The sequence below is a fragment of the Sturnira hondurensis genome, unplaced genomic scaffold (genome assembly GCF_014824575.4).
Source record: "Sturnira hondurensis isolate 20B ecotype Veracruz unplaced genomic scaffold, ASM1482457v3 Scaffold0013699, whole genome shotgun sequence".
In the NCBI taxonomy this organism is placed as follows: domain Eukaryota; kingdom Metazoa; phylum Chordata; class Mammalia; order Chiroptera; family Phyllostomidae; genus Sturnira; species Sturnira hondurensis.
In genome coordinates, this window is record NW_028086330.1 from 802673 (window position 1) to 874761 (window position 72089).

A 72089-nucleotide genomic window follows, 5' to 3' on the forward strand; every position below is an offset into this window, starting at 1 on the left:
GGATCTAAACTTATGAATCTTATTCTTAGAGAGGATTTTATGAATTTTACCCCAGAGACAAGGGAAGTAAAAGAAAATATACATGAATGGGACTGTACTCAAAAAAGCTTCTTTACAGTCAACAAAATAAAAGGCAACAAACTGAATGGGAGATGTTTGCAAACATCTCTGATAGGGGTTAATAACCAAAATGCATAAAGAACTTATACAACTCAATAACAACAACAACAAACAGTGCAATTTAAAAATAGGCAAAGAGCATGAACAGACACTTCCAAGAAGACATGCAAATAGCCAACAGGTATATGAAAAGATGCTCAACTTCAGTATTAGAGTAATGCAAGTCAAAACTACAATGAGATATTGCCTCACATCTGTTAGAGAAGCTATTATCAACAAGAAACGTAATAACAAGTGCTGGAGAGGTTGTGGAGAAAAATGAACTCTCATTACCTGCTGGTGAGAATGTAAACTGTCACAGCCACTATGAAAAATGGCTGGAAGTTCCTCAAAACATTAAAAATAGAATTACCATATAATCAAACAATTCCTCGTCTCAATATTTAGCACTAAATTTTGAAAACATTTCTTTGCAAAGATATATGCACCCTTATGATCAATGAAAACAACTGAATGGTCCCTAAATAAATGATTGGACAAAAAAGGTGTGGTACATATATACCATGGAATACTACTCAACCATAAGAAAAGATGAAATTCTTTTATTTGTGACAACATAGGTGAATTTTGAAAATATAATGCTAAGAGAAGAAAAAGGCAAGAGCCAAATGATTTCATTCATATGTGAGATATAAAACTGAAAGCCATAAAGTAACAAACAAGAAAAATAAACAAGTACTCATAAACACAGACAATAGTATGGTGGTTACCAGAAGAAGGTGTGTGAAGGTTAGTAAAGGAAGTCAAATAGATGGTGACAGAGGATTTGAGTTTGGATTATAAACATACAATGCAATATATATAGAATTGTAAATTTGAAACTTATATAATTTTATTAACCAATGACACCCCTAATAAATTTAATTTAAAAACGTATGTTTATGTTTTATTTACTGCATTGTCTCTAAAACCTGTGTGGAATAAACAGATTCAGTCAGGCTCCCTCACCCAGATGTCTGGGGAACTAAGATAAATAGTTTCTCATTGCATTGAGGCTGGGTCTGATACGTGGTTCTCATGGCCTTGAGGGGGCTTGCACGCACAGAATCTCACTGTGTTATAAAATATTGTGGCACACCTGCCAGCTTTGTCTGCATTTAGCATATAAGGGTGTTAGGGGTTTTCCACTGGGGGGACACACAGCTAGCCCTGTGCATGGATCACCTACTCTTGAATAAAGGCATGCAAAGCATCCCCATGGCTACATGTATTTTCTTCCATCTGCCAGAATCCAGAGTAAACCTTCCAGGCATTAACAGGATGCAAGACAGCCTGAAACACTAGTATATACTAGGTAATACAAGAGAATATTGAAGTAATACATGAATATATGTGAGGGTACTCATGTTATTAAATGAAACTGAAAATTAAGTTACTACTATTACATACTTAAATTTAACTGGCCTTATCTATAAAGGAGTTTTAATATACATTGGGGTTTTTAAGAGCCCAGAAAAAAATACAAACTCGATTTTAAGCTCTATTGGTTTTGAAATAAAAATATCTATTTATTCTACTCAATATTTCACAAAATTTCCAACTCATGTTATCAGAGCCTGATACAAATTGAAAATATTTATTTGGGTTTCTGTTTTCAATCATGAAAAACAATAGAGTTTCACATTAAAGGATAAAGTGTAATGAAAGCAAGGTTTTTAATCAAGTTACATTGCATGTCTTGGATATCAACATAATAAAGGCCATATATGAGAGACCTACAGCCAACATCATACTCGGTGGACAAAAACTTAGAGCCTTACCACTAAGATCAGGAATAAGGCAAAGTTGCTCACTCTCACCACTCCTATTCAACATAGTACTGGAAGTCCTAGCCACAGTGATCAGACCAGAAAGAGGAATAAAAGGCATCCAAATTGGAAAGGAGGAAGCAAAACTGCCATTGTTGCAGAAGATATGATAGCATAAATAGAAATCCCTATAGACTCCACCAAAAAAAAAATACTTGACCTAAAAAGTAAATTTGGGAAACAGCAGGATACAAAGTCAATACTCAGAAATCAAAGGAATTTTTGTACATGAACAATGAAACACCAGAAACAGAAATCAAGGAAAAAAATCCCATTTGATATAGCAACAAGAAAAATAAAGTACCTAGGGATATTATACCTATTTTGTATTCTCCTCTTTCTAATGTCATCCTTTGCATCTAAATGGTCATCTTTTTAGGATCCTGAGATTTTCAATGTGCCATCTTTTTTTTTCTCAAAATGCCAAAGTGTTCACAGTTTAGCTGCAAATACACATCCTGCAATCAAATTATATGACTTCAAAAGGCCAACTGTGTTGTCACTTCTTTTAAAACCCAGTCATTAAACTTTAATAGCTTTTATTTTAAATCATGTCAAAGTTTAAATTTCTATTTATTTTTATGCAAGTTGTATTCTGTAGGAACACACCCAGTTCTAAGATGTACTTGTTCTTACTTTTTATAAGGAGAAGATATTTTTATAATGAGGTATCTATATTTAAAATTAGTTGTCATTTAGAACACAGCTAAAGGTAACTGTACTCCTGCTTTATTGTACGACAGTCATGTAAACTCCAGCTCTCAAATAATCTGATCAGTTCTAGAATAGAAAAGGGGGTGTCCAATAAATCCTGCTCACATGCTGATGTATGTCTAGTAGCTGTGTTTTTACCTGTTTATAAATTTTATTTACAAATAATCTGGGACTTTTACGACATATCTTGAAAGAAACACATGACTAGAATTGCTAAATTATTTTCTGTTGGGGGTATAGAGAAAAACAAAATTAGTTTTGTTTTATACTGAAGCAGAGTGATGAAACCTCTCCATCTTTTGTTATTGGGGTAGTTTTTCACCTTAGTCCATAAAAGTCTTCTCATTTTTTGAATTTTTGCAGTAAATATCTGTTAGGGATTGACCTTCAGATATTAACATAGTGTATAGCAAGAAATTAAACATAGAAGACAGGATTTTAAAAATATACTATTTAAAAAATAAAAGCAGAAATAAGGAGATGAAGTAACTTGTTCAAGACCCCCCAGAATTTGCTATGGTTTATTTCAGATATAACACTAGAAGCCACATCTTGAGAATTACAATTTAAGTATAGTTCCTTGGTGCACACAAATATACACACATGCAAATACACATACATATTACAAAATATCCTTGTTATAAGAATGATTTATAAACATTAAAAAGGCATTATTGTTGCCTCTGGTGCAGTTATTGTTCTTGTGGTTATTATTGTTGTTCTTTTTATTTATTGATGTGTTCTGGAGAAAGAAAGAATCCTCATATTCCCAAAGATTAAGAGTATCTTGAGAATCAGGACTTATTCACTTTTGTATAACTGTAATTATAGTGTGGATATTTTGCTATTAAATATTTTTGACTGAGAAAAAATGTCTAAATTAGTCAACAAAATTGGAATTTAGTGTGTATATATATGTAAAACACTTTTTATTATTATAGATTTATATTCAGTGAATAAAATAATGTACTAATATTTTGGAGATTTCATTAACTTATGACCAGAAAAGATCAGACATTTTCTATGAATTTTATAGTTTCTAAATTTTAACACACAAATAAGCGTTACCTTACCTCAGCTTGTGAGTGGTTTTATAATACACGTGGCTATGTAGTTATTTTACCAATATACATTAAACTAGGCTTAGCAAAAAGTAAAGAAATATTTCACTTCAATTATTTTTTAATTGTACTGATACTTGTCTATCTGTTGTATGAGCTTTTGATATCTGGTGATACCAAGGAATTTCACCAGAGAAATGAGGCTCAGGTAAAAGGTATATTAAAAAAATGTGTGTGCTAGGGAAACGGCATCAAAAAGGAGAAAAAAAATGTATGCTGTTTCCCAAACAGTTCTAAAGAAGTTGAGGTGGGAAAGACAATGTCTAAGTGTTACCTCTAACTAAGTACATGGAGGCTGGGACTCTTTGGAGACTGTGCAATGGAAACATAGACTAGGTCTAACTTATATTGTCCAAAACCATGCAAACATAACTAGTCAGTAAAGAAATCTACATCAGTACAAGAGACTATATTAGCTAGTGATAAATAAGCAGAAGGTATTTAATATAACTTAGAATCCTTCCATAAGAGAATTCTTTCTTTAGACTAAGCACACGCTTAAAAATCAATATAACTTAACAGACAGGCAATAGATATATGAAAAGTTGCTCAAGGTCACTAACCATGAGAGAAATGAAAACTAAAACCACAATGAAAAACCACCTTACACCGGTCAGAATGGCTATCCTTAATAAATCAACAACCTACAGGTGCTGGAGAGGATATGGGGAAAAGAAATCCTCCCGCACTGTTGGTGGGAATGCAGATTGGTGCAGCTATGGTGGAGAACAGTATGAAGTTTCTTCAAGAAAATAAAAATGGAGGTGCCTTTTGACCTAGCAAGCATCCCAAAACACCAATTTGAAAGAATATATGCAAGCCTTGGCTGGTGTAGCTCAGTGGATTGAACGCAGGCCCGCAAACCACAGGATTGCAGTTCAATTCCCAGTCAGGGCACATGCCTGGATTGCAGGCCAGTTCCCAGCAGGGGACTCATGAGAGGCAACCATACATTGATATTTCTCTACTACTCTCCTTCCCTTCCCCTCTAAAGATAAATAAATAAAATCTTTTAAAAAAAGAAAGAATATATGCAGCCCTATGTTTGTTGCAGCATTATTTATAATAGCCAAGATCTGGAAGCAGCCCACATGTCCATCAGTAGGTAAGTGGATAAAAAGTCTGTAGTACTAATTCACAATGCAGTACTACTCAGCTGTAAACAGGAACAGCATCTAAAACCATTGTAACTTGGTTTCATTTTGCTAAAAAATTTTAGAGCATAAAATTTGACTAAAACTGTGATGCTTACTCCACAAAAATCCTTGTCTCACTGGGTAATGTTAAAACTTGAATGATTCTACTGTCTCTCAGATATATGTATGTATGAAGGAAAAGTATTGACACAAATAAATAACAGCTAATTTAATAAAATGAATAATTGTCCTACAGCTTATTTCAATCAATATCCTAAATCACTCTTAAATTTTTAAACCAAAATAATTTTAAATAGTAAAAATACCTTATTTGATATTTTTCAATACTAAAAATGTGATAAATTAGAAAAAGAATAAAACTCAAAAAGTGGGCAGTGACAGGAAAGAAATGAAAAGCAATAGGGACCTAGATTATATACATAGATTAAGTGCCTCAGTGGGTCTCTAGTGTGTGCAACTCACACTAAAATAAATTAAACCACCCTAGCTGATATGGCTTAGTGGATTGAGCACCAGCCTGGGAACCAAAGGGTTGCTTGTTCTATTTCCAGTCAGGGCACATGCCTGGGTTGCATGTCAGGTCCCCAGTGGGGAGCATGCATGAAAGAGACAACCACACACTGATGTTTGTCTCCATCTCTCTCTCCCTTCCCTCTGTCTAAAAATAAAATTTTAAAAATCTTTAAAAATAATTAATTAAACCTAAGAACCATATTGTTCTCATGAAAAAATTCATAGACCAAGAGAAGTATGTTATTCTGGCAAATTGAAAAAAAAAGGAGAAAAGGTCTAAAAAAATGGCTAATTTTTTGTGGGTGGAGGTGGTAGCAAATGTCAAGTAGCCCGTGTAAGCAGTGTTTTGATCACTTAATAATAAGTTCATTAAATATATGCTTTTACTTTTTGAAGCCATTTATATTTAAGGATAAATGACACTTGTAAAATAAAATTGTGTTTTTCCTAATTTTAGCTAACTTTCCTAATATTTTCCTAGTATTTAGGTGCTTAAATAAAGATCAACCAATAATTTAACTTTTTTACTAAAATAAAGAGGAGAAGGCCTTATTAAAATATAAAAGTGTGACAGTGAAATGCTTGGTCTCTCTTTGATTCTAACTTGTGCAGGTCTAATCTTTGTTCCCATGGTGATTAGGGTAATATGCTTTTGCTTTGTCTTGCATATAAACATGCTAATTATTAGAGAATCTCTGCCCCTGGCTTGAGTTTTACAAAAACAGTCCCTCTCATTTCTTCTTTTCTTGATATAAAATAAGCCTGAACTTGTACTTTCTTAACATAAATTTGAGATACTACTAGGGCTTTCATCCTCTTATTTGTTTAATTCTCAATCAATGCATATTTTCTTATTCCAAACTCTCATGTGTTCAGTTTTGGCCTTTTGAAGAACTGTGAACACAGATTTTGGATTGGTAACAATTTGGCACACCAAACAAGAGCTAGTGTCTGTGTCAGACTGATCCCAGATGTGGTTCCTTTCCATGAGTCTAAACAGCTGCCAAGGCCATTTCACGCTCAGTCTATAGCTCACTTGGAGTAAGGAAATGTCTTTGAACTTTGGTCTACTTTGGTTTTGTTTGTTGAGTAAGTTGTTTTGGTGTGCATAGCTGGGAATCCTTCCTCTCTATTTGAGCTTTGCCTTCCTCAAAGCCATCTGCAATTGGGACACCTTTATCTGAGAGTAGGGTTGTCACAGGTGGGCACAGGTAACTAGGTTCTTAGTGATTGGGACAAAGAAATGAACCAAAGACCCAGAGTTTATAGCAGAGAACATGGGAGCATACCAACTCCAAGCAGAGATTGACCTCATGAGCTGGAGGGACTCTATTCCTATAGGGTGGATCCTTTCTGGCTAGTTTTGGCAGGCTTTTACTGTGCATGTACAAGTAGTTGTATTACTTTAAAGCTACTGCACATGTGGTCTCCCATGGTTTTCCCAGATTGGATTCCAGGGAAGTAGGTTACCTAGTTGGCCCCCTCTTCTCCTGGGGTTCCCCTGTAATAGGTTTGCCTTTCCCTTCACCAGAGAATTATAGCTCTCCATGTTAAAGATTGGTGGAAAAAAAGAATTATTTATTCAAGTTATGCAGACTTAAGAGTAATGACTTAATGTCTTCATCAAAATCCCAAAGTCCCTTAAAACACCCATAAACACACACAGTCCTTCTTTTCCCCTTTGCCCAGTCCAAGGTACCTTATCTCAAGAAAAGAAATAGAAAGACACATGGTGATTCTTTGCTAAAGCTGCATGATGATTCTTCTCATCGCTGCGGGGGCTGGAGGGGGGCGTCCCCAACTCTGGCCAAAGCCAAGTGGTTCTCTTTGCTAAAGCTACATGGTAATTCTCTCTCACAGGGCTGGGGGAATCCCCATTCTGGCCAAAAGCATGTGATCCTCTCTTCAATGGCTGCTGCGTCTGCATTTAAATCCCTGTGCCAATCTTCCTCTGCAGCCCAGTTTCCAAATCCTCCCACTTGCCAAGACTCCCATATCCTTCCAGCTTTACTGGGTAGCCATAGTTAGTCTGGGCAGGCATGGCCCCATGGTGTGGAGTCAATCATCTTCAAGCTCTCACATAGGCACTGTAATGGGGGCTGGGAGTTGCCTCCCAGTTACAGCTTGGGTGGAAGTCACTCCCTTCTCCCTGGCTCGAAGCATGGCCACAACTATTTTAATGTATCTATGAAACCAGTTAAAGGTTAGAGATATGTTGAATGACCATTCTAGAGGTTATCTGAAAAACTGTTGCTGTGCAAAACAACTCAAATACATTCCCCTGCTCCATGTATCCCATTCTCCCAGTTCAAACTTGTGGGGGTGAGGATGTAACAGGTGCAGCCAAAAGGGGGCTCCCAAAAAAGGGATTTGGAATGGGGTCCAGAACTCAAGGTGTCCAGGAACTATTAGAAAGACATATAAGATATCCTCACCCCTTAACCCCCCACAGCTGTCAGTTGGGAGAAGGGACAAATGGAGTAGGGCCATTGAGAGTTGTTTTGCATAGCAACATTTTTGCAGCTAACCTCTAGTATAATCATTTAACATATCTATAACTTTTAACTGGTTTCATAGATATGTTAAATAGCTGTGGCTATGCTTTGAGCCAGGGAGAAGGGAGTGAATTCCACCCAGGATGTGATTGGGAGGCAACACCCCCTGGTTCCAACACCTATGTGAGAGCTTGGAGATGATTGACTCCACATCATGGAGCAATGCCTGCCCAGACTCACTATGGCAGCTCAGTAAAGCTGGGAGGGTATGGGAGTCCTGGCAGGTGTAGCCAATAATGGGAGGAGTTGGAAATGGGGCTGCAAAGGAGGACTGGTGTGGGGATTTAAAACCTAGACATGGCAGCCATTGGTGGAGAGCCACTCAGTTTTGGCAGAGTGAGGACCTCCTCTTAGCCATGTGAGGAGAGAGAAACACATGCTTTCGGCCAGAGTGGAGACTCCCGCAGCCATGTGAGAGAGCCACGCAGTTTCAGCGAAGTGAGGACCCCCACTTAGCCAGGCGAAGAAGGAAACTACATGGCTGTGGCAGTGCAGAGAGAAAGCCATGCAATTTTGGCCAGAGTGCAGGCTCCTGCAGCTCTGGTAGAAGGAGCCCACACAACTTTGGGAGTGCTTCCTTTGGTGGCGTGGCCTGGGAAGCAGGAGAAACTTTGCCTGGAAGAAGGGTGAAAGAGCTCTTTGCCAGTAGACCATGAGAAGGTGCCACATGGCTTTGGAGTAATTAGAGATCCCGTTTGGACGGCAACATAGCTGATGGTGCCAGTAACCTGAAACACGGACCTGTGCTTCTAGTCCTGAGTTACAGTACCCCAAATTAGGGCAGGGGAGAAGGAAGCTCTGTGGGCTTCTGTGGTTATCTTAAAAGACTTTGGGATTTTAAGAGGGACATTGTGTCACTACTTTAAGTCTGTGTATAGCTTTAAATAAACCTTTCCTTTCCTTTTCAAAAATCTCTGGCATTGAGAGATGTCTTTCTTCTGGCGGTGGACAGACAAGTCCAGTAGGTATTAGTGTACCATCCTTGGGAGGGGCCCCTGCTGTTTTGTAACAGTTTTTGGCATCCCTGGGTGGGCCAAATATTGTGCCACACCTTGGACCTCTGTTCGATAACAAGGACATCCCATATTTTAATATTTCTTGAACACCCTGAGTTCTGGACCCCATTACAAACTATTTTAGGGGGGCCCTTGGCTGCACCCTCCTACAGGATTAGGATTATTTGATTCCTTTTACCCTCTCAGTACTTTGTATCCCTGAGGCAAAACCATCTGCATTTGAGGGTCCAGTCTGAGAAGTCAGGATTATTGAACTGTACCCATATTGTTGTGGTGTCTCACTGCAAGTTGAAGGGCTCGATTTGGAAGTAGAGTAAGTTGCCTAGGCAAGTACAGGCAAGAACTCCTTTCCCCTCCATTTGGGCTTTTCTCTGGGGATAAGTTAATTGATTTTGTATTTGTTTGGGGTATACTGTTTAAGAGAAGAATAGTTAGAAGACTTGTACCTAATTTGTGAAAAATTTGTTTGGCCCTTTGAATTTGAAATGTGTAACTTGCTTAGTGTATCTGATGTTTGGATAGAAGGGCACTCATCTTATTGTCTTGTGTGTCATTTGTGTGTCTACCTGGGCATGGGCCCAACCCCCAGTGGCAAACATTTACTGCAAATAACTTCCTAAAATCCATTCTAAACCTTCCAAGTACTAGTGTAACCAGTTCAACCACTTTTGCCTTTTCATTTGCAAATATCCCTCTTTTGTGATGTGATTAGAGGCATTGGTTCCTTTCTTTACTGAAAAGGGTAACCACCTAAAGCAATCTGCATAATAAATGAGGACCATTTGTGTAATGTGCAGAGAAACCCAATAAAGTTAGGTTACAGCAAGGGCTGCAGCTTTTTGCTCTCCTAGAGAAAAAAAGCAATGCTGTCCCTTTTTCTCCACAGGACTTGGTAATCCTTGTGAATATCTCATTTCATCCATAATTACACAGACACTGCAGGCTGGTGTCCGCATTAGGGTTCTTTTTTCATATTGGTTGGGTAGTAAGTAAAATGATGTTTGTGTGTACTTTGTTTGGAAGTAGGTATAAAGTGATATCTAAAGCTTCTTCTTTCCGCCCTACCCCCCCCCCATCTTCTTTGTCTCCAGAAACATTGATACAGGGTGCAGCCAAGGGGGGGGGGGGGGGCCAGAAAAGATTTGGAATGGTGTCCAGAACTCAGAGTGTACAGGAATATTGGAGGAAATATTAAGATGTCCTCACCCCCACCCCCCAAGGGGTCAGTTGGGGGAAGGGACGAATGGAGCAGGGCCATTGAGAGCTGTGTTGCACAGCAACAGTTTTGCAGCTAACCTCTGGAATGGTTATTTAACATATCTATAACCTTTAACTGGTTTCTTAGATATGTTAAATAGCTGTGGCCAAGTTTTGGGCCAGGGAGAAGTGAGTAGCTACCCAGGCTGGAACCGGAGCTGCTTCTTGGAGAGAGTGCCTGCGAGAGAAGCATGTGGCTTTAGCAGAGTGAAGACCCCCTCTTGGCCAGGTGAGGGGGAGAGCCACGCTGTTTTGGAAAGATGCAGATCCCTGTAGCCATTAGGAAGGAGAGCCAAGCGGTGTGAGCAGAGTGCAGACCCCCTCTTGGCCAGGTGAAAGGGAAGACCACGCAGCTTTGCCAGAATGGAGATCCCTGCGGCCAGGTGAGGAAGAAAGGCGCGCTTATGGGTGGAGTGCGGCTTTGGTAGAAGAGGCCCACGCGGCTTTGGCGTGCTCCCTTTGGCTGAGTGGCCTGGAAACCAGGAGAGACTTTGACTGGAACTTGGTACAAAGAACTCTTGCCAGTGAAAGGTGCCACATGACTTTGGATTAATTGGAGATCCTGCCTGGACAGGCAGGCGACACAGCTCACAGTGCCAGCGACCTGAAAAACGGACGTGTGCTCTTTTCCTGATTTACAGTACCCGGAGTTGGGACAGTGGGAGAAGGGAGCGCTGTGTGTGTGTGTGTGTGTGTGTGTGTGTGTGTGTAGGTGTATACCCTTAAAGACTTTAATATTTTAAGGAAGGCATTAGGCCTGAATAGCATTAAATAAACATTTTGTTTCCTTTTCACAAATCTCTGGCATTGAGAGACGTCTTTCCAATTGGCGGCGGACAGGAGAGCCCTATAGATATTAGTGTATCGTCCTTGGGAGGGGCCCCTGTTTTCTGTAGCAGTTTTTGGCACCCCTCGGTGGGCCAAGTATTGCCCCCCCTTGGACCCTTTGTTCGGTAACAACATGGCCACAACCATCTTGTGCTCAGGCTCCATCTATATTACTCTAAGAAAATCTGCCACTGTAAATGTGGTCTAAAGTAATTCTTTGTATTCTCTGGGCTTTCCAACCTCATAGTGTATACTCACTTTTGACATCTGTGTTTGTCAACAAATTCACCTTAATGGACACCATTGAAGGAGAGAATCTCAGGCCTCTTGAAAACAATGGCATGAATTCTTTGAATGATCATAAATTAATTTTAAAATAGCTTAAAAGACACTTTTACAGTATGCATAACTTTGGACATCTGAACAAAATACATCTGAGGTTTGCATTGTTTCTAGAGCAAAAAAGCCAGCATTTCAAAATGAAAACTATAAGATTTCTTATTGTGTTTATCTGTATATTTATGTATGTCTATGTATGTTCATAGCATATTTCTACCACTAAGTGGTATTATTAATTTTTATATTAAATTGGCTTAAACAAGAGCTTATATGATAATTCTCAAAAGTATAACAAAAAATAACCCAAATGCTTTTCAGAATCATATGACCAAGGTGAATGTTTGACATAAAAGCTGGTTTTGAGTTTGATTTGGTTTAATAGGCATATCTTTAGAATCATCAACATTAAATAATACTTTTATTCTACCTGTGTTTATTAGTCATATAAGATCATGTTATCTCTGTTGCAAAATTATTAGAAAAGAACTTGGTATAATAAACTTTTTATAGGTAATCTAAACTTAATTTTTAGGAGCCAGTAAATAAATAAATAGAATAAAAACTTTATTTTATGTTTAAAACGGTTTTATGAGTTTCTTGGGCAATTTGAATTTTTAAAGTTATGTTAAATAAGTTAAATGACAAACATGGATTGGGTATCAAAGTCATTACCATGTAAGAATTTTGATAAAGTTTTATGTATGTCCAAGCTTACTAAGATTTAAATAAAATTATTTACGTAAATGAATTTAAATATAAAAAGTAACCTGATGTAAAATTATAGTTTGGTTTTCTCACTCTGCTAAAAAGGACAAAGTTTGTACTATTGTCCTGCTACTGATTTTGTGAAAAAGTTTTCTGCCTAGACAACAAAGATTCAATGCTTCATCAAAATAATTTTGTGTTGTAATCTGCCTGTAAACTAGATTTTTAATTACTTAAAAAACTGAATCTCTTCAATAGTGAGAACTAAGTATTATTAACTTGGTTAATTTTGTATTTGTGTTCGAAATTTTCTATTGCCACTTTGGTTTAATGGATGATGAAGTATTGCTTCATAGTTGTTAGGGTGGGCAGGGATAGGAGGAAGCTCCGGCTGGACTTTGTCAAGATGGACATCCTCACAGTAACCTGAGTCCCAGGAAGAGACCACCAATGCTGTACTCCTTCTTTGTTCAGAGGGCACCAATCCCCAGCTCCCACGGGGAGCCAATGAAAATAAAACCCCACTACATTCCCTGCTTGGGTGTGACTTCTCCTGGCCTCATCCTGCAGACTGGGAGAATCTCACCCGGGTGTGCAAACCCCAATAAAGCTCTTTATTGCCTACTTTATGGCTGATTGGCATTTCTTTCTCAGCAGAGCCTAAGAAAACCTTTCAATAATGACTTATGAATCTGTGTTGGTACCATTCAAGGCCTGACACGTGCATGGTGTTCCTGCAGATGGAAGAGTATTCACAGAGCTATTGGGGTGTCTGATGTGCCTTTACTCATAGGTTGGTGAGCTATACATGCTGCAAGCTTCATGTCTCCCTGTATCTCAAACATTGTGGCCCTTTCTCCCCAGCATGGCACCCATCATGATACCTGTCCCCTTGTGTGTCTCTCTCTATCACTCCTAGCAGAGTCCCTACCTGTTTAAGTACTAGAGGGTAACAAAACCAGAAAAATGCCAGAATATTACATAACAAAACATAACTGTGCACATGTGAGCTCACTTCATGTTATGGTGTGGGAGCAACTTTTCCCCCAAGGCCCCCTGTCTGCCACAGATGAAGGTAAACACTACCAAGACATGATCTTCTTGGGGAGGAGAGGTGGCCAGTTTCTCCAAGGGAAAAAGGCCTGGAGGTGGCCAGTTTCCCAGAGGAGAAAGGCCTTGAGCCTCTTCCTCCAAGGGCTTTTATTGGGTTGTAATACACAGGAATACAGGGCAGCAAGGATCAAATAGTAGATAACATTTCAAAAATATCTGAGAGCTTAGTCTGAGTCAGTGTCTGTCAGGAAGGGGGTTTTGCAGAAACTTTAGGGTTTCCTGCTTGGACCCTTAACATATGAATGAAAACACTCTTCACAGAACAGGTTTCACAGCTTTTTTTAGGGATTCTTTGTGATGCTAGATCCTCACCCCCCCCAGGATCCCCTCTAGCTGCACCCCTCCCCATCAGGTTTTCAGGCTTAAGTGGATTAGAGCCCGGAAGTGCTTCTCCCAGAGGACATGGGGACTTGAGCTATGTCACATAGCCGGGGGCGGGGGGCAAGGGTCAACTGCTCACCCTTTGTTGCAGCCCCCTGAGTCCTTCCATGATGGCCTCTCAAGTGATGGAGACTGGCTTAGGTTGCCCCTCCTCTGTGAGGAGACTTACCCGTCATGGACTTCTGACCATGCTTTGGGGGCAGGGAGGAAACTGAGGCAGCATTCACTACCAGAGACAAGTTTTTGTCTCCTGTGGCTTGCATTCCAGAGGTCGCTCACTCATCCTTAGCTATGGAGGGTAGTTCCTGAAACCAGGCAGAGTGGTCCACAACATTACAAGAACAGTTTATTGGACCCAGTCTCAAAGCCATGAGAACACTAGTTAGCAGGCCCCTCCAAGACTATGGGAACACTGCTACCCTAAGTTACCCAGATACCTGGGTGAGGAAGCCAGACTGCCTCTGCTTACTCTAAAGATTCCATTTAATCAAATGTCCAAACTTTTTGATACATCTTGACAAACTTATGAAAATTTAAATTACAGAATTTCATATTAGGAATAACTGAGGCATTTCAGAAGGGCACTTGGAATACCTCAAATGATTTGTGTTCTCTCCTAATAAAAAAGAAGTATTAAACTTGTTGTATGTATTTGGGTGTGTTGAAATGATTGGGTTGGTCAAAAAGTCTATTTTTTTTAATAAAATGAAAGATACATTTTTTATTTTCACCAATAACTTTATTGATTTGGACATTTTGAGTATATCAGTTATCTCCTGCCATTGGCTTCTAGTGGGAAGAGGCCAGGGGTGATATTAAACATCTTCCAATGCATAAGATAGCTCAAGGGCAAAGAATTATTGGGCCAAAATGTCCATAGTATCAAGGAAATTCACAAACCATTTTTGACAGATTCAATCAGTCATGGTACCTTATCCATATGCTCAACATATATATATATATATAGATATAGATATAGATATAGATATAGATATAGATATAGATATAGATATAGATATAGATAGATAGATAGATAGATATAGATATAGATATAGATAGATATATATATAGATATATATATATCAGTTTTTATCTTTTTTGAAATTGTAAGGTATAATACACTGAAAATATTCTGTATCTTGTTTCATCTTTGATATTAAAAAGGCTGCACAAAAACCTACCAATTTTCAGGGGCATTTTTAAGATGCATGCTTGATATGATAGCTGTCACAATACAATCTAACAAAATTGTATTGAATGAAATTAAAGACTACTAAGAGCTACTAGAGCCATTGTATGGAAAAAAATGTTTTGGTCAACCCAATACATAGCAATAAAGAAAATATTATAGCCAACCCAATACATGTCAAATAAATAAGACATTATGTAGTATTCACATACATATGTTCTCATTACTTAAGTGAATGTTTTAGAAATTATAAGATTCAAGAGTCTACCATGTCCTGATATAATATTTTATCTGGTATCTTAAAATGTTGTATTACAACAAAAAGTGAATTCTTCTGCTGTTGATCACATTATAATCAGGGCTCTAACCATGAAATATTAAGTTATTTTTCTTTTACAGAAAGTCTTTAGGACTAACTTTTGTAGCTATTTATAAGTTTGCACTACAAAGATTATGTCCCTCACTGATTGCATCAGTCCCAGAGATTTTATTAAAATCATAGAACAAGCAACCTGATGATCACCTTGAGCCCAAATGGGTGGAGCCTTACCAAATTCTCTCAATAACCCATTCCTCTGGTAAACTGATTTGGCTTTTAATAACACTGAGCACAAGAAGTTACTTAGAAAGCTTCCACCAATCAGAGGGAAGGAGCTCTTGTTCCAACCATAGATACATACCAGTAGTTGGTACACTAAGGCAAACCTCTAACGGATCCCAAGTTAATGTTCAGGAGAAAACTGACAAAAAGATATTTAATACACAATTCACTTTTCTGTGTCTTATCTTTATTTCACTTGCCTGCATTTATAATATTCCATCTACCTTAAACCATCTCCTTTGTATATGTACAATTTAAACAACTTCCTTTAAATTTAATCAACTGGTTCTAATGGTAAATTCCCCAATATTTTGACTAACTATCAGGAATATGTTTTTGGCCAATACTTGACAAAACCAATCTCCCTGAGAGCCCACAAATAAATAAATTGAAATATTTTAATAACTTTAAAAATAAAGTCGACAAGACCACTCAAGTCATATACTCTCAAAAGGAGGCCTCAGACCCTGGCCAAAGTTGTATTTGACTTCTTTTGGATTATATTCTAGCTTAACATGGTGGTATCTGTGTAGTGGTCAACTGAAGTTCAAGAGCTATAAACCAGGGCATCAAAATACTAGTATTGCAGGATGACAATACCCAACAAGGCACATTTAAGCATTTGCAATTAGATATGAAGCTGTTCTATTTCTTTTTTTATCATTTTTTTTATTGTTGTTCAAGTAATGTTGTCTCCATTTTCTCCCCACCAATTCTACACCTTCCATCCTCACCTCCCACTCTCAATCTTATGCCCATTGGGCTTTGTCCATGTGACCTTTATACATGGTCCTTGATGACCCTTCCCCTTTTTACCACTTTTGCCCCCCCAATTCCTCCCCTATGACAGTTTGTTCTTTATTTCAATGTTTCTGGATATATTTTGCTTGCTTGTTTGTTTTGTTGATTAGGTTCCACTTATAGGTGAGATCATATGGTATTTGCATTTCATCACATGGCTTATTTCACGTAACACAATGCTCTCTAGTTTCATCCATGCTGTTATAAAGGACAGGGGCTCTATTTTTCTTTCTGCTGATTAGTATTCCATTGTGTAAATGTCTCATCATTTATTGATCCACTCGCCACCAGAAAATCAGGTTGCTTGCACTATTTGGCTATTATAAATTGTGCTGCTATAAACATCGGGGTGCATAGGATCTCTTGAATTGGTGTTTCAGGATTCTTGGGGTATAATCCCAGCAATGGTATTACTGGGTCAAAAGGCAGTTTCATTTTTAGTTTTTTGAGGAAATTCCGCAGTTTTCCATAGTGACTGCACCAGTCTGCATTCCCACCAGCAGTGTACCAGGGTTCCCTTTTCTCCACAATCTCTCCAACACTTGTTGTTTCTTGATTTGTTTATGATAGCTATTCTGGTATAAAGCAGTATCTCATTATGCTTTTAATTTGCATCATGGTGTGACACTGAGCATCTTCACATGTCTCTAGATCCTTCATATGTCCTCCTTGGAAAAGTACCTGTTCGGGTCTTTTGTCCATTTTTTAATTGGGTTGTTCATCTTCCTGGAGTGGAGTCATGTGAGTTCTTTATAGATTTTGGAGATCAAACCCTTATCTGAGGTATCACTTGTGAATATATTTTCTCATACATTTGGTTTCCTTTTCATTTTACTGCTGTTTTCTTTAGCTGTGCAGAAGCTTTTTGTTTTGATGCGATCCCATTTGTTTGTTCTTGCCTTTATGTCCCTTGCTCAAGGGACACATCAGTGAAAATATTACCCCATGTTCACCTGCCTATGTTCACCTCTAGGATTTTTATGGTGGAGCAACTTATACTTGAGTCTTTTGTCTATCTTCAATTTATATTTGTGTATAGTGTAATTTGGTGATCGAGTTTCATTTTTTTGCATGTAGCTGTCCAGATATCCCAACACCATTTATTGGAGAGGATATTTTACTTCTTTTTATGCATCTGCCAACTTTGTTGAATATTAATTGATCATAGAGACATATATTCATTTCTGGGCTCTCTATTCTGCTCCATTGGTCTATGGGTCTGTTCTTATGCCAATACCAGACTGTTTTGATTACAGCGGCCTTGTAAATCATTTTATATCTGGTATTTTTTTCTCTTGAACTTTGTTCTTCTTTTTCTAGACTGCTGTGGCTATTCGGGTCAGGGGGGTTTACAGTTCCATATAAATTTGTGAAATGTTTAATCTATAGCTGTGAAATACATCATTAGTATTCTAATAAAAATGTGTTAAGTTTATAAATTGCTTTGGTAGTCTGGGCACTTTGACTATGTTAATTTTCCAACCCATGAACACAGTATATGCTTCCAAATGTTTCTTCCTCAATTTTTTTCTTCAGTGTTTTGTAGTATTCTGAGTACATATATTTTACATCCTTGTTTAGGTTTATTCCTAGATATTTTCTTTTTCTTGTTGCTATAGCAAATGGGATTTTTTCGTGATTTGTGTTTCTCATCTATCATTGTTTGGTATATAAAAATGCCTTTGATTTCTGAATATTGACTTTGAATACTATTGCTTTACCAAATTCCCTCGTTTTAAAGAACTAAAATAGTTTTTTTTTTTTTTTAGTCTCTAGTCTATAGGGTTTTCTATTACACTATCATGTCATCTGCAATCAGTGGCAGTTTTATTTCTTTCTTTTCAGTTTGGATGCATTTCATTTCCTTTTATTTTTCTCATTGCTAAGGCTAGGACATCCAATAGTATGTTGAATAAAATTTGTAAAATTGGACACCCTTTTCTTGTTTTGGTTTTATTAGGAAAGCTTTTAGTTATTGCTCATTGATTGTGATGAGGTTTCTCATGTATGGCATTTATCGTGTTGAGGAATGCTACCTCTACTCCTACTTCCCTGAATGTTTTTAACATATATGGGAGCTATACTTTGTCAAACACTTTTTCTGCATCTTTGTATGATCATGTGGTTTTTTACTTTCTCCTGGTTTATGTAAAGTATTATGTTTATTGATTGGGGGATATTGTACCATCTTTGCATTCATTAGATGAATCCCACTCGATAGTGGTGTATGATCACTTCACTGTATTGCTGGATGTGGTGTGTCAATATTTTGTTGAGCATTTTAGCATCTATGTTCATCAGCAATACTGGCCTGTTTCCTGTCTTTATTGTGTCTTTATCTGATTTTGGGATTAGAATGATATGGCTACGTAAAAAGAGTTTGGGAGTCTTCCATCTTCTTGGGCTTTTTGGAATTCTCTCTAAAGTGTAAGGTTTAGTTCTTCCTTAAACATTTGGTAAAATTCTCCTTTGTAACCATCTTGTCCAGGGCTCCTGTGTGCCAGGAATATTTTGATTACAGCTTCAATTTCATCAGCTGTTATTGGTCTGTTCAGACTTCCTGCTTTTTCTACATTTGGTTTTGGGAGATTATGTTTGTAGAAATTTGTCCACTTCTCTCTGGTTTCATACATCTTGGAATACATTTGTTCATACTAACTTCTTATAAATCTTTGTATCCCAGTGATTTCAGTTCTAATCTCTCTTATTTGATTTCTGATTTTGTTTATTTGGGTCCTCTCTATTTCTTTCTTGATGAGTCTGCTTAAAGGCTTGTTAATTTAGTTTATCTTTTTAACTATGCTCCAGGGTCTATTGATGCTTTGCATTGTTGTTTTAGTCTCATTTTTAAAAAATTCTGCTCTGATCTTGGTTATTTCTTTCCTTCTACTTTCTCTGGTCTGTCTTTGTTGTTGTTCCTCCAGTTCTTGTAGGTGCAGGGTTAAGTTGTTTATTTGAAATGATTCTATCGTTCCTAGGTAGTCCTGTATCACTATGAACTTCCATCTCAGGACTGCCTCTGCCATGTTCCCTGTTTTAGATTGCTGTGAGTTCATTTTCATTTGTTTCCAGAAACGTTTCCATTTCTTCCTTGATTTCATTCTTGACTCCTTCATTGTTTAATAGCACCCTATTCTATCACAATGAGTTTGAGTGCTTTTGAGTTTTTCCCTTGAGGTTTGTTTCTAGTTTCAGTCCCTTGTGGTCAGAGAAAATGCTTGATATGATTTTAGTTTTCTTGAATTTTTTGAAGCTTGTTTTGTGCCCTATCATGAGGTCTATCTTTGAAAATGCTCCATATGCATTTGAAAAGAATGTGTATTTTGCTTCTTGGAATGAAATATTATATATATATATATCAGTTAAGTCCATTTTATCTAGGACATTGATCAATGTCACCATTTCTGTTTATAATTTGTTTGGAAGATCTATGTATTTTTAACAGTGGGGTTTTAAAATCCCCTATTAGTATTTTGTTGCTGTCAATATCTTTCTTGAAGTCCTCCAAGACTTTTCTTATATATTTGGGTGCTCCTCTGTTGCACATGTATTTACAATGTTTATGTCTTCTTGATGGATTCTTCAATTGAGTACTATGAATTGTCCTTCTTGGTCTCTTTTTATGGCCCTTATTTTGAAGTCTATTTTACCTGATATAAGTGTTGCTACCCTGTCTTTTATCTTTCCTGTCCATTTACATGGATATTTTCTACAACTCTTTATTTTTAGTCTTTAGTCTAAAAGTCTAGTCTTTAGTCTAGTCTTTAGTCTTTATCTTTAGTCTATTTTTTGCAGGTCATTTGTTCTGAGTTAGGTTCTTTGTTGACAGCATGTGTTTGGGTAGTGACTTCTAATCCAGTCAGATATTTTATGAATTTTGATTGAAACATTTAATCTATTTACATTTAAGGTTAATATTGATATGTACTTATTTATTGTTTTCCTTCTTTCCTACCCACTTTTCTCTTCCTCTGACTCCTTTTTGGTAAAGCAGTCCCTTTAGCATATCTCACAGTGCTGGCTTGGTGGAGGTGTATTCATTGAGCCCTCTTTTGTCTGGGAAACTCCTTATTTCACCTTCCTTTTTAATTGGGGCTTTGCTGGATAGAGTAGTCTTGGTTCAGGCCTTTGGTTTTCATTACTTGGGATATTTATTTCCATTCCATTCTGTCTTGGAGTGTTTCCATTGAGAAGTTAGCTGCTAGTCTTATCTGGGTTCCCTTGTATGTTACTTTCTGTTTTTTCTTTGTTGGCTTTGGATTACCTCTTTGTCTTGGAATTTTGGCATTTTAATTATGACGTGTATCTGAGTGGGCATCTTTGTGTTCCTCTTGATTTGGACCCTCTGTACATCCTGGATTTGTGTGACTTCTCTTATCATATTAGGGGAGTTTTCTGTTATTAGTTCTTCAAACAGGTTTTCTATCACTTGTTCTTTTTCTCTTTCTGGTATCCCAATTATATGGATATTATTACATTTCATGTTGTCCTGCATTTGTATTAACACCTCTTCATTTTTTCTGAGACGTTTTTTTTCCTTTTCTTGCTCCTTCTGGGAGGTTTATTTTTTCTACTTTGTCCTCCATAATGCTAAGTTGATAGTCTTCTTCATCTATCCTGCTTTTGATCCCTTCTACTATGTTCTTCAATTGAGAAATTGTATTCTTCATTACCTCCTGGCACTTGTTGATAGTTTTTATTTCCTTTTTTATGTTGATATAGTTTACACTGAGTTCATCATTGTTTCTCTGCAGTTTTTGGTAATTCTCAGTGAGCTCTCTGAGCTTCTGTATAACCATTGCTTTGAACTTAATATCTAATTGTTTACTTGCCTCTATTTCATTTAGCATTCTTTCAGAGGTTTCCTCATTTCTTTTCATTTGGGTTGTGTTTCTTTGTCCTCCCATTGTTTGGTAGACTCTTGCTATCTTCCGGGGAGGTTTTTTTTGGTTTTGTTTTTTTTGTTTTTGTAAAACTTTGTTGAATACATTTATAATGGATCTTTAGTGCCAAGTAATCACAACAATGAAAGTTTTTAAATTGCTATCCTCTGACTCCATGAGTTTGTGGTGTGAGCTCCTATGGTAGGAGACCTGTGAAACTCATTTGTGTAGCCTTCTGGATTTTCTGAAGTTGCTGTTCCTGGGAAGCCATTTATATTGACTCCCTAGAAGTATTTGGGTTTTGCTTGTTGTTGGATCTTTCTTTGGTAGGGACTTCCCTCCATGTGTTTGACTGGGGGGTCACTTTGCCTACCATATCTTGTATGCTGTTGTGCAGGAGCAGACAGACTTTGCTGAACATGATTCTTATCTCTGTCCATGGTTGAGTCTTCTTTCTCTTACTATTGTTCAGTTGTTTGTTCTGGATCATTTCTCTACAATTTGCATGTAATTCCAGATTGGTCCCAGGAAGAGGTTAGTGTAGCTTCTTCTCCCTCTTCCATCATTTTCCTTTATTATCTATTTGTGGTTCCTTTGTTGTTGAGTTCTCTCTTCCAGCAGGTATATTGGTGTTCTTAGATCCCACCTACTGTTGTATAAAATCAGTTGCAGGAGGTAGGCAAAACAGATTAAGATAGTTGGAGAGTATTCTATGGGATTTAAACTGCCACCACAGACAGAATATATAGGAGGTCCTTTGGACAAGTATAGTGTTAACTGTGAGATTTCACCCAACTAAATGAACACTTTGTAATTAATGGTGGAAAAGAGATAAGACTCTTGTTAGAGGATGGGAGGCTTGTGAGCTGAATCCAGAAAACAGAGAAATTGTGGGATGTCAGATTGTGAGATATAGTGAGAGTGAAAAATAGAAAGTAGGCTAGTGTACAAGACAATAGAATTAACCATGATATTAAAAAATTCCAGAAAATAATGAAATGGACTAAGATCAGGGAGGGGTGCTGTGTAGTATTTACAATTATATGGAACAACAATTATTACAATAATACCGGATCAACAATAATATGGCAAGAATTATATGATCTGAATAACAAGAATAAGAAGTACACAACCAAGAGTAGTGTGCTATTGAAACACAAGTAAAGTGAAAGAAGGAAAATTAAATTATGCTATGAAAGAAAGAACAAGGAAAGCCAGTCATACAATGCGATTAGACAAACAAACAACAACAACAAAAAAGAAAACTAACAGAAAGAAGGGAAATAAAAATGTATACAATAAAATCAAAGAATTAAAAACAATGAAAAAATAATAACACAAATAAATTACATGCAAGTTCTCCGGAATAGCAAAGTAGAATTTGTCTCAGTTTCTCAGTTGTTGGGGTTAGCCTTGCTATCTCTCTCTGGGTTTCTCTTTGGAACTTTCACAGCTCCAGTCTTATTGTCACACTTTGGGGAGTAAAAAAAAAGGAGGAAGAAAAAGAAAAAGCCTCTTTCTGACTTTAAACCTGCCATGCAAGTTCTGCTATTCTTCCTGGATATTGCAGGCTCTGAGCAGTTGGTCTTCACTTTTCTCCTTTCCTATTGTTTTGGGAGGATGATGGTCAAGTCTGGACTGCAATCTTCACAGTGACCCAGCCTCCAGCACAGGTCTTCCATAAGCTGCCGGGTCTCCACTGTCCATCTCCACCAGGCTGGTACCTTTAATCCACCAGATGTGCCATCTATGAGGTGCACTAATTAGGGACAACTCACAAACCACTTTCTCCCTCTTTGTTCTCCTAGGTGCTGGGCACTCTCAATGTCTCTTCAGGGTAGTTCCACACTGAGTTAAGTCTTTATGGGGACTGCTAATTACTTGAGTGCTATTGCCTCCTGTGAATGGACTCTGCAGGGCATCTCCTCCTGTCTCTTAGCAAGCCAGCTGTGCACGGGGTGTGTGTGGCTGAAGCAGCTAAGCCCACCATTATTAACAAGTGCCTGGCTTTTCACACAGCCCAATTTTCTAACCAGACTAGAGACTGTCCAGGTCAGGGTCTAACATGGCCCAACTCTTCTCCCTTCTCCAGGTGTCACTTGGCTCCCAAATTAATCTGGTAATGACCTGGCTGGTATATAGAGTCCCAGTGGTTGAGCACCACTATGTGCTCAACCACTGGGACTCCATATCTCCCTCTGTGTATCTTCTGCTTCATCTTTATTTCCTCCAGGGACTTCAAGCATCCAGGTCTCTCCTGGTACCACAGTGCTCTCCCTAGTTTGGTAGGAGAGGGAGCTGCTAATCTGGTTCTCTTCCAAGGATCTCACAGCAGATGCCAGGCTGGAGGCCACAGTAACCTTGGTCCCAGTACCAGTCCCAAGGACCTTACTGTCCCAACATAATCTCCTTACTGTCTGTTTTTCAATGTCCTCTACAGTTTTGGCCTCCAAACTGTATATAAGCTGAAATTCCATTGGCTGTTCACTCTGTTTCTCAGGAGATCAGCCAGATATTCCAGCTGGGTGTAGGGAAAAATGATCTTATACTTCTTTTTTGCACATACACAATAAGATTATTCATTGTATTTAATATATTATTTATTTAAATTTTTTATAGGTTTAATACTTGCCATATAATTTGTGCATTTTTTTCTATTTATGTAAGAGATAGTCTATGAAATTTGTTGAATGGGTAGTTATTGATATATTTTTAAATAGTTTATTTTATTGTATTTTCCATTAATATTTATTCCCCTTATATTTTCTTCCATCTCCAACCATCCCCCTTCTTTATTTATAGAAAACATAGGCTTTCAGAGGTCAAGTCAGTTTCTCAAGATCACCAGCTAGCATGTGGCCAAGGAAGAACCAAAGTTAAGATTCCCCAATAAAAAGACTTATTTTTCCACACACTATGCTTTCCTAGAGATTATAGATAATTCAAAGCAAGTTCTGGAAAAAGATTCAGTTAATATACACTGAGGGTAGGGAAATCATCCACCATACCAACTGATTTTATATTTCAATAAAGCAGCTATCCAAATGAAAAGTCATTAATGGCACCATCTCTACAAAAGCAGTGAAGATTCTCTTCCTTATATACAGTAACACTACACATATTAGATATTCTGTGCCTTTATTAAATGGCATAAACACCATTGAAATAGTCCCAGAACTGACTTTTCTCTCAGAGTCAGAGCCCTGGGAGACTGCACAAACCCACTGGAGTAAGATCTGAGCCTGTGCATATGGACCCGGGGTCCTCTGAATTTTGATGTGTATGTTGGTCAACAGGGGCCCAACAAGACTCTGAGCAAAGGTGGGGAGCAAGAACATATATGCCCCATAGTCTTATTGTGATCCAGCAATCACCTGCTGAGACATTTACCTAAATTATTGTCTTTGGAAAGACTGGGTCCACAAATTCAGGCATGACACAGCTGTCATATCTTGTCTTTCAGGATTCATATAGACCACAATTTAGCTTTTCATTCTAAACTTGCACTGTCCCCAATGTGGATTTCTTCATTTGCATTATTAAATATGCTCCTGCAGAATCCTGATTTAAAGCCACATTCCAACACTACACAGCCTTGGCTTTCATTCTGAGGGAAGGTGCTAGGGTTTCACATGTCACATATAATTCTTACCAGAATAGTATTTTTTATTATCTAAAATAGCTTAAAACACATTTATGAAACCCATCTGTTACTTGAAATTTGGGCTTAAAAGTATTTTGATAATCCATCTAGATAGTGACTTAAATATCCAAGTATCTCTGCATTGGCAAGCCAGGGAGCAAGGCATAGAAGAAGAATGTCAGCAAACAAACAGAGCTTCCTCTGTTTGGAGGTCTGTCTTGGAACAGCTGCTCAGTGTCATATGTTTAATTAAAGAAGTACCTCTCACATACTCTATTATGAGAAATATGAATTGCTGTATTACAAACATACAGGATGCTCTAAAATGTGGTAATTAAATCAGAATTTGCTAATTTCCCATTGCTTAGTATGTATGTGGAGTGAGGAGAAGACATTTTTACAGGTTTCTTCTACAAAAAACTGGCTTTGTAGAAAATTTGCCCTGGAGTATGTGGAAAGCAAGGATGAGGAGGAAAATGGGAAAATACAAGCAGGGGTTCCTTTAAATCTTATTCTGAAGTTTCTACATCACTTTGACAAATTGAAGCTGTGTGAGAAATAGGAGAACCTGTGTACTTATGTAAATACCTTCTTATTAATTGGAACAAAATATCACTAAGTCTAATAACTAATATGTGTCATGATGATAATTACTAAATTTCAGTTAGGAACAGGATTTGATAAATATTTTTTCTGATTCATGAAATAAATATATTACAACCTTGTGTACAAGTAGATCACCTTTAGTTATATACTATATATGTATATATATGCTGAGTTGTGCAGCTTGCCCTGGGACCGATTTGAGCAGTAGGTGTACACTGGACTGTGACTTAGCCCAGAAGCTGATTCTCACTGCTCCCACAGAGGCTGAGTAGTGCCCCTTCCCTGGTAGTCTCCAGGATGGTGGGCTCACAAAGAGCAAGGAGGAAGCACATCACATGGACCTACGGAACTGGTGGATTAAAGGCACAGGCCTGCTTCATGTACACTGGGGGTCCAGCAGCTCCTCTCTGGAAGACTTGGGCTGGAGGCTGGGCAAATGTGAGTATTGTGACCCAGATCTGGCCCCCATACTCACAAAACCATCCTAAGGAAGAAAAGTGAAGTCCAGCCGCCTCTTCCTGTGGCATTCAGAAAGACCAGCAGAACTCATTCAGTGGGTTTAAAGTCAGCAAGAGGCTTATTTTTGGCTTTTCTCTTTCTCTCTTTTTTTTTTCTTTTACCAAATAAGACAATAAGACCTGGGATTGTGAAGGGGCCAGAGACAGACCCAAAGAGGGAGGATAAGGCTAACACCAACAAATGAGAAACTGAGAGAAATTTCACTTTGCTATCCCATAGAACTGACATTTTATTGTTTATTTGTACTATCATTTTTTTTTCATTTTTAACATTGTTTATTTTATCAGTATTTTTTATTTCTCTTCTTTCTGTTTAGTTTTCATCATTTTATTTATTTGTTTAATTGCAGTGTTTGGTTTTCCTTATTCTCTCTATGATATTGTACTTTAATTTTCCTTCTTTCACTTCACTTGTGATACAATAGCACACTACTCTTCACCATGTACTTTCTATTCTTGTTATCCAAATCTTATATTTCTTATCATATTATTGTTTTTCCAGCACTATTGTAAATAATTGTTGTTCCATATAATTGTAAATACTACACAGCAGTCCTCACTGATCTTGGCCCAATTCACTTTATTTCTAAGCTTTATTGTTGCAGTAAACTCTATTCTCCTCCTCACTATGCCTACATTCTATCTTTTACTCTCACTATATCTCATCATTTAACCTTGCACAAGCACTCTGTTCTATGGATTCAGCTCATAATCTACCTTCTCTCTCCCCTCTAACAAAATTCTTATCTCTTGCTCACCTTTTATAGAGTGGCTAGTTAGGTGAAATATCACAGTTAATGCTTTACTTATCCAAAGGATCTCCTATCTCTTCTCTACTTGTTGTACTTTAAATCCCATAGAATACTCTTCTGCTGTCTTAATCTATTTTGCCATCCCCCTGCTACTGATCACAAACAAGATTAGGTGAGCGCTATGAACATTAGTATACCCACTAGAGGAGAGAACCAACCAACAAAGGGACCACCAAAAGCTAAAAACCTTAGTACAACAAGAAAGCTTACACAAACAGAATAAAGGGCAAACCTAGAGCATCCAGATAAGTAGATCAAAGAGACCACTCCACTGAATCCCAGAGAATTCCTACAATAGGAGTTCACTATACAGAGACAGCTAGCAAAGCAAAACATGAGGAAGTGCAGAAACAAACAAATAAAAAAACCTAAAATGGGGACAAAAAAAGAATCTGCAATTAAAATAAATGGGAGACTCTCTACTAAAAGAGGTAAATGAAATGGAGGTAAGCAAACTATCAGATATAGAATTAAAAATAATGGTTATAAGGGTGCTCAAGGAACTCACAGACAACTACAAGGAACTGAGTCAGAACTATGACATTATAAAAAAGGACATAGAAATGATAAAAAAAAAAACAGGAAGAAATGAATACTAAAATCACCGAAACAAAAACAAACAAATTAATTACAGATCAGCTAGATGAAGAAGAGGAACAAATTAGTGAGCTATAAGACAAGATTGAAAGAAACACCTAGAGAGAGCAGCTGCATGAAAAATACTAAAAAAAAATGAAGGTAGCTTAAGGGAACTTCAAGTTAACATGAAACTCAAGAACATTTGAATCATAGGAATACCAGAAGGAGAACAAAAGGAACAAGGAATAGAAACTGTATTTGGGAAAATAATGATAGAAAAATTTCTGAACCAGCATAGGAAAAAACCATGCACGTTCAGGAAACAAAGAGCATTAATCAAAATGAACCCAAAGAGGGCAACTCCAAGACACATTCATTAAAATGCCAAGTTTTGCCCTGGATGGTGTAGCTCACTGGGTTGAACACAGGCCTGTGAAGCAAAGGGTTGCTCATTCGATTTCCAGTCAGGGCACAGGCCAGGCCCCCAGTAGGAGACACATGACAAGCAACCACACATTTATGTTTCTCTCCCACTCTTTCTCCTCTTCCCCTTTCTCTAATATATATATTATAAATGCCAATATATATTTTAAATGCCAAGTTTTAAAGAAAAAGAGAGAATCTTAAAAGCAGCAAGTGAGAAACAAAAAGTGACATACAAAAGGGCTCTGATAAGTCTAACAGCTGATTTCTCAACAAAAGCACTGCAACCGAGGAGAGAATGGCAAGAGATATTCCAAGTAATGAAAAGAAAAGTTTTGCAACCAAGATTACTCTGCCCAGTAAGGCTCTCAATTAAAATGGAAGGCAAAATAAGGATTTCCCAAGACAAAAGAAAGCTGAGAGAATATATCTCCACCAAACCAGCACTATAAGATATACTAAATGCACTGCTATAAGAGAAAGGAAAGAAGTGAAAGAGAGAAGAACACAGGTACAAAGGGGGACAAATTAACAAAAGCCCATCAATAATAACCTTAAATGTTAATGGATTAAATTCTCCAATCAAAAAAAGGTAGAATAGCTGAATAGATAAGAAAATATGACCCGCACATATCCTGCCTACAAGAGAACCACCTTAGAAAAAAAGACATACAAGACTAAAAGTGAAGGATTGGAAAAAAAATATTCCAAGAAAATGAACAGGAAAAAGAAAGCCGGGGAAGTGATACCCATATCACACAGAATAGACCTCAAAACAAGGGTAATTAAAGGAGCCCCAGGACACTTCATAATACACAAGAGAAGAATCCATCAAGACATAAATATTTTAAACATATATGTACCCAACATAGGAGTATTTAAATACATAAGGAAAATGTTGGAGGACTTCAACAAAGATATAGACAACAATACTATTATAGTAGGAGATTTTAGTACCCCACTGTCAAAAATGGATAGATTTTTCCAAGCAAAATATTAACAAAGATGTTGCAGCATTGAACAATGTCCTATATCAAATAGATTTAACTAATATATATACATATATCATATATATATATATATTTGTTAAATCTATATGTAAATATAAATATACATATGTATATACAGAGTTAAGTATGTGTATAGAACCTTCATGTCAGAGAAGCACAATATACACTCTTTTCAAATGCACATGGAACATTTTCAGAGATAGACCACATGATAGGACACAAAACACCTCAACAAATTCAAGAAAATTGAAATAATATCAAGCCTTCTCTCCAACCACAAAAAACTGAAACTAGAAACCACCCTTCAGGGCAAAACTCAAAAACATTCCAATTCATGGAGATTGAATAGCATGCTATTAAACAATGAATGGGTCAACAATGAGATCAAAGAAGAAATCAAAAAGTTTCTGGAACAAATGAATTCACAAGAGTCCAAAATTTATGGAACACAGTGAAGGCAATCCAGAGAGGGAACTGCATAGCAATACAGGCCTACCTGAAAAAATAGAAACATTTCAAATAAACAAAATAAACAACCAAACCCTGCACATATAAGAACTGGAGGAACAACAACAAAGACAGCCCAGAGCAAGTAGAAGGAAGGAAATAACCAAGATCAGAGCAGAATTAAATGACATAGCAACTAAAAACACAATTCTAAGAATCAATAAGTCAAGGAATTGGTTCTTTGAAAAGATAAACAAAACTGGCAAACATTTAAGCAGACTCATCAAGAAAAAAAGAGATGTGACCCAAATAAACACAATCAGAAATGAAAGAGGAGAGATTACAACTGATACCACAGAAATACAAAGGACTGTAAGAAATTACTATGAAGACCCTATAGAACAATTTCTATATGCCAAAAAGTTTGGAAACCTAGGTGAAATAGACACATTTCTAGAAAAATATAATCTCCCAAAACTCAGTGAAGAAGCAGAGAGCCTGAACAGACCAATAACAGCAGAAGAAACTGAAGCAGTAATCAACTCCCAGCACACAAAGGCCCTGGACAGAATGGTTTCACAGGAGAATTTTACAAAGCATTTAAGGAAGAGCTACTCCATCCTTCACAGAATATTCCAAAAAATATCCAAAAAGACAAAAGACTCCCAAATTCTTTTTATGAAGCCAACATCATCCTAATCACAAAAACAGATAAAGACAAAACAAGGAAAGAAAAGTACAGGACAATATCCCTGATGTACATGAACACTAAAATCCTCAACAAAATATTGGCAAACTGCATCCAGCAATACATTAAAAAGATCATACACCATGATCAAGTGGAATTCAATCCAGGGGTGCAAGGATGGTATAATGTTCACACATCAATAAATGTAATATATCATGTAAACAAAACAAAAGACAAAAATCACCTGATTGTATTAATAGATGTGGAAAAAACATTTGATAAGGTACAACACTTTTATTATTAAAACACTTAGTGAAGTGCAAATAGAGGATGCATTCCTCAACCTAATAAGGCCATATATGAGGGACCTACAGCCAACATCATACTCAATGCGCAAAAACTAAAACCTTTCTTACTAAGAACAAGAGCAAGGCAAGGTTGTCCAGTTTCACCATTTCTATTCAACATGGGATTGGAAGTACTAGCCATAGCAATGAAACAAGAACAAATAAAAGTCATCCAATTTAGAAATAAAGCAAAACTGTCATTGCTTGCATATGACATGATAATCTACATAGAAAATTCTATAGATTCCACTTAAAAACTGCTCAACCTAATATATTAATTTGGCAAAACAGTGGGGTACAAAGTCAATATTTGGAAATCAAAGGCATTTTTGTATGTAAACAATGAAATATCAGAAACATAAATCAGGAAAAAAATCCTATTTGATAGAGCAACAGAAAAAATAAAGTACCTAGGAATAAATCTAACCAAGGAGGAAAAAGATCTGTACTTAGAAAACTACACAACACAGAAAAAAGAAATTAAAACACAAATAAAGCATATACTGTGTTCATGGATTGGAAGAATTAACACAATCAAAATGTCCATACTACCCAAAGCAATTTATAGATTCAATGCATCCCTATTAAAGTACCAATGGCATATTTCACAGATATAGAAGAAGAATTTCAAAAATTTATATGGAACCATAAACAACCCCAAAAAGCTACAATAGTTTGAGAAAGACCAAAGTAGTAGGGACCATAATACCTGATATCTATCAGTATTACAAGGCCACTGTAATCAAGACAGCCTGATACTAGCATAAAAACAGGCACACAGAATAACGAAACAGAATAGAGAGCTCAGAAATAAACCCAAGTCTCTATGATCAATTGGTATTTGATAAAGCAGGCAGCAGCATAAAATGGAGTAAAAATAGACTCTTCAACAAATGGTATTGGGAGAGATGGACAGCTACATGCAAAAAAATGAAACTTAATCACCAACTTACATCATACACAAAAACAAATTCAAGGTGGATAAAAGGCTTAAATATAAGTGTGACACTAGAAAAGTCTTTCAAGAGAACATATGCAGGAAAATGTGGGATATCCCATGCTGCAATATTTTCACAGATACAAAGGCAAGAATAAACAAATGAGATTTCACCAAAATAAAAAGCTTCTGCATGACTAAAGAAAGCAGCATTAAAATGAAAGGAGAGCCAACTGTATGTGAAAACATATTTGCCAGTGATACCTCAGACAAGGGTTTGATCTCCGAAATATATAAAGAACTCACATGACTCCACATTAGGAAGGACAAAAATCCCAATTAAAAAATGGGAAAGGGACTTGAACAGAAACTTCTCCAAGGGGGTCGTACAAAGTTTCCAGAGAGATATGAAAAGATGCTCAGCTTCACTAGCCATCAGAGAGATGCAAATTAAAACCACAGTGAAATACTACTTCACACCTGTGAGAATGGCCATCATAAACAAATCACCAAATAAAATGTGTTGGAGAGGATGTGGAGAAAAGGGATCCCTAGTGCACTATCCCAAGGGTTGTAATTCAGACTGGTGCAGTCACTGTGGAAAACAGTATGGAATTTCCTTCGAAAAATAAAAATGGAATTGCCTTTTGACCCAGCAGTTCCACTCCTGGGATTACATCATAGAAACACTGAAACACCAATCCATAAGACCCTATGCACTCCAATGTTCATAGCAGCACAATTTACAATAGTCAAGTGCTGGAAGCAACCTAAGTGCCCATCAGTAAATGAGTGGATCAAAAAACATGGTACATTTGTACAACAGAATACTATGCAGCAGAAAGAAAGAAGGAGCTCCTACATTGTGGGACAGCATGGATGGAAATGGAGAGCATTATGCTAAGCGAAATAAACCAGGTGGCGAAAGACGAATACCATATGATCTCACCTTTTACAGAAATCTAATCAACAAACAAAACAAAGAAGCAAGCAAAATATAACAAGATACGTTCAAATTAAGAACAAAGGGTCATTTACCAGAGGTAGGTGGGAGGGGGATCATGTTGTGAAGAGAAGGGAGGATTTTCAGGAACAACCATAAAGGAGAGATGGACAAAATCAAGGGGGATTGTGGAATTCGTGGAGGGAGGTGGGGATGGCTGGGGTGAGGGGGAGTGGTAGGGTGTAAATGCAGACATCTGTACCTGAACAATAATAAAATAAGTTTAAGAATTAAAATTTAAAATAAATAATATATAAAATGCTTTTTCTAAAGGGTAGCAAAGTGAAATTTGTCTCAGCTATTGGTGTCAGCCTTCTGACTTCTTTCTGGATCTGTCTTTGGTCTTCTTGCGAGAAGGGATCCTTCTTTTCTTAAGTTGCGACTCAAGGTTTTATTGTCTTACACTTGAAAAGAAAAAAGAAAAAAGCCTCCTGCTGTCTTTCAAACTGCCAAGTAGGTATTGCTGGTTTTCCTGGATGCTGCAGGCAGAGGGGTCTGGGCTCCATTTCCCCCCTTTTTTTTGTGGTTCTGGGAGTATGTGGTTTTAGTCTGGGGTATAATTTTCAGAGGTGTCATATTTCTATTCCACAACCTCAGAGAACTGTGTGACCCACACTATCCAATGTGAATATATACTGGCCTGGTGCTTATTTTCCACCTTGTTATGCGACGCTTTGATTAGTCTGTGAGATGCACTGAGTGAGAGCAAATGGCACCCCTCCTTTTTCCTCTTTATTGGTCTGTCCTGTGTGTGCACCAAGTCCCTTCAGGGAAGTTTAGTTCTCCTATTGCATTAAGTCTCTTTCTGGGTGCTGCTATCTGTCTGAGACCCTGCTGCCCTCACTTTGATCAATCCCTGATGTGCCCTGAGTGGAAGCAAATCACACCCCCCCCTCCTCCTCTTTGCTGGCCTGCTGCTACATGCAAGTGTTCCTTGCTCAGGAAGGCTGAAAGCCTTTTTTGTGAATTCCCCTTGTTTGCAGTAGGCTGTTCCTAACAAGCACCTGGCTTTTTACATAGACTATCTCTCTGGCCAATCCAGGGATTATGTGGGTAATGGCCAGTCACAGTCCATCTCTTTTCCCATCTCTAGGGTCCCCTGGCTCCCTAATTTCTATGATACAGTCCCAGCCAGTGACCACAGTCCCAGCCACTAGCTGTGTGTCTCTTACTGCCTTTTTATTCCCCCAGGGACTTTAAGTGTCCTGGACTCTCCTGACATGGGTCTGTGAACTCATAGCTCTGGGAGTGGAGGAAGCCACCAAGTCATAATCACTGACCCAGCTCTCCTTTAAAGCTGCTGCTGTAGTCTCACAGTGCCTAGGGACCCTCCCATTGGCCTACAAAATTTCCTTACTGTCTATTTTTAAATGTCCTCTTCAACCTCTGCATTCCAAACTTTATATCAGCTGGAATTCTCTTGGCTGTTCACTGTTTTCCTCAGAAGATTGGCTAGGTGCCCTAGCCAGTCTGGATTGAGCATGTGGATTCAGCTCTCACCTACTTCACCGAGATCTTTCTCTCCTCCATTTTTCAAATTATTTCTTTTCTGACACTCCCCAGCACACTTAATTACTCCATTATTTTTCATTTGCTTGCATTATTTGCACAGGATTGTTATTTGTTTCCCAGATGATCCAACACATCTATCAAATGCTGACCTATAGCAAATAACCCATCATTTTTTTCTTGCTGCTCCACATATTTTTATGTCAGTGCCCAGGGCAGCCTGAGATGGTTTTTTACTTTCCTCTTTTTCTTCTTATTGAATCCACTGTTTCTTTGATTTTTCATTTCTCTTAAACTTATTTCTAGTAACCTCCTATAAAAGAATAAGTAAGGTAGTCTTTTGTTTTTAAGTCTTTAAATGTTATCAATATGTCTTCAATCTGACCTCCCCACTAAAAAATGTTCTTCTGGACAGATAATTATGGATTAGAAAGACTTTTTCCCTTAATTTTGAAGTCATTACATTATTGTTTCTTAGCTTTTATATTGCAGTAGAAAAGACTAATGTCATTGTGATTTTCATTCTTTTGGGTGTGAACTATCCCCCATCCCCTAGAATTGTGTAGGAGATTTGTCTTACAATAAGAGAGAAATTATTTCTCTTTTTGTGGGTGTTTAATGTTTATAGTGCCATCACTCAGTTTCCCTCAATTAGGAAGAGATTCATGGCATTCAATTCTGAGAGTTGTTTTTATACACTTGTTGGCAATTTCTTCCTCTGATTTTTTTCTGAATCATCTATTAATTTAATTCTGGGCATTCTTAGTTCGATTTCTAATTTTGCTAAGTATTTTAAATTATTTGCCTTCATTTTTGTCATTTTTTCTTTTTCTCTAGTAGATATTATCAAGTTTAGCTTCCCAATCTTTCTTTTTATGTAATTCTTGTTTTTGAAATAATACTCCTGATTTCTTCTTTTTCTTCTGTTTTACAAAGGTTTTTAAATGTTTATGTTTTGTTGGTTTTCTAATCCCTCTGTAACCTGTTTACTCCCCCCTACCTCCCACTGTCCTCTCTTTTTCTTACTTTATTTAAGCTTTACTCCTTCCAGTATGAGACTTCACTAAATCGTCTTGTAATTTAGTCTGTCATTTCATACGTAAGAAGTATGAAGCAGTATGAGCTGGTCAGAAGTCCTCAGGACAAGTAGAAATTCTTGGGTGGGAGTTGTATAGGACAATCAAGCAAGAGACTGAACTTTTCATGGGTGGGAACCTCAGATAACTATGTTAAGAGTTTGTGTTGTTTGTTTACCAACATTTTGTTTCTCCAGGATAAAATTGTCCTGGTTGTTGTGGAGATGGGTTTTAAGTTTCAGTGAGAAAAAGAGGCCAACCTTTTCACTCCCCTATTTTTAGCCCCTAATGGCATCTCTGCCTCCTCTGTGACTAGTCTTTAGCTTTTTTCTACAGAGAGCAAAACTGCCCTCTCTGGCAGAAATTAGGACAGGCCTATCCCTGACTGGGAGGACAGGATGAAGTACTTGAAGACATATTTCAAGCAATACCCTGTTCAACATTGCATGACCCTCTCAGAGGTTCTCTGATGGAAATTTACCTCTAAGGACATAGAAAATATAATTGTTATAATTTCTTCTGCATTGTTAAGTCACACATAACTTTTCTAAATTCTGTATTTCACAAATTAGTTTAAATTATTTTCTCGCTCTTTCTGGGTTGATAGTTTTAAAAATATTTATTGAATGTATTATGATGACATTGGTTAATAAAATTACATAGGTTTCAAGAGTACAAATCTGTAATACAATATATGTGTTCACCACCCAATGTCAAGTCTCTTTCCATCAACATCCGTGCTTTCCTTTACTGTATTTTATCTCTCCCATTCCCCTTCTCTTCTAATAATCACAATACTGTTGTCTGTGTCTATGGGCTTTTTCATTTAATATCTTTCCCTTTTTCACCCAGTTCCCTGAAACCCCTCCCATCTAACAGCTGTCAGTCTGTTCTCCAGCTCTATGAGTCTGTTTCTATTTGTTGGTTTATTTTGTTGCTTGGATTCCACATATCAGTAAAATTATATGGCATTTATCTTTCTTTAACTAGCTTACCTTTATTAGCAGGGTAAGCTAATAAAGGTATTAGCATGATATGCTCCAGGGCAATCCACACTGTTGCAAAAGGCTTTCAAACAGTGTTTCAGGTTTCTTCAGATGTATCCTGAAAAGTAGAATTTCTGAGTTGTAAGCCAGTTACATTTTCAAATTTTTGTAGAAACTCCATATTGCTTTCCCAGTGGATATACCATACTGCATTCCCATCAACAATGCACAAGGGCTCTTTTGTCTGCTTCCTTGCCAACATTTGTTGTTTGGTGTTTTATTTATGATAGCCATTCTGTCAAGGAGAAGGTGATATCTCATTGTGGTTTTAATTTGCATTTTTCTGATGATCAGTGACATTGAGCATCTTTTGATAAGGCTATTTGCCATCTGCTTGTCCTCTTTGGAGAAGTATCTATTTAAAACCTTTCATATTTTTAATTGTATTATTTTTATGGTGTTGAGTATAAGTTCTTTATAAATTTTGGATATTAATCCCTTATCAGATTAATCATTGGATAATATTCTGTCCATTCAGTGGGTTATGCTTTAATTTATTTGATGGATTCCTTTGTTGTACAAAAACTTTTTAGTTTGATGTAGACCCATTGGTCTTATTCTTTTCCTTTTTCTCCTTTGCTTTCCTCTCCTGGGGAGATATAACAGAAAAAATATTGCTACAAGCAACATCTGAGATTTTAATGCATGCATTTCCTTCTAAGATTTTTATGGTTTCACATCTTATATTTAACTCTTTAATCCATTTAAGTTTATTCTTGTGCATAGTGTAGGAAAGAGGTCTAGTTTCATTTCTTTGTATGTATTCAGTCAATTTTCACAACAGTATTTATTGAATACACTGTTTTTACCCCATTGTATGTTCTTGCCTCCTGTTTCAAATATAAAATGAATATAAAGCATTAGGTTTATCTCTGGGTTCTCTATTCTCTTCTACTCATCTTTATGCCTGTTTTTATGTCAGTATTATGATGTTTTGATTACTATGGCCTTGTAGTATAGTTTGATATCAGGTGGCTTGAGTTCTCCAACTTTGTTCTTCTTTCTTATGAAAACTGTGCCTATTTGAGGGTTTTTGTGGTTACATATGTTTTTGGAGTATTTGTTCTAAAACTGTGAAATATGCCATTAAATTCTTTATAAAATTGAATTAAATATATTAATTGTTTTGTATAGTATGGACATTTTAATGATGTCATTTCTCTCTATCCATGAACAAGGTATATGTTTCCACTATTTTTATATTCCTTTTTAAATTTTAGCTATTACTGTTCAGTTACAGTTGTCCCACATCTTTCCTAATTGCTCACATCCACCCCAAACCCCCTCATTCCCACAATCAATCCTCCACCCATTATCTATGTCCATGAGTCCTCTATTCATGTTCCTTTGATTGTCCCTTCCTTTTCTTTCCCATTATACTCCTCTCCTCTTTCCTCTGGTCATTGTCAGTCTGCTCTTTATTTCCAAGTCTCTGCTTCTATTTTGCTTATTTATTTTCTTCACTAAGTCCCACATATAGGGGGGATCATATGGTATTTATCTTTCACTGCTAGGATTATTTCATTTAGTGTGATGCTCTCCAGTTCTGTGCATGCTGTCACAGAGGGTAGGAGTTCCTTTTTTTCTTTTTGCTGAACAGTATTCCATTATGTAAGTGTACCACAGTTTTTGATCCACTTATTTACTAATGGACACTTAACGCTGTTTCCAGCTCTTGGCTATTGTAAATAACATTGCTATGAACATTGGGGTGCATATGTTCTTTTGAATTTATGACTCAGAATTCTTAGGGTATAGTCCCAGCAATAGGATAGCTGGATCAAAAGACAGGTCCATCTTTAGTTTTCTGAGGACATTCCATACTGTTTTCCACAGTGGCTGCACCAGTCTGCATTCCCACCAACAAGGTACTAGGGTTCCCTTTTCTCCACAACCTAGCCAGCACTTGTTTTTTGATTTATTGATGATGATCATTCTTTTTTCTAAGATTTTATTTATTTATCTTTAGAGAGAAATGGAAGGAGAGATGAGAGAAATATCAATGTATGGTTGCCTCTCTTGAGTCCCCTGCTGGGAACTGGCCTGCAACCCAGGCATGTGCCCTGACTGGGAATCGAACCATGATTGTGTGGTTCGCAGGCCCTCGCTCAATCCACTGAGCTACACCAGCCAGGGCTAACGATGACCATTCTTATCAGTGTGTAGTGGTATCTCATTGCAGTTTTAATTTGCATCCATCTCATGGCTAGTGATGTTGAGAATTTTTTCTTCTTTGATTTCTTCAGTGTTTTTTAATATTTTGAGTACAGGTCTTTATTTTGTATGTTAAAATTATAAACAAGGTTCTTTCCTTATTTTCTTCTTCTGAGTGTTCACTAGTGGTATATAAGAATACAAGAAGATTTCTGGGCATTTATTTTGTATCTTGTTACTTAACTGAATTCATTTATCAGTTATAGTAGTTTTTGGTGGAATCTTCAGGATTTCCTATATACATTATTTTATCTGCTTTTGGTACCTTTGTGATGCAGATATTGTTACCTTTCATGTTGTGTCAAAGGTCCCTTACTCTATCTTCAGTTTTTATTTTATTTCTTTTTGCCACTCTGATTAGGTGTTTTCTGCTACCTTGTTTATCAAATTGCTGCTTTGATACTTTATTTTATTCAGCCTACTGCTTATTCTTTTTAGCGTATTCTTTAGTTTAAACATTGTTTTTTACATTTCTGACTGTTCTTTTTTAAATTTTTTCTATGTTCTTTCTCATGCTGTTTTACTTCTTATTATGTTCCTTGTAGTTCTCACTATATTTCTTGAGTATCCTTAAAGTCATTTTTAACTCTATATCTGAAAAATTATTTGCCTCCATTTAGTTAGCTCTTTTTCTGGAGATTTCTCATTTTCTTTCACTTGGGTCATGTTTCTTTCACTTGTCTCCAACATCTGAGTGACTCTTTTTATTTACTTCTATGTATTAGGTAAGTCTCTGTGTCTCCCAGTCTTGGTAGTGTGACCTATGTAGTATCTTCTAGGACCCAGTTGCAAGTTTCTTTGATCACCTGAGATGGGTACATCAGGAATATCCATTTTGTAGTTTCTGTGGATCTTATTGTAATTGAATCTTGGGTATTGTCTCATTTATGTTGGTTTTGACCCTGATCCTGAATGACTCTGAGAATCAACCTTGACCACAGTCTACAAGTGGCTATGCAGGTGTTGACCACTTGAATCAGAATTTACCTCAGTGTGTTCTGATTCCTGTCAATATTTCCTTTTGGATGTGCTGCTTGTGAAACTAGTTGAATCTTACTCTAATGTTTTTTGAAGCTAGATACTGGGTGTGTTTATTTTGAGGCCACTTGTGAGGTACTTTGGTGAGGTCAACATCAAACATTGCCTGTAACTGACCCTGGGCAATCTCTTTGGAGCTGCAAAGCGATCCAGTTTGTAGCTACCTCTGCAGGGACTGAATGTGTATGTGAAAGAGAAAGCTCTGAACCAAGGTCAGCTTCTATTAGCACGGTATCCTGGGGCAGGTAAGTAAAAAGCATTACTCAACCTGAGATTCACCTTCATCTGACTTTTTTTGCCTCCTGCTTGTAAGGCTCAGTAATTGAAATAGCCTCCATTGGTACTCAAGTTGAATGAGGAAGGTAGGAGTTAGTAGTGTTTACCAGACTGATACAGGTTCAATTTTAATGCCCATGCTGGAGCAGAAACCACTCAGCAAAAGTTTCAGTGCATACCAAGTCTAGTAGCCACCTGCCAAGTGTCCTCTTTGTGATATGGCTAGGCCCGCAGAAATTAAGGTGAGGCCAGCAGACTTCGTCAATGACAAACTGACCAAGATTTGGCCACATGAAGGGAGGGCTCTGCACCAGTGTGGTATGTGAGGGATAAATAAACCTAGTTTTAGAGCCACACAACTCAGTCTATCCCGGATAATTCCAGGATTCCAAACTCAACAGGTCATGGCTGCCAGGAATTGGTAAGGAGAGTGGGACTTGTGGATTTTCTGTGAATAGGAGTATTGGTCAGGCATAGGGGAAGGAGGGATAAGTGACCCCCACCACTGAGCCACACAACTCAGTCACTGATACCCCCAGTCTACCTAGACTCTACTTCCTGTTCAGCAGGATGTGAATTTCACAAATTGTGGTGAGAGTGAGGTCAGAGAGTCAGACTATTACCCCAAGCTGATGGCATGAGGAGGGCAGTGCTCTACCCAAGAAAATTATTTCTGTGGTGTAAAAAGGGATCATCATAGAGATCTTGGAAGCTGTCCCTTCAGCTCTCTTCCCAGAGCCACAAACTCCAAGTGACTCTACTGTGTTCCACCCTCTTTTTTTTGGAGCTGAGGGTGAGTGGTGGAAAATTAAATTTTGTGAATTAGCCCTTTAAAAGAGCCCCTGTGTGTCTAGCAGGGTTTCATCTCTCCCTGGTGGACAGAATCCCTGCTTATTTCAAAGCCAGGTATTATGCAGGCACATATTGCCATCTCTGGTTCTCTTGGCTGGGGAACCCAATGCAGGTTATGATCACACTCTCCTCAGGAGGAAATCTTGCAGCTGAAATATTTCTTCAGGATCTCAGATTTATAGGACTTCTCTTCACCTAATCTTTGGTTGGTTATTCAGGTTGTTTTATATTTTAGTTGTAATTTCAGTTTGGTCTTGGGAGGTGAGTGTAGCTTCCAACTACTCTGCCACTGTCTTGAATCTCCTAATAATTTTTCTTTAAAGAATTATTTGTTGTCATTTTATATGGATTTTACTAAGAAGAGGACATTGGCATATAGTCAATACTCCAAGTGTAAAGGTAACTCTTTAGAGTCTAGGAGTTTTATGATTTTTGAACCCTGAGAAAGAAGATACCTACTAAAAAAGGCTCCTGGTGACTAACTGGGCTCAAATTTAAGGGAAAAAAAGCAAACAAACAGATAGAGCTTAGAAGCTACTTCTACACAGGGATTTTTAGTCAAAGTGTACTACAAAGAGAAGCCTGCACTGAACTACCTGCCTCTGAACTGAAGTACCTACTTATATTGTGTTTCTTCTACCTGAGCCAGACCTAATAAGTTTGGTCTAGAAACTCTAAGGAGTTTCTAGAATCCTATTTCAGTGAATAAGACTAGGGCTGTCACCATTCAATCAGAGTTGCACAGCTCAGACCAAACAGAAGAATTCTATTTTAACCAGGACGGTACCTTTTGAGTCAATGAAGCTCTAAGAATTTAGGGTTTTTATTTGCATGAGAACTTAGTAATCAGGGACCAGGGGCAGGGTCTTCTGTCTGTATAAGCTAGCTCCCTCTGACTCTGAGAATGCACATTCCCTTTCCACTAAATAGTGAAGAGTGCTTTTCTGTGGCCAAGCTGAAGATGTATTGCTGGAGTAGAGCAGAATAACCTAGGAAGAAACAGACTAACATAAAATGAAACAGATCAGCATAGCCCAAAGCAGACCAGTGAAGAACGGAGCAGAGTAAGTGTGGATCAGAGCAGAGCTTTCTAGCGGAAGAGTTGCTGGGCCCAAATTGATTGGGAGCTTCCCAAATTGGAAAGAGACTTGACATTGGGTGGTGAACACATATGTTGTATTATGGATTTGTACTCTTGAAACCTATGTAATTTTATTAACCAATGTCATTTTCCCTGTCCCCAGGGCTGTCTCACAGCACTACTGTAACAGAGTACAGCAAAGGGGGGGGGGGGGGGATAGAGATTTGTAATGGGGTCCAGAACTCAAGGTGTCTAGGAAATACTAGAAAAAACATATAGGATGTCCTTACCCCCACAAGTCTGAGCTGGGTGAATGGGACACATGGAGCAGGGCCATTCAGAGCTGTTTTGTACAGCAATAGCTTTGCAGCTAACCTCTGGCATGGTCATTTAACATATCTGAAAGCTTTGACTGGCTTCATGGGTATGTTAAATAGCTGTGGCCATGCTGTGAGCCAGGAGGATAGAAGGGGCTTCCACCCAAGATGTAACTGGGAGGCAACTCCCCCTGGTTACAGTGCCTGCATGAGAGCTTGGAGATGATTGGCTCCATGCCATGGGGCCACACCTGCCCAGACTCACTATGGCAGCCCAGAAAAGCTGGAAGAATATGGGAATGCTAGAAGGTGTAACTGATTGTAAGAGGAGTCAGAAAAGGGGCTGCAGAGGAAGATCAGTGGAGATTTAAACCCAGGTACAGCAGCCATACCAGAGAGAACCATGCAGCTTTGGCAGAGTGGGGACCATGTGGCTTTTGGGTGCTCCCTTTTGCCACATGGCTTAGGGAGCAGGAGAGACTTTGCCTGGAAGAAAAGGGGTGAAAGGACTCTTGCTGGTGGGCCAGAAGAAGGTGCCACATAATTTTGGATTACCTGGAGATTGTGGTGGCAACACAGCTGATGGTGCCAGGAGCCCGAATCATGGACTTCTACTTTTCCTGAGATATGGTACACCAGACTAGGACAGAGGGAGAAGAAAAAACTGTGTGCAGTTGTGGGTATTCTAAAGGATTTTAGTATTTTAATGAAGACATTAAGTCACTACTCTAAGTCTGTACAACTTTTAAATAAATAATTTATTTCATTTTCACGAATCTCTGGCATTGAGAGATATCTTTCCTATGGCAGCAGGCATAGTGAACCTAGTAAGGGGAACCCCCAGAGAAAAAGGGGGGGTCCTTTTGGTAATAGTATATCATTCACCTCCCTGGGTCTGTTCTATAACACTACTATATCATAATTGTGCTATTTTGCACTGAATAAAGTTTTTCTTTCTTCACACCACAAATTGTAGGTTCCTGTTGGCACTGAGTTGGAGCTAAGAACAATTGGTTGACCAATGGCAATTTAATAAACCTCTCAAGAGACTGCAATACCCAGGTACAGTTGTGTTTCAGGTAATGAAGATGAACCTTAAAAAAGTTGCGTAAATTGAGTATCTGTGTTCATAAATGTTAAATAGAATATTTTTCATATATATTCAAAGAATAAATTACATGGTCTCTTTTATTAATTTCTAATTTTAAATGTTATATCAATTATTTACATATCAGAAGGATAGATGATTGATGGGTGGATGGATGTGTGTTGTGTATCTCACCATTGCTGAGATTTAAAAAAAAAATTAGCAGAGCTATTGTTAAAGGACATGAATCAAAATGCAAATAGAAGAAGGAATTCTTAGCATTACTGTCAGTTTCTGATTGGTAGACGATTATCACCTAAAAGTTAGGTTGTTAGGAAACACATTTATCTCTACCAGTTAAGTGGAAAAAAGTAGACTGCCATAAAATAGAAATAGTAAATGATACTAATTATAGATTGAGTTTTGAAAATATTCTGAGTGGACTGTGGAAAAGCTTTACTCCAACCTGAAACATAGATACATAATTATGTTTTCATTTGATTTTTTTAAATTGTGGCTCTTTTTGGTATCGGACTATTTAAGAGTTAAAAGGTATTTAGTCTTTTACTTACTTATGATGTTCAAAATTGGCAGAGTTTGTAGAATTAGAACAAGAGAACTAATTCTAGATTAATTAAGCTGTTGAACATCCTTATGTAAGATATAAAGGGTTCTATTCTACCCAAGAAAGAAGGCATATTCTTTGAATTGAAGTGTATGTTTCAGTAAGAAACTAATTAGAAATCAAATGTGTGATCTTAACACAAAAGCAGTGTTTACCCTGCAAGAAGATATTTTGATGTTAGTAACATTAAAACATGTTTCCAAAGAAGAATCCAATTAAAGTATAGGGTAAAATTCAGAGATAAATTGATATCCATGATACTTCCCTATAACTGGGCCACCTTCTTAGGACTAAATAGTCATCAGCTCAGATACTGACAATTATCTAAAAACCATGATGAATGGAGGAAATTAAGCTACCATCCAGATCATTGTCTTAGAGATTGTGGCAAGATAAAATCAAAAGTTCATTTTTTAAATTGACATATAGTTTCTTTAGTTCATTAAACAGATACAGTGAAATTTCATTTTAATATTGAAATCTACTGTACAGTACTAGTCCCGAAGTACTAGTTTTCTCTCAGGTCAGCTCAGTTCAGAACATTATGACACTGTTTTGCACATAAACACTCCTCCACTAATCCTGACAGTTCAAATGTCCCTGCACAGAAAGAGAATGGAAAGTTTTCTTTAAAGCACAAGCTGATCCTTCAAGTTTCATGTAATCTAAGATCTATGAAGTTAAAGAAGAAGGTAGCCTGTCTTGAAAAGACATTAATGAAGTTCAAACTTGCATGGTATTTTTTCTTTTACTACTCTCATAGTTTAAAAAAAATAAAAGAGCATATGCCAGTATAAATAAAAATCTGAGAACTCTGACACAGTGTTTGTACCTTTTGCTTTAAATGTTCTATTAAAAAATTCTACTCAATTTTGATCAAATAACTGTGGGGATATACCAGCCATATAGAATAAAAAATTTTAAATAGTGAAATAATTTTTAGAGCAAAAATAAATAAAAAGTTTTTAAATAGTTAATATATAATTTCCAATTTCTCAGAAAATGCATGAAAGTGTTTTCATTTGCCAAATTAGTTTCTAGAAGCTAAGTGTTGAAAATTTAAGAACTTTGAACTATTATTCTATATTTAAACCAGTAAATTCACAAGAGTTTTTGGGATACCTAAACGTCCTCAGGGTTAATTTTGTGCTCCAAATTATCCTGTTCTAAGCCTGAAACAAATTGTTCTATCAAAACTCACCTGGTTATTTTCACTAATGATTAGACAATTATAAGTGGATAAAAGTAGTGATATTTTATGTATACCTTTTTTCAAACACTGATTTTCTGAGTGCATACAAGGCTGCATCTAGTTTGCAAACTACAGAAACATGGATGAAGTCATAAATTGTTCACTGTTCCTCTCAGTTTATTCAAATTTCATTTGCTCAATCTTTCTCTGTGAGCAAAACCCTGTGAAAGTGATGTCTATGTGAAATAAGTTCAGAATTATTAAAATATTGGTAAAGTTTAATATTCATTTAATTGTCTTAAGTTATTCTTACTATGCTGCCAGGTAATTAGAAATAAATGAGTCAACTACATGAAAGATAGCAAAATGTAATTCTTGACCCTCAGACTGGATCTGAAATCTCAGCTCTCTTCATCACAAACTAAATGATCTGAGCATAGTTTTTTTTTTTTTTTTTTTTTTTTTTTTTTTTTTTTTTTTTTTTTTTTTTTTTTTTTTTTTTTTACCCAATAGAGTATCACTAAAAATCTTCATGGAAAATAAAGACAGAAGATAAAAAAAAGTAAGAGGACTTTGAAAAGAATTACCCTTCCATATATGGGTTTAGGAATAGGAGTTGGCTCTTGTGAGGACATGAATGTCTGAGGAGCCCAGGCTCCCTTTCCCCCTCCAGCAAGGAGGCATCTGAGTTATGGTGAAAAGTCAAGAGTCTTGATGTTTCTGTGTGATCTTGAACAAAGCAGGCATCATCGTCACTGACCTGAGGCTGTGGTGTAAGACAGTGTCTACCATTTTAACTCAGGCCTTTGGGCCAGCTTCACCCAGACTTCAGATTCCAGAAATGTCTCCTCAAATGTTCTGTGACCCTGAGGATCTCACAATCCCTGCTCTGAAGTTGCCAAGCCCACAGCCCATTTTCAAAGCAGGTGTTATTAGTTGATTGCATAGGTTCCTCCTAAATCACAGGTGGAAACCATAAGGCCTGTGGGCCGAATCTGGCCCTCCATCTTGTTTTATCCAGCCCAGCACCTTGTGTCTAGTTGGCGGTGGCAGCACTGAGCTCCTTGCCCCTAGTTAAGGAGTAGTTACATTTATTCAGTCCTAAAATTACATCCAGTCCTTTGAAGGCAACTATGAGGCTGATCTGGCCCCCAGTGAAAATGAGTTTGACACCCTGTCCTAAGTGATAGTCATGTGCCAACCTTTACACACATTATTTCCATTAATAATACTCAAAACAGCTCTGATGTCAGTGTGTCCTATCACCATGGCCATTATATAATAATGGCAGTTTCCTGGGTCCTACAGCTACTGAGGATAGACAGGTATTCACACAGACATCTGACCTATTGCTTCTCAATCCTGGCTGAAAAGAAGAATAACCTAAGAAGGCTTTAAAATTAACTGATTCTTAGGTCCCTATCCCAGACCTTCCGATTTCACTGGTCTGGGTGGGCCAAAGCTTTAATACTGTATCATATTGCATTGTATTGTATGATTTTAATTTTTATTTCACTATTATTTTTATTGCCCAGACCCACTGAGGGTAAAGATACAATTTCCATTTTACAGCCTTGGCCTCACAGAAGTGACATGGCCAGTCCAAGGACATGGCACAGCTGGGTTTCAAATACAGCTCCATCTGACCTTTCCTGTAGCTTTCCAGGTGTTCCTCTGCTTCTTTTACTCATTTGTAAGCTCTGAGTAGAAGAGCATGTTATCTTTTTATGACTTAATTATAATACACACGGGAGAATCTCTGGGCATGTTTCTTAACCTGTCTAGGGTTTAATTTTCTAGAAAATTGGAAGTAAAATGAATACCTATGTTAAGGTGTTTCTAAGGGAACCAAATGAAATGAAGTTTTAGCTCAAATATTGTCAGTTTCCTGACATACTTAATTATGATTATAATGAGTATTGTTTTGCATAAACAAACTGAGTATTAATGAAGTAATATGAAAGAAATAAACATCAAGATCCTCTCTCTCCTTAAAGACTTTAAAGACCTGTGAAGCTGAGTTCTGGAGTTTTCACAGCAGGGAATGCAACTCATCAGTGGATAACAAAAAGAAAAAGAGAATACTACAATGATCAAATCAATCCCCTCATAGCAATTCAGGGATTGGCTTCAGCTACTAGCATCTTTAAGAGTGGTTTGTAAAACAAGCCAAAAGTTCTGCCCCCAAAGTCCCATCTGCTTTTAGAAACTTTCATACTAAATCCAAGTATTGATCCTTTTTTTTAACCAGGCCTACCTGACAAATTAAAATGTATCTTTCCTTATTTCCAGATTAGCCACCCTTACACTGTTCAGCTAAATTATCTTCAACCAGTCTATAAAGCATACTTTTCCTGGGATTAAGCTATTTATCTTAATTTACCATCTGTGTAGAACTTCATGTTTTGGGAGTACTCTTTTCTCAGATTATCCCTTTCATTTACCTTCTCAGTAAATCCCTCTTCATCCTTCAAACACATTTTTTAAAAATTTTTTTCAGAGAGAGGGGAATGAAGGGAGAAAGAGGAAGACAAATGTTGATGTGAGAGAAGTATCTATCTTATATGAGCCCTGACCAGAGACCAAACCCACAACCCAGATATGTGCCCTGACCAGGAGTTAAACCAAAGACCTTTTGCTTTGTGAGATGATGCCCAAAACACTGAGCCACACCAGTAAGGGCTCAAAACACAATTTGAATTTTACCTTCCTTCTAAAATATTCTATGATGATTTAGGATAAATTAATCACTTCTTTCACTGTGTTTCCAAAGCCTATCGTTTAGTATTTTTATTTTTATTTAAAAATATTTTATTGTTATTCAAGTACACTTGTATAAAGGACATATGGACAAAGCCATTGTTTTGTATTTTAAACTCATACTATTTGTTATCACATTAGTTAACACATATATTTCCACCATTAGACCAAAGATCAGAAGCTGTTTGACTTTTTCTTATAGATTTTTATGTATCTAGCCCAGGCCTAGAGCATAGCAGGTCCCCTGCAAATGCTATGTGGATGAATGTTAAAGTTTATTCTAAACTTTATGAAACAGGTGTTGGACCTAGCAATATATTCACAGAGCAGTGTATTCTTTCCTCACCTTTGCAAGAATGGTACAAATGAAACTAAAGCTACTTTATTTGTGGAACAGACAGGGGTGCTTTTCATTTCATCTCTTTGCAAAGATGCTGTGGAAAACCAGTAACACAAAGAGGAGAGGATGGAGACTTTGAAGTTAGTAAGACTGGGAGTATCAGCTTAGCAAAGGAGTAGCATGTGACAGTGACTGAGTGAGTGAGTGGGTGAGTGAGTGAGTGCAGCTAAGATCCTCCTTCAGGAGCTGGGTGTCAGGGCTGGGGAAGACTGGTGTCAAGGAAGAGTGAAAGGAAAACATGAACCACTCACAAGGAATGAAACACATGGAAACTAAGAGAAATCTATACCCAGTCATCTAATCTTGGGAATCAAATTCAAAGGTAAATATTTCATTTTACCTAGCAACTATATATTGATGGCATCTGGGCAATATGCTAATATCTTGTGTGTGTTTTATTTTGTTTAATACCCAAAAGAAACTTTTACTTTATCTCTGTACATATTTTAATAGATTTTAGTTAACAGCTTTTTAAAAGGAATAGCACAATAATATATTTTATCTGACTCTCCTCAAAGCCAAATGTTTAAACAAGATAATTGTGTAAAATTAAATAAGTTTATTATGATAAAGTTTTGAAAAAGTCTCACCATGCAAAAACAGACTTTAGCTTAGTTATTACATAAGACCACAAGTATTTTATCCTGCCATTCATTTCACTTGGTGAATTGATGATGTCTCCTTGAGAATCACTGACTCATTCTATTGTCAGATACAGGTTAACCTTAAAAAATAATGGTGTTCACATCAGAGTGGTTCACCCTCCCTTTTACACATTAACCTCTGATCAGTAGGATAAGTCCTTCCTCAACCCACAACACAGCAAAACAGTGTGGAAAGCATGGTTCTGAATTCCCCTGGTGGTCACCTGGCTGTGTGCTGCTCTATGGTCAGGCTATCCTTGGTGTGGCTGGGAGAGATGGCCTGCTTTGGTGCATGCAAGTTTCTCTGATAGGAAATTTTTTTAAAATGTGCCCAATTAAAGAAAATGTGGGAGGGTAATTTTCAAATTACAGACCAACACAATATGTTAATATAATTTTATTACACTGATCACCATCAAATAGTCTATTTGCTGAACTTATCCTCTCTCAAGAAATTAAAAAAAAAAAAAACATGTTGCAAATGTGCCAAAGTTTTTCAGTTTTACAACTATAAATATAAAACTTCTACTTAGAGATATCTCAAAATTCATCTAGGGTTTCTTTCTTCTCCTTTCAGAGTCAGTAGAAAATGATTTTCAGTTTCAGACTGTATGGAAGAACAATTACTTCACTTATATAGAGACTGCTTTATGATTGTACTTTTCCTCACCTCAGGATAAAAGGCCAAGCAAGATTAGTGCATTGATTATAATTTTCCATAGATATATAGTTCAGTTATTTATTTAGCCTCAAACTCACTTAGTGGTCAGTTATTGTTTTGTTGTTGTTGTTTGTTTTTTTAGTGAAGTCATTTTTTCATGTAGTGAGCCAACTGATCCACACATTTATTAAACACCTATTATGAGTCAAGCACTCATCCAGATTCTATTCACTTAGAGTGGCTTTTCTCAAACTGTAGTGATTAGCTTGTTAAAACAGATTTTAATTCAGAAAATCAGTGGTGAAACCCATGAGCCTGCATTTCCAAGAGGTGATGTTGACAATGCTTTCTCATGGAATTACTAACCTGTTACATGAGTTTAAAATCAGATGGCTTAAAAGAGACCCAGTTCAATTCAGTGTTCATAAGAAAACAGCAAATTCTAAACTGGGTCAGATTTTTTCAACTAAAGTTGGATGTTCTTGGGCCATTTAACTGATTTGATATAATTATTGGGGGAAGAGACTAGACTAAATCAGTGAAAAAGTATGAAAAAAGTTTTACTTTTTTTAGGCTTCACCTGGATAGAATCACATGATGAACAAAAAGACCAGAAAAGGTCTTGTTTTGGACTACATGAAAACATAATTTCATGTTAACATTAATTTCTACTCCATATTTAATTACATTTATTTAACTTTAATTTTAAACTGAGAAAAATTTGAATGGTGCTTAAAACACTAAAATTGTAGTTTCTTCCTGGGATTTGCATACAGTTCTTAATAGTTTTATTTATTTTTTCATTCTATTGGCATACTTGAAAAAACTGTATTTCCTGAGTGGCACTTTGAAAGTACAGATGCACTTACAAGAAGTTTCTCCAGTAGGGTTTTTCATCTGGAATATGAACTCTGGCAAGCAAAACCCCAGAGAAGATAGAATGGTATAACTCAATACATTATTATCAAATAATGCATTATTTAAATTTTTATGCCTTGCACTGGTCAGGTGGCTTAGTTCGTTGAAGCATCAACTGGTACACCAAAAAATTGCAGGCTTCTATTTCCAATCAGGAATACTCCAGTTGTGGATTACATTCCTGATCGGGGCATGTATGTGTGTAGGAGACAACTGATTGATGTGTCTCTCACACATCAATTTTTATCACTCTCTCTACCTTTTCCTTCCTCTCTCTCTCAAATCAATACATATATTGATATATAATCCATGTTTTTCACAACTCTTATATGGTAATGTAAAAACTCAAGAGGACACAAAATCTGTCCCTGAGATTAAGTACAGAATGATAATTTTAAGTTTAGATATTTTCTAAAGTTGCTCAATAAGATTTTTCTTTATTTTAAATAAATTTATTAAATTTATTGAGATATAAATTCATAAAATTATATGTTTCAAGGGTGCAAATTTATAATACATCATCTACATATTGCATTGTGTGTTCACCACTTCCATCACAATTTATCCTCCCTTTACTCTCTTCTCCCCATCCCACACTCCTTCCTTCTGTTAATCTGTTATCTGTGTCTTCAAGTTTTTTTTCTTAATCTCTTCACCATTTTCAACCAGCCCCCAAAGTCCCCTCCCTTCTGACAGCTGTCAGTTATCTGTGTCTATGAGTCTGTTTTTATTTTGTTTGTTAACTTTGTTTATTAGATCCAAATATAAGTGAAATTGACTGGTACTTGTCTTTGTATGACTGTTTTATTTCACTTAGCATGATACTCTCCAGATCCATCCATCCATTTTTTTTATCCACTCATCTACTGATATGCACTTGGGCTGTTTTCAAATCTTGGCTATTGTAAATAATACTGCATTGAACATAAGGGTGCATGTATTCTTTTCAATTATTGTGTTGGATTTCTTCAGATATATTCTGAGAGGTGAATCTCTAAGTCATAAGTCAGCTACCTTTTCAATTTTTTAAAGAAATTCTATGCTGTTTCCTCCAATGGCTGTACCATTTTATATTCCCACAAAGAGTTCCCTTTTCTCCGCATCCTGTCCAGTACTTGTTTGCTGATTTATTGATGATGGTCATACTGACAAGTGTGAGATGATATCTCATTATGGTTCTAATTTTCATTTTTCTAATGATTAGCGGTGTTGAGCATCTTTTCATATGTCTCTTTGCTATCTGCAGGTCCTCATTAGAAAAGTGTCTATTCAGATCCTTTGCCCATTTTTAAATTGCTTATTTTTTAGTGTTCAATTATGTAAATTCTTTATAAATTTTGGATATTAACTTTGTATCAGATGCATCATTTGTGAATATACTCTTCCATTCAGTGGGTTGTCCTTTTATTTTGTTAATCATTTCCTTTGCTGTGCAAAAACATTTTCAGTGTGATATAGCCCTACTGGTTTATTTTTTCTTTAGTCCCCTTTCAGAAGGGAGATAATATCAGAAAAAAATTTGCTTCAAGCAATGTCTGAAATTTCCCTGACTATGTTTTTTTTCTAGTTCGTTTTATGGATTTGAGTCTTTCATTTAAGCATTTAATCCAATATGGGTTTATTATTGAGCATGGTGGAAGAAGGTAGTCCAGTTTTAAGTTTTGGCTCATATCTGTCCAATTTTTCCAACACCATTTATTAAACAGACTTTGTTTACCTATGGAATATTCTTAGTTCCCTTGTCATAAATTGACCATATGGTCATAGATTTATTTCTGGGCTATTTTGTTTCCTTGATCTGTCTGTCCATTTTTATGCCAATACTATGCTCTTTTGATTACTATAGCCTTGTAGTATAGTTTGATATCAGGTAATGTGATTTTTTCTAACTTTGTTCTTATTCCATAGGATTTTTCTCTGTGTATTTGTATATGTTTCTCTTCACTTATAGCACATACCAACCCATTGAACACTCTCAGATTTCCACTTTGTCTTCCATACTCTCTCTTCAAATGCTATCTAACATTGAATAGCAGCCCAAAAATTAAAACTACATTTTTTTAACTATTAAGTCCACAGATGATTACTAAAAGAAGCTACCCTTTGTCTCTTTAAATTCTACTGTGTGGCATTCAGACATCATTTTAAAGTGTGTACCCTGCACAGTAAACTTATCTTCCTTTGTATCAAGAAATATCTGTTGTCAGCTACCAATGTGATATAATAAATGATGCTCCTTATAATACACCAGATTTTTATGAAGCCCAATAAATGGTAAGGCAAAGCCATGCTTTCCAATCTCCTAGAAAATATTTATAAAATTGGCTATGATTTAAGGTCAATTTTAAAATATGTGAACACCGAGGAGACTTGGGCCAAGATGGAGGCATAGGTGGAAACACTGTGCCTTTTCCCACAACCAAGTTTGAATACAACAAAGGTTTGGAGACCAAAGACACAGCAAAAAAACAGAAAACTGAGTTATACGGAAGTCCGACAACCACTAACCGTTAAATGGGGACGGTAAGAGGGGCGGAGCCAGCAGCGAGCAGGGTCGGGCAGGACAGATCCCCCAACCTAGGCGCGCAGGCAGCCCGGAACCAGTTGGGGTGCGGGGCAGAGTGACCGCGGTCGCACATTCGCACACAGTGAGAGGGACCACACAGGCCCCAGGGGGCGAGGGCTGACAGAGGTGGCACACTCCTGTGCAGTGGGACGAAACGCTCGGGCAGATACAGTGGCAGCTGCAGCACCTGTGGGGGCCGCGGCAGGAGGCTGCAGATGGGAAGCCATTGTCCCTCTTTGACCCCACCCCCACATACAACGTCAAAACCCAGCGACTTAGTTGCCCTGCTCTGGTGAACACCTTAGGGCTCTGATCCTGCTACGGAACAGGCACGAACAGCCCAAAAGATGGCACAAGAAGAACTCAAAGTCCCAGAGCCAATAACTCTCAGTGACCGAGAAATTGCCAGCCTCTCAGAAGCACAATTCAAAACACTGTTTATCAGGATGCTAACAGAACTGGTTGATTATAGTCACAAATTAGAGGAACATATGAAGGCTAAACTAATTGAAATGAAGGGAGATACACAGGAAACCAAGAGCGATGGAAAGGAAACTGGGACTCAAATCAATGGAATGGACCAGAAGGAAGAACAAAACATCCCACCAGAAAGGAATGAAGAAATGAGAATTCAAAAAAATGAGGAGAGGCTTAGGAACCTCCAGGACATCTTTAAACGTTCCAACATCCATATTATAGGGGTACCAGAACGGGGAAAGAAACAGCCACAAATGGAAAACGTATTTGAACAAATAATAAAGGAGAATTTCCCCAGTCTGGCAAAGGACATAGACTTCCAGGAAATCCAGGAAGCTCAGAGAGTCCCAAAGAAGTTGGACCCAAGAAGGAACACACCAAAGCACATCATAATTACATTGGCCAAGATGAAAATGAAGGAGAGAATCCTAGAAGCAGCAAGAGATAAGGGGACAGTCACCTACAAAGGAGTACCCATCAGACTGTCAACTGATTTCTCAAAAGAGACCTTACAGTCAAGAAGGGGCTGGAAAGAAGTATCCCAAGTCATGAAATCCAAAGACCTACAGCCAAGATTGCTTTATCCAGCAAAACTTTCATTTAGAAGGACAGATAAAGTCCTTCTCAGACAAGGTCAAGTTCAAGGAGTTCATCATCACCAAGCCCTTATTATATGAAATGCTAAAGGGACTTATATAAGAAAAAGAAGATGAAAAATATTAACAGTGAAAGGACAGCAAACTCACAGTTATTAACAACCACACCTAAAACAAAAGCAAACCAAGAGGACAGCTAGATCAGGAGTGGAACCATAGAAATGAAGAACACATGGAGGGTTAGCAACAGGGGAGTGGGAGGAGGAGAAGGGGGGAGAAGGTACAGAAAATGGAATAGACAGTAGGTAGAAAATAGACTGGGGGGAGGGCAAGAATAGTGGGGGAAATATAGAATCTAAAGAACTTGAGACACATGGTTATAAACTAAGGGTGGAGGGAGAATGGTGGGGGAGGGAGTTTGAGGGTGGAGGGGAATGAAGGGGGGAATAGAACAACTGTAATGGTATAATCAATAAAATATATTAAAAAAACTCTTAAAAATAAAATATGCTAACACCGAGTTGCCCATATTTTCCTTTGTTTATTCTTCCAAGTAAAAAGTAGCTGAACATTCTTAGCTAGACTCTTCAAATTTACTGCCAGAATACCCTTGTGCTGTCAGTTCATTCAAAGCCAGGAGTGTCACTTTACACAGTTATTTTTTAATTCAAGAAATATTTATGGAAAGGTTACAGAAATAAGGCATAAATGGAAACCTGACATTCTGCCAAACTGCATACCTGTCTCCTGTTCTAACAACATTTATTTTCCTTTTTCTATGCTTGATGTGTTCTATTAGCATATAGGATATTTATCTAAAACTAATTTTAGACATTTATGATATAACAATTATATATCAAACAATACTAAAAACTGATACATAGTGTAGCTGAAGGTATCTTCCTAAATGCGTTACATTAGATGTAAATTTGTTTAAAAGCTTTCCATAGACTAATTAATTTAATCTTCACAATAACCCATAAGGTGACTACTGTTAATATCCCCATTTTATAGATGAGGACATTAAAGCATGAAGAAGTCAAAGGATTGATACAGGGTAACTTAGCATGGTGATTAAAGACATACAGTTGGAGGCCTTGGAGGCAGAGGGGTCTAAAGGTTGAATTAATCACCGATGGCCAATGATTTAATAAACCATCCTTATGTAGTAAAGCCTACATAAAAAACCCAAAGTGCTCAGGTTTGAGAGTTTCCAAGTTGGTGAACCCATGGAGGTGTGGGGATGGAGAACTTAGAGAGGACATGGTTACTGGTGTCCCTTCTCAAATACCTTGCTCTGTGCTTTCCTCCATCTGGCTGTTCTTGAGTTATATCCTTTTATAAAAAACTGGAAATCAATCACTGGATGCCAACAGTACTACCTTACTTGTGAGAACAAAAAAATTGTCTCCGGGGTGGAAGAGAAAATGGCTTCGAAGTAGCACAAAGGATTTCACTCCCCCTCCACCCACACATGGGAGAAGAATGGACCAATCTGCAGAGGAACACAGCAAATAGTCAACAGTGTCCCAGCATATAGGAAAATAGGAGTCCAGAAATTGTAGCAGAAACTGAAAAAACAGATAGCGAGGAGATGGCTGCAGGTCCATAAGGTACGAGGGAACAAAGGCTGCAGGCCAAGGCTGCACCAGGGCCCAGGCTGGATCCACTGTGAACAATTTGGGAGCTGAGGGTTAGCAGCAAGGTCCTTGGGAGAGACAGGTCATCAACTCCCTCTCTAGCTTGTCGGGCACAGTTTGAAAAACCCTGGGAGAGATCTGTTTGCTTAAAGTGTCAGAGAGAGGAATGGGCAGGAGGAAGCAAACAAAGGACCTTTGATCATCCATGGAGTTTGTGGTTGCCTGCTTGAGAAAATTGAGAGTTGCCCTTGTATCCCCCCGTAGCACTGGGAAAGGGAAAGGTTTGTGCCTGAGCCTGCGAGACCAGGGAAGCCTGGCCAAGAGCATGCACCTGCACCCACCCCAGGACTGTGACTCCCTGGGAAAGTCTGCTCTAAAGAGGACTCCCAGAGAAAGACTGCTATCAGTGCTGTGCTGGGGAGAGGCGCAGGTCCAGAGCTTGGGAGAGCACTTGTGAGGCAGGCTGAGTACACCCAGAAGGGAGAAAAGCCACACCAATCACCCCTTAGACTGCTGCAGCCAGTGAGACCAGAAAAACTGGTTTGGCCAGCTGGAAACCAACAAGAGGTTTTTTTTTGTTGTTGCTGTTGTTTGTTTTTCTTTTTAAATAATCTTTTATTTTTTTAATTTATTATTGTTTTATCTTTCAATACTTTTATGCTCTCTCCTTCTTTCTTGTTTTGTTCCTTCTTCGTTTCTTCCAAACTTACCGCTTTTTCCTCCTTTCTGCTGCCTTTCCACCCCTTCCCAGAAGTGAGAAAAAATTTGGAATGGTGAAAAGACCAGAGTTGGACCCAAAGAGGGGGCATCCCAGCAGTAGAGACAGAGAGACAAATTTCACTTTACTGTAGCAGAAAAATGACGAGTTACTACATATTTGTATTATTTTTATTAGTTTTTCATTATTCTTACATCTTTTATTTTAATAATATCTTTGTGTTCCTCCTCTTTCTGTATAGGTTTCTTTGCCTTGGCTGGATATATTGTATCACTTGACAGGTTTCCCCTTTCCCCTCATTCATAGTGTATTTACTAATTGGTAAATTGCTAATTTACTGTCCTTTACTTCCCCTTGCTCCATTAGCACACTATTGAAGGTCCAATACTCCCTAATCTTGGTATCTCATAGAGTCTGTCATATGATTGTTGTGCTAATATTATTGTAAATAATAGCTGTTACACACTATTGTAAATACTACACAACAATCCACCCCATATCTTAGCCTACTTCATTGTTGCCTGAACTATAATACTGTAGTGGTTAACTCTATTCTCTCTCACACTACACCTATTTATCATAATTTATTCTCACCTACCTCACCATCTGACCTCTCTCAACCTCACTGCTTTCTAGATCCAACTCACAAAACTTCCCTCCCCAACAAGAGCCTTATCTTCTGTCCATTCTTTCTAAAAAGTGGCTAATTGGGTTGAAGATTATGGTTATCACTATGCATAGCCAAAGGCTCTCCTATCGCTTCTCTACCAGCTGCTACTGTAAATATCATAGAATACTCTCCTGCTGTCATAAACCATTTGCCTTCCCCTCCAAATGATCACACGCACAAAAAAAGAGTAGGTAGAAGTGGTGAACACCAGGATACACACTGAAAGAGGAAACCCAACAACAAAGGAACCACCAACAGATAATAACAGAAGAAGGTGAGGGAGAGAGTGGAAACCACACAAACCTCAATTCAAGACCTATCTGGAAATACAACTAAACAGTGGAAAAACTACCCAGGGAAAGAGCTGAACAAGAGCAAAAGAGAATCCTCAAAACCATGTATACACAGGTAAACTAGCTTCAACACAACCCACCCTCACCAGCACAACAAATTAAAATGAGTAGTGGACAGAAGGACCATCAATCAGTTCACCAGCTGGTGGGAAGGACCCACAAAAGAAAGACCCCAAAACAACCAAAATCCAAAGAAAAACTCAGAGCCAATGTAAAGGTCAGCCCTAGACCAGTGAGCTGAGGAGATCAAGGAGACTACACTAATGAATCTCCCAGGTATTATACACAGAAATTCACACCGTAAACCCCAAAAGCCAGAACAGATCAATTTAAGAAGCTGAAACTAACAAGAATAGTCTCACAAAAAATGGGGAAACAAAGAAACAATTCCCCAATGAAAGGAAAGGAGAAAGCCTCAGAAAGAATGCTAGATGAAATAGAGGCAAGTCAGCTATCAGTTCTTGAATTCAAAGCACTGGTTATCAGGAAGTCTAAAGAGCTCGAAAATAAGCTACCAGAAGCTACAGGGGAATTACAATGAACTCACTGCAAAATATATCAGCATGAAAAAGGTAATAGAAACAAATTACCAGGAATGACCAAGAGGAAATGAAGAATACAGTGGAACTGAAGAACACAGTGGAAGGAATCAATACAAGGATTGATGAGGCAGAAGATCGGATCAGCAAGTTAGAGGACAAAGTAGAAAAGAGCTCCCAGAAAGAGCAAGAAAAAGAAAAGAGGCTCAGAAGGAATGAAGATGGGTTCAGAGAAATGCAAGACAATATGAAATGTAATATTATCTGAATACTAGAGATATCAGAAGGAGAAAAAGAAGAGCAAGGAATGGAAATTTTATTTGAAAAAGTAATGATGAAAAATTTCCCTAATATGATGAGAAAAAAAGTCACACAAATCCAGGAAACACAGAGAGTCCCAATCAAGAGGAACCCAAAAAGGCCCACTTCAAGATACATCATCATTAAAATGGCAAAATATTAAGAGAAAGAAAGAATCTTAAATGCAGCAAGGGAGAAACAGGAAGTAAAATACAAGGGAGCCCTAATAAGGTTAGCTACTGACTTCTCAATGGAAAGGCTCCAAGCAAGAAGAGAATGGCAAGAAATATTCCAGGTAATGAGAAACAGAGGCCTACAACTAAGGCTACTTTACCCAGCAAGGCTCTCGATCAAGATAGAAGGCCAAATAAAGAGCTCCCAAGACAAAAGAAATCTAAAAGAATACACCTCCACCAAACCAGCTCTGCAAGAGATGCTAAAGAAAGTGCATTAAGGAAAGGAAGGAAAAGAGAGAGAGAGAGAGAGACAGGTACAAAAATGGCAATGAATAAGTACCTATCAATAATAACCTTAAACGTGAATGGATTAAATGCTCCAATCAAAAGACATAGAATAGCTGAATGGATAAGAAACCATGACCCACACATATGCTACCTACATGAGACCCAACTCAGGACAAAAGACCTAAACAGACTAAAAGTGAAGGGCTAGAAACAAATTTTCCCAGAAAAAAAAAAGCCAGAGTAGCAATACTCATATCAGACAAAATAGTCTTAAAAAAAGGGGCATAAAGAGAGATCCAGAAGGTCACTTCATAATACTCAAGGGAAGAATCCACCAAGAAGACAAAAACATTATAAATATATATGCACCCAGCATAGGAGCACCCAAATATATAAAGAAAATCTTAGAGGACTTTAAGAAAGATGTTGACAGCAACAGAATTATAGTAGGGGATTTTAGCACCCCACTGTGAAAAAAACTGACAGATCTTCAAAACAAAATATCCAAAAAGATATTGCAGCATTAAACAACATCCTACATGAAATGGACTTAACTGATATATATAGAGTCCTTCATCCCAAAGAAACGAAATACACATTCTTTTTGATTGTACATGGAAAAATTTTAAAGATAGACCAAATGATAGGACACAAAACAAGCCTCAACACATTCAAGAAAATTGAAATCATACCAAGCATTTTCTCTGACCACAATAGACTGAAACTGGAAACCAACCCCAAGGGAAAAAAACCAAAACACTCAAAATCATGGACATTGAATAGCATGCTATTAAAAAAGGAATGGGTCAAGAATGAAATTAGGGAAGAAATCAAAAATTTCTGGAAACAAATGAAAATAAACTCACAACAATCCAATACTTATGGGACACTGTGAAAACAGCCCTGAGAGGGAAGTTCATAGTGATACAGGCTTATCTAAAAAAGATAGAAACATTTCAAACAAACAACCTAACCATACACTTACAAGAACTTGAGGAACAACAACAAAGACAGCCCAGAGCAAGTAGGAGGAAGGAAATTACTAAGATCAGAGCAGAATTAAATGACATAGAGACTGAAAGCACAATTTGAAGGATCAATGAATCCAGGAGCTGGTTTTTTAAATAGATTAAAAAAAATAGACAAGACTTTAAGCAGGCTCATCAAGAAAAGAACACAGAGGACCCAAATAAACACAATCAGAAATGAAAGAGGAGAGATTACAACTGACCCTACAGGATACAAAGCATTGTAAGAAATTACCTTGAAGAACTGTATGGCAAGAAATTTGAAAACTTAGGTATAATGGACAAATTTGAAGAAAAAAATATAATCTTCCAAAATTCAATGAAGAATAAGCAGAAAGCCTGAATAGAACAATAACAGCAAATAAAATTGAAGCAATAATAAAAAATCTCCCGACAGACAAAAGCCGTGGACCAGAAGGTTTCACAGGAGAATTCTACAAAGCATTTAAGGAAGAGCTAACCCCTATTGTTCACAGTCTATTAAAAAAATCTAAAATGATGGAAAACTCCCAAACTCTTTTTTTCAGTACAGTTTTCTGTCTATTATTCCCATCCCGTCCCACCCCCATTCTCCTCCCTCCCTCCCATTTCCACCCTTCTTAGTTATTGTCCATGTATCCTTTATATTTGTTCCTCTAAATCTCACCCCCTTTTCCCCTGAAATTCTCTCCCCTCTCCCCTCTGGTCACTGTCCCCCTGTTCTCTATTTCAGTATCTTTGGTTATATTTTGCTTGCTTATTTGTTTTGTTGTTTAGTTTCCTGTTAAAGGTGAGATCATATGGTATTTGTCGTATGAAGGCATCATCATCCTAATCCCAAAACCAGATAAAGGTACAACAAAGACAGAAAACTTCAGGCCAATATCACTGATGAACATTGACGCTAAAATCCTCAACAAAATATTGGCAAACCACATCTGAAAATACATTAAAGACATCATACACCATGTCCAAGTGGGATTCATCCCAGGGATGCAAGGATGGTTCAATAGTCGCAAATCAGTAAATGTAATACATCAAATAAAGAAAAGCAAAGAAAAAATTACATGATCATACCAGTAGATGTGGAAAAAGCTTTTGATAAGGTACAAGATCGTTTTATGATAAAAAGACTCAGCAAAGTGGGAATAGAGGGAGCATTACTCAATATAATAATGGCCATATATGAGAGACCTACAGCCACCATCATACTCAATGGGAAAAAATGAAAATCTTTTCCACTAAGATCAGAAACAAGACAAGGTTGTCCACTTTCACTAATTTTATTCAATATAATATTGGAAGTTTTAGCCACAGCAATCAGACAAGAAAAGGAAATAAAAGGCATCCAAATTGGGAAGGAGGATACAAAACTGTCACTCTTTGCAGATGGCATGATAGTAAACATGGAAAATCCTATAGACTCTACATAAAAACCGCTCAACCTAATAAATGAATTAGGCGAAACAGCAGGATACAAAGTCAGTATCCAGAAATCAAATACAATTTTGTATACCACAATGAAACAGCAGAAGCAGAAGCTAAGGAAAAAATCCCTCTCAATATAGCAAAAAGAAAAAATAACATGCCTAGGAATAAACCTAACCAAGGAGGTAAAAGATCTGTATGCAGAAAACTAAACATCACTGATAAAAGAAAGCAAGGAAGACACAAACAAATGGAAACATATACCATGTTCATGGATTGGAAGAATTAACATAATCAAAATGTCTATACTACCCAATCAATTTACAGATTCAATGCAATACCTATTAAAGTACCACTGACATACTTCACAGACATAGAACAAACACTTCAAAAATTTGTACAGAACCATAAATGACACCGCATAGGGGCTGCAATTTTGAGAAAGAAGAACAAAGTACGAGGGATCACAATACCTGATACCAAACCGTATTACTAGGCCACTGTAATCAAAACAGCCTGGTACTGGCATAAAAATGAGTGCATAGACCAATGGAACAAAACAGAGAGCCCAGAAAGAAACCCAAGTCTGTGTGGTCAATTAATATTCAACAAAGGGGGAAGCAACATAAAGTAAACTAAAGATAGCCTCTTCCACAATTGTGTTGGGAGAACTGGACAGCTACGTGCAAAAAAATGAAACTCAAGCACCAACTTACACCATACACCAAAATAAATTTAAGATGGATATAATGCTTAAATATAAGCTATAACACAATTAAAGTCCTAGAGGAGAATATTGGCAAGAAAAATCTCAAATATTTCAAGCAGCAAAAATTTTACTGAGATGTCCCCTAGAGCAAGGGACATAAAAAAAAAAAGAAAACACGAATAAACAAATGGGATCTCATCAAAATTAAAAGCTTCTGCATGGCTGAAGAAAACAGTATTAAAATAAAGAGAACCAACTGTATGGAAAACATATTTGCCAATGATACCTCAGACAAGAGTTTAATCTCCAAAATATACAAATAACTTTCATGGCTCTAAGAAGACAAGCAACCCAATTAAAAAGTGGGCAAAGGACTTGAACAGACATTTCTCCAAGGAGGACATATGGAAGATCCAAAGACACATGAAAAGATGCCCAATATTGCTTGCTATCAGAGAGATGCAAATTAAAACCACAATAAGATACCACTTTATACCAGTCAGAATGGCCATCATAAATAAAGCAATAAACAAGAATTATTGGAGAGGTTGTGGATAAAAGGTCCCTAATCCATTGTTTTGGGGATTGCAGACTGGCATAACCATTGTGAAAAACAGTATGGAATTTTCTAAGAAAACTAAAAATAAATATGCCTTTTGATCAAGCAATTCCACTGCTAGGATTATACCCTAAGAACCCTGAAACACCAATCCAAAAGAATCTATGCACCCCCATGTTCATAGCAGCACAATTTACCATAGCCAAGTGTTGGAAGCAACCCAAGTGCCCATCAGTAAATGAACAAATCAAAAAACTATGGTACACGTACACAATGGCATTCTATGCAGCAGAAAGAAAGAAGGAGCCCCTTCCCTTTGCAACAGCATGGATGGAACTGGAAACCATTATGCTGAGTGAAATACACCAGGCATTGAAAGACAAATACCATATGATCTCACCTTTAACAGGAAGCTAAACAACAAAACAAACAAGCAAGCAGAATATCACCAAAGACACTAAAATAGAGAACTGGTGGACAGTGACCAGAGGGGCAAGGGGAGGGAATTTCAGGGGGAAAAGGGGAAGGGTTTACAGGAACAAGTATAAACATGGACAACATGGACACAACATCTAAGGGGGATGGAAATGGGATGGAGGTGGGGAACACTGGGGGTCTGGGCTGGGATGGGAATAAAATACAAAAAAAAACCTATACTTGAACAACAATTAAAGAAAAAATGGTATGCAAAAAAATAATTTAAGTCAGTACGTAAATAAATAAATAAATAAATAAAGGCATACAATTGGAGCCTAGGTCATCCTGCATGACATCTAGGCTGCCTCCGTACTTGTTAGACTTTCTGTTACCCTCTCTGCACAGTAAATTGAATGAATCAGAAAGAACTATTAGATAAGTGGGGTGGAGACATTTGATTTCATTTATTTTATGTTACCTAATTCTTACAGTACTAAGTTGCAAGAAATTATTTTTCAGTTTTTCTTTCAAAGGTGGGTTTTTAAAATATATATTTGATTTATATACCATGGCTGAATTAGCACATATTGCAAAATGGCTTTTATAAATAAAAAGTGTGATATTTATTTGGGTGACCTTCACCTAAAATCATTATTATTTTTGTTAATGGGTTGGTCTACATAGGTTGAAATAAATTTTTAAGGAACAAAAAGAAAAATAGAAAGAGAAAAAAGAAATGGAAAGTAAAACAAATTAATTTGGGTTCACACAAATATAGAACAATGGAAATGCTTAATATGGTGCACTCACTCATAAAATTGAAATTAAACACAGTAATTTTCATGAGATTACTGGGCCTTCCCGATTTGATAGGACATACAAAGAGAGAAATATAATATCCCCTTATGACAGCACTTTATTTGAACAGAAGATTCACAGCCCAAAATTTCTGAGTAGCACTCTTAGTACTGACAATGACTTGTTTAGTGCTATTGGCAATCTGCCAAATCACTGTGATTTCATTTCCTCTTTTGCAAAATTAGCAGAACTGTTACCTACATTCCAGATGTTGAAAAACCAAATTAATGTCAACATTGGTGTAAAAATGAAATGTCATTTACGCAATAAATGTCAAGTAATTCTGATTTTTTTTTTTTACTTTCATCTGTGGCAGGCACCATAAAGTAGAGGGAAAAAAACAACACTAACTTACTAAAATAGTTGATAGTATCAGGGATTGTTGATATTCCTTTGTAGTTTATTAAAATTAGGGTAATCTACTCTAACAATAGTAATTGTCAAAATTGTTTATTGACCCCTTGCATTGTAGTATTTTTCTACATATAGTTAATCAGATTTTACATAAATTGCACTAGTTAAAATTTAGAGCCAAGTATGTCAATTATACTTCAGTAAAGTTGAAAAAATTACAGCTGTGTATTCAGACTGGTCTCCTAACACTGTCATGCCAATGAGGATAAGGTCATGGTTTCTACCTGCAGTGAGGCTGCTGTATCATTATTTTCTAAGGCCACAGACTGTTTATTCCATCAACCAAACATCCTGGAAATGCACATGAAACACAGTGAGAAAAAAAATCAATACATTAGTATGACTCCATCCACAATTCTTAGTAAACAGATTAATATTTTATTCACACCTTATTTTTGCCTCAACATCTTTTATCTATGAAGACAAACTAGTAATTATTTGTTCATTTACATACTTAAATAAGCATTTATTGACTGTCTACTGTGTGCATAATATAGTGCTAAATAAGCACTAGATACATATACATGACCAGCACAAATATAGTCCTTGGCATTAAATCACATATTTTAACATGGAATGTAGACAGTAAGCAAGTGTTTATAGTCAAATGTTAAATCAGCCCTGGCTAGTGTTGCTCAGTAGATTGAGCACCAGTCTGTGAATCCAAATGTTGCTGATTTGATTCCCAGTCAGGGCACATGCCTGGACTGTGGGCCAGGTCCCCAGCAGGGGGTGTGTAAGAAGCAACCACACAATGATGCTTCTCTCCTCTGCTTTCTCCTTCCCTTTCCCTTTCTAAAACTAAATAAATAAAATCTTTTTTTATTTTTAAATTTTTTAAAATATTTTATTTATTTATTTTTAGAGAGAGGTGAAGGGAAGGAGAAAGAGTGGGAGAGAAACACTGATGCGTGGTTCACTCTCATGTGTCCCCTATTGGGGACCTGGCCTGCAACTCAGGCATATGCCTTGACTAGGAATTGAACCAATGACCTTTTGCTTCACAGGCCCGTGCTCAACCCACTGAGCTACACCAACCAGGGCTATTTTTTTTTTTTTAATGTTTAAGTCAATATAATGGAGAAAATTCAGAGAGACCTAACATTTGGTAGAAATCAGGAAATATCTCTGTTCGGTGCTGACACTTAATCTGCAATTTGATCATGGAGAAGAGTATGGTTTAGGTAGAGGCAGTAGGATGCACAATAAGCCATAAAATTGAGAGAAAACATAAAATTTGGTTTGGCTAGATCTCATACTAAAGTGAGGATGGACAAGCACTTTATCTTAAGAAATTGGAAAATCATTAAAATACTTTATACAAAAATGTAAAATAACTAGATTTATGTTTATTTAAAAAATCACTGTAAATGGGCTTAGGAATGTGAAAGAGGTGAGAGCACCAGGGGTTCTTATTACCTTCACAAGAGTTAGGGTGGGCTGCATAGGGGTAGTGTCAGAGATTAGTTAAGGAAACAACAATCTGGAAAATGCCTGGAATATAGAACTAGCTGAATGTAAAATATTATTGGGTATGTAGAAGAGAATTGAATGGAAAGGACTGATATGGGAATGTGGAATTCAAGGATTTCTCTCCAGTCTAGACCCATGATAGGGTATAAAAAAAAAACTTCATTTAATTAGGAAACACTAAAAGCAACACTAAAAGCATCTTTCAGATGAAGGATGAGTTTAGCTTCAGACTCATTAAGTTTGCAATGTCAGAAAGATATTTTAGTGAAGTCATTTGAGACATAATCTGACATATGGATCACAGAGCATCTAACTAGAAATAAAATCTTGAGTCTTTGTCTATAATTATTTTCTTGTTTGTTTAATCCTTTCACCATTTCACCCGGTTTTCCAAACCCTCCCTACTTAAAGCTGTGGGTTTGTTCTCTGCATCTATGAGTATATTCCTATATTGTTTGCTAGTTTATTTTGTTCATTAGATTCCACATAGAAATAAAATCAGGTGGCATTTGTATTTCTCTGACTGACTTGTTTTATTTAGCATAATGCTCTCCAGATCCATCCATGCTTTGCTTTCATAGAAGGTAGCATTTCCTTCTTTTTTTATGGCCAAATAGTATTCATTGTGTAAATGTATCATAGTATTTTTGCTACTGTCACCCAAGGATATGTTTATGATTGAGAGTGAGAGAGAGAGAGAGAGAGAGAGAGAGAGAGAGAGAGAGAGAGAGAGAGAGAGAAATATCAATGTGAGAGGAAAACACAGATTGGTTGCCTCCTGTATGGTATATGCTAAGACTAGGGATCTAATCCAAAAGCTACGTGTGTGCCCTGACCAAGAATCAAATCTGAAACTTTTTCTGGTGTAAGGCACAGTGCTTCAAACAACTGAGCCACCCAACCAGAGTCCACAACTTTTTCATCAACTCATCTACTGATGGGCACTTAAGCTGCTTCTAGATCTTGGTGATCATAAATAATGTTGCAATAAAAATAGAAGTTAATATATTCTTTCAAATTAGTGTTTCATGTTTCTTTGGATATATTCTGAGACATAGAATTCCTGAATCATAAGGAAGTTCCATTTTAATTTTTTGAGGTAACTCCATAAACTTCATACTGCTTTCCACAATGACTGCACCAGTCTGCATTCTCACCAATAGTCCACAAGCGTTATCTTTCTCCACATCCTCACTAACACTTTTAATGCTTTTTTTCTGATTTATTGATAATAACCATTCTGAGAAGTATGAGATGATATTTAATTGTGCTTTTAATTTGCATTTCTCTAATAGTCAGTGACATTGAGTATTTTTTCATATGTCTTCTGGCATTCTGTATCACAACAGTATAATAATTCTCAGAGGGAAAGGCAGTGGGGGAGGTAGAAGGGGGTAAGGAAGGAAAAAAGTGACAGAAGAGGTAGTGAACACACAATGCAATATAAAGATGATGTGTTACAGAGTTGTACACCTCATGGAAAATCCTATACACTCTACCTAAAAACTGCTCAATGTAATAAATTAATTTGGCAAAATAGTGGGATACAAAGTCAATATCCAGAAATCAAAGGCATTTTTGTATACTAACAATGAAACAGCAGAAGCAGAAATCAAGAAAAAATCCCATTCAATATAGCAAAAATAAAAATAAAATATCTGGGAATAAACCAAACCAAGGAGGTAAAACATCTGTATGCAGAAAAATACACAACACTGAAGAAAGAAATCAAGGAAGACACAAACAAATGATAACATATATCATGCTCATGGATTGGGAGAATTAACATCATCAAAATGTCCATAGTACCCAAAGCAATTTATAGATTCAATGCAATACCTATTAAAGTACCAATGACATACTTCACAGATGTAGAACAAACACTTCAAAAATTTATATGGAACTATAAATGACCCTGAATAGGGGCTGCAATTTTGAGAAGAACAAAGTAGGAGGGATCACAATACCTGACACCAAACTGTATTACAAAGGCACTGTAATCAAAACAGCCTGGTAAGGGCATAAAAACAGGCACATTGACCAATGGAGCAGAACAGAGAACCCAGAAATAAACCCAAGCCTCTACAGTCAATATTCGACAAAGGGGGCAGTAACATAAAATGGAGTAAAAATAGTCTCTTCAACAAATGATGTTGAGAGAACTGGACAGCTACATGAAAAAATAAAAGTAAAAATAAAACTTGAGCACCAACTTACACCATACACCAAAATAAGTTCAAGGTGGATAAAATACTGAAATATAAGCTGTGACACCATTAAAGTCCTAGAACAGAACACTGGCAGAAAAATCTCAGACATTTCATGTGGCAACATTTTTACTGATATGTCCCCTAGAGCAAGGGATATAAAGAATAAACAAATGGGCCCTGGCTGGCGTAGCTCAGTGGATTGAGCACGGGCCTGTGAACCATACGATCATGGTTCGATTCCCATTCAGGGCACATGCCTGGGTTACAGGCCAGTTCCCAGCAGGGGACACACATGAAGCAACCATACATTGATGTTTCTTTCCTTCCCTTCTCCTCTAAAGATAAATAAATAAAATATTTTTTAAAAAAGAATAAACAAATGGGATCTCATCAAAATTAAAAGCGTCTGCATGGCTAAAAAAACAGTATTAAAATAAAAAGAGAACCAACTGTTTGGAAAAACATATTTGCCAATGATACCTCAGACAAAGATTTAATCTCCAAAATATACAAAGAACTCACACGACTCCACTCTAAGAAGACAAGCAACCCAATTTAAAAAAACGGGCAAAAGACTTGAACAGACACTTCTCCTAGGAGGACATACAAAGGATCCAGAGACACATGAAAAGATGCTCAATATAGCTAGCTATCAGAGAGATGCAAATTAAAACCACAATGTGATACCACTTTATACCGGTCAGAATGGTTATCATAAACAAAGCAACAAACAACAAATATTGGAGAGGTTGTGGGGAAAAGGGGACCCTAGTTCACTGTTGGTGGGACTGCAGATTGGTACAACCATTATGGAAAACAGTATAGAATTTTTTAAGAAAATTAAAAATGAATATTTTTGACCCAGCAATTACACTGCTAGGATTATATCCTAAGAACCCTGAAACACCAATCCAAAAGAACCTATGAACCCCAAGTGCCCAAGTGTTCATAGCAGCACAATTTACAATAGCCAAGTGTGGAAGTAACCCAAGTGCCCATCAGTAAATGAATGGATCCAAATACTATGGAACCATTTACACAATGGAATTCTATGCAGCAGAAAGAAAGAAGGAGCTCCTACCCTGTGCAACAGCATGGATGGAACTGGAAAACATTATGCTGAGTTAAATAGGCCAGTTTGTGAAAGACAAATACCATATGATCTCATCTTTAAGTGGAACCTAATCAACAAAATAAAGAAGCAAGCAAAATATAATCAGAGGCATTGAAATGAAGAACAGACAGACAGTAACCAGAGGGGAGATGGGAGGGGATAATGGCGTGGGATGGGTAAAGGGTTTTCAGGAACAACTATAAAGGGCACATAGATAAAACCAAGAAGGAGTGGAGTAAGGGGAGGTAGGAGGAAATGGCTAAAGTCGAGGGAGCAGTGGGGAGAAAAGTTAGAAAACTATACTTGAACAACAATAAAATTTAAAAGTATTTTAAAAAGCTGCTTAACAAAAATTAAAGAAAAACAAACTTGAGTGTAAATTTTTAAAAAATCCATTATAATGATAGGCTTCTCTTTCCAGAGAGCTAAATAGATGTATGGGATGTTCATGGTAATTGTACATGGTTTCCAAGAATATAATTTTTATACTAACATCCCCAATCTAAAAAAAAATAACCCCTATCTCACATTTCTAACCCTAAAATGTTAACTATAATGTTGATACTTTGGTTCTAAAATTGGATAATAAATTTATATTACATCACCAAAAAAATGTTTGAGGGAAATAGGTTGTCTTACACAGTGATCTTGGGAAAGAACACTGAAATAATTCATATGGTGATCAATATGTTAATGTCAGCCAATATCAAACATAAATGTATGGTTCAACACTTGAATTTTTTCATGTTTGATTTTTATATAGAAACATATACAAAATTACATATAAATGGTAATATTCTTTACATTAGTGTTTGCAATAATATAAGACTGAAAACCATCTAAATTGCATAAAAAGAGGGAACTGGTTAAATTAATGAAATTACAACTTTATGATAGAATACATTGCAGATGTTAAAACCCACTTTTCTCAATGATTTTTAAGTAAAAAAATCAAGCTAGAGCACTTCATATATAGAAGTGTATCATATTTATATATATTATATTCAAAATATAAGTCTATACAATGCATGCCCTGAAAGTATTCAGCTACATACTCTGAAAGATAGAGACATTTATTGAAAAGGGTACAACATGAAGAAGCATTGTACATAAGACAATGATGCCTCATTCCCCTTCAAAGTAGGCCCCTTGGGACCTCACACAGTTCTCTCAATTGCCATCAGATGCCCCATCATATTTTTCTGAATCTCATCTATGGTCTGAAACATCTTTCTTTTCAGAGGTGATTATAGTTTTGGGAAAAGCCAGAAGTCACTGGGTGCCAAAAGTAGGCTATACGGGATGCCTAAACACCTGGGTGATTTGCTGTTTCACAGAAAAATTCTGCATGAGGCCATGATGTATGGCACATTGTCATAATGAGGCTGTCAGTCATCAGTTTCCCATAGCTGTATCCTTCTGAATCATTTGAATAGTTTCCAGGGAGCAATTTTGAAGCTTAACACAAAATTTAATGCAGATTCATTGCTCTACTTGCTCATTCATTTTGAATATGATGGCTACACAGTACACATTCTCACTCTTTGGCATCTACTGCTCCCACTGACTAGTACAATGAAGTCATTACTGTTCACTCAAGTGCATGTCAGTCCATTCTCCTTGGCTCCCAGATTACATCAACTCCACACAGATCATCTTCCTTATATTATCAATGTCTGGACATTTTCCAGATAGACCCCATATGTTATAATGTTATGTGTATAAACATATGCCTCAACAATATTTGATTTTTCAGAAGCTCTATTATATGTATAAAAGTCCAGGTATATACATACACATATATACATATGCATATATAAATAGAAGTGAAAACATGAAGTTTATAGACATTCCTCTGTACAAAATAACTATGTAATGTAAGAGATATAGATGACCACTCTTGACTAAATGGTAAATTGCCAGTGATATATGTTTATTCAGATGTTGATACAAAGGAGATAGTTTGAAGAAAAAGTTGCAGATAAAATAAAATGTGAGGATGTTAGTGGAACAAGGCAATGAGGATGTAGGGGGTGAATTTCAGAGTATAGGAGAATGATCATCTATAAGAGGAGGATGGACATTTTTTTCCAAATGTAACATGAAAGAAAGAAAGTGGGTGTGCATGAAGGCATGGTACAGAGGTAGTGAAGTGGAGTTAAAGAAACTATTTTTAAGTAATTTTATTTTCTATCTCAAGAAGGCCAAAATGGGGAGTCATAAGTTATAAGTCTGAGAAACTGAACAAGGTTTAAAATTGTAAATGTGAAAAATAGAATACCTGTGTGATGGGAAATATGGAAGAAAAGCCAGAGGGTGCTGATGATACATTGGGTGATTTCATATAATATTAATTCCCACATTATGTATAACTTACCAAATTTTTATTTGTGCCATTTAAAAGGTTAACTGAAAATAATTACCATATTTTGCTGTTTATAATGCACTTCCAGGTTTTGGCCCAATTTTTTAGGAAAAAAATAATTTTGTTTTAATTTTTAATATATTTTTTATTTATTTATAGTTAGATACTTCTTTTTGTATAAGAAATTTAGCATTTATTTTGAACATGTTATGGTACAAGAAATTTTATGTAACAAATAATTAAAAAACACAAGGAATTTTGGAATTGAGGCAAGATTGTGGAAGAGTAAATGGAAGCCATACTAACCTCTTCCCAGGACCAATCTGGAATTACAAGTAAATTGTGAAGAAATTGCCCAGAACAAACAACTGAACAACAGTGAGAGAGAAGAATCAGTTTCAACACAATCTGAATGGTTAGGAGTATGGTGGAGACTCAGGAAGGCTGGCTAAGTGCCTATAGGTAGCAGCATTGGAGGGATAATTAAGCAACCTGTTGGATCCCCTGAAAAGTGTGGGGTCTGAACCCTAAGATGGGAGCCCCAGCCAAGAGCATCAGAGACCAAAAAGTACACAGATAACAACCAGTGTCAAAAAGCAGGAGGATTAATCTCTGCTAGAGATGGATGGATGGAGACACAAAGAGCCATTTAAAGGGCCAACACACAATTTTTCATGTGCAGCCACTTACCCTGGGCTCTAGGGAAAAGCAGGGTCAGAGTGAGCTAGAGACACCTAAGGAGAGACTGGGGATGAAAACTTTGGGGAGAGAGCTGAGAGAGTAGATGCAAGAACTCTGGTGCTGAGTCATAATCCATAGAGCAGCAGCCATTCTGCTCATGCCAACCACTCCCCTATGAGTTGCAGTAACCTGAAGGGAAACAAGACACCTGACCTGAGGAGTGACTTTGCCCTGGCCCTGTGGTGCTTAAGCCTGACTACAGAGAGTAGAGTGACTAGATTAACAACTGAAGGAGACAACCACAGACTCAGAGCAGGTTGCCAAAGGTCAGATAAGGTCAATAACTTACCAGGGGAGGATCAAGAAAGATAAAACAGTGGTGAATACTAGAGTTACCAAGATGAAATCCACTGTGGTCTGCTCCATGATTTGCAATATTTTCTTTCCTGCATAGCTTTTTAACATTCATTTCTTCTACATCAAGTCTGTGCATATTAAGTCACTAGATTTTATACTATAGTTTATCTCTGTCCTTTCTTAAAATAGTCAATTTCTTTATATCTTTATGAATACTGATTCATTTGCTGTTGACAGTGGGATTGAGGGAGAGAAATATATTGCAGGTATGGGTTTGTTTCTTGGACTTTGTAGTTTTGTTCTA

The 72089-nt window shown here is 37.1% G+C and overlaps 1 long non-coding RNA gene across 1 annotated transcript; it reads left to right on the forward strand.

Moving 5' to 3' along the window:
• Positions 1-16637: 16637 nt before the first annotated feature.
• On the forward strand, positions 16638-37631 carry LOC118998063 (uncharacterized). The gene is made up of 3 exons (XR_005068798.1): positions 16638-16685; positions 29430-29435; positions 37581-37631. It is a non-coding gene; the product is annotated as an uncharacterized LOC118998063 (long non-coding RNA).
• The last annotated feature ends 34458 nt before the right edge of the window (positions 37632-72089 follow it).